General features: G+C 41.0%; 2 protein-coding genes across 4 annotated transcripts in view; one reads left to right on the top strand and one right to left on the bottom strand.

Annotated features, from left to right (window-relative positions):
* Positions 1 to 22,679, top strand: part of ADAMTS12 (ADAM metallopeptidase with thrombospondin type 1 motif 12) — a 180,009-nt gene extending 157,330 nt beyond the window's left edge. For all 3 annotated transcript variants that reach the window (XM_021380709.1, XM_021380708.1, XM_021380707.1), the window contains 5 exons: positions 1 to 448; positions 10,323 to 10,475; positions 12,464 to 12,637; positions 17,648 to 17,801; positions 19,787 to 22,679. The exon at positions 1 to 448 is cut by the window's left edge and continues 698 nt beyond it. In XM_021380709.1, the coding sequence (XP_021236384.1) occupies positions 1 to 448; positions 10,323 to 10,475; positions 12,464 to 12,637; positions 17,648 to 17,801; positions 19,787 to 20,022 (1,165 nt within the window). In that variant the 3' untranslated portion in view covers positions 20,023 to 22,679. The remainder of the gene's footprint in view (positions 449 to 10,322; positions 10,476 to 12,463; positions 12,638 to 17,647; positions 17,802 to 19,786) is intronic.
* Positions 43,919 to 59,962, bottom strand: TARS (threonyl-tRNA synthetase). The gene is made up of 19 exons (XM_021381048.1): positions 59,690 to 59,962; positions 59,274 to 59,354; positions 58,350 to 58,540; positions 57,439 to 57,562; positions 56,254 to 56,375; positions 56,000 to 56,117; positions 55,122 to 55,186; positions 54,962 to 55,040; positions 54,222 to 54,368; positions 53,205 to 53,303; positions 52,331 to 52,497; positions 51,634 to 51,796; positions 51,408 to 51,545; positions 50,614 to 50,691; positions 47,031 to 47,131; positions 46,844 to 46,948; positions 46,142 to 46,214; positions 45,321 to 45,435; positions 43,919 to 44,358 (listed from the first exon to the last, which is right to left on the bottom strand). The coding sequence occupies exons 1-19, from the start codon at positions 59,945 to 59,947 to the stop codon at positions 44,210 to 44,212; spliced, it is 2,373 nt and encodes a 790-aa protein (XP_021236723.1). The 5' UTR covers positions 59,948 to 59,962; the 3' UTR covers positions 43,919 to 44,209.

Raw genomic sequence — 72,089 nt, 5'->3', positions numbered from 1 at the left:
CAGGAGCACAACACTAGATACCAACTCTCGCGTCCTTCAAACTGGGGATGTGACTTCTCATCTCCCTGCCTCATCTCATCCTGAAGAGCCTTCTACGTCCCTTCATGATAGCAGAGCAGCACAAGAATTGACATTTCCAACAACAGCAAGCTCTGTCAGTCTGCAAATTGATGTGCCCATCAGAGAAGTAACTACCCAAGAAACACCTGCTACAGTAGTGCCCACCATGTTTGATAATGTATTGAGAGGACGAGCTGACAGCAGAACAGAAATAAAGCTCCCTGACAGCGTAACCTCCAGCACGCAATCGTTAGAAAGCGAACATGCTCTCAAGAACCACATGGCAACATCTGTGGGGATTTTGCTGAATGGCACAGAAAGTAGCCACCTAATAACATCCAACAGTTTGCCTGGTGATGCCTACTGGATAGTAGGGAACTGGAGTGAGGTATGTTACTTTTAGTTTGTAAACAATGAAGAGTGTGTCAGCTTTCTGAACTGCTGCTGGGGAAATAAATGATTATATGACATAAGTATAATAAATTCAAATTAAAGACTTGTTATAACAAAAATATGGATAACAAAACACAGGATATCTAATATTAGAATGCTTAAATAAAATGTATTTGTCTGTATGGATTCTGCAGATTTCTGTGTAGCTCTTCCAGGAAAATGACATTTAGGTTTGACTATAACCTTGAGACCTCAAGAGCTCTGTTTTAGAGCACAGGAAAAAGATAGGCTGTTAGATGAATCCTGGAGACACCAAATGAATGTGCTTGCATTTCCAGATAAGTTAGCTGTACATGTGCCACTGTATTATAACTTTTACTTATATATAATTTCTCTCTAAATCGTATTTCCTAACTACATTACACTCGTCATGTACAAAGCTAGCTTTGTTTCTAAATAAAGCACATGAATATCATGATTAATAAACATATATTTAGTTGGCTATTAACAGATTTATGTGGTACAGGTCTATCTCATACCACTATCAGTATTTGTATTCACCATTAAGCAAATACCTCCTAACTCAGAGCAGCATTTGGCCTGGTAAAACCAGTTTGAATATACAAAGTTAAGGTGAGAATGTTAGTCCGAAGTTAAACTGGTATGGTCATGGAGGGGCGTTGCACTGTTCTTTGAAGTATGGGTGATCGTGCACTGGAACTAGGTTGTAGCAGTAGTAAACAGGAAGTGTTTTGTCTGGTTTGCATAGAAGTTAAAATTATCAGGCCTGGGTTGTAGTTATTACAGTACCTTTGGATACAGTAGCTGATAATTACAGTGTTAAACTCTGTCTTGTTTAAATGGAGAAAGGAGCAGTTTTTATCCACATTAATGGCTGTGCTTAAAGGAGATTGGATCGAAACAAGTTTTAACATTGTGTAATACTTAGGAAAGCTCTGTCATCCTGTTTGAGTAAATGAAACAAGAGCACTTCACAGGGAGTTGGAAACTCTTTTGAGGTGTAAAGCAACTGAAAGGTTCAGACTTCTTCTGAAAGATGTCAGCTTGTCCCAGTTCTCAGACTTGACACACAAAAGCTCTTAAAAGAATAACTTTGTGAGTGTAATTCTTGCATGCTAAACAGATCAGATGGAGAACTGAGCTTCCCAGACTGGATATTTCTGATCATTACTGAAGGGTTATAATACTTGAGTAACTTACATTTTCTTCAAAGGAGCAATATAAATTGTTATGTTTTCTATAGCTTCTCAAAAGTGCTTACGATCTTTCATACTATAATATTGACTTTCCATTACCAATACCCAGCATTATGCTTTTTGACAAGTTTCTGTGCTGTTACTTTGCAATATTCTGGGATAGTAGTTACTCTGGGGTCAGAGCTGGTGAAGGGGCAACCATAGTAAGGAGTCTATTCACATTTTACATTTTTAATCCAGAACTGGAAACCTCCTTGCACTGAGCATAGAATCATAGAATGGTTTCAGTTGCAAGGGACTTTAAAGACCATCAAGTTTTGGTCCACCTGCCCAAAGCCCATTCCTGCCCAAGGTCTAGCCTTGAACACTTCCAAGGATAGGATATCCACAACTTCTTTGGGCAACCTGTTCCAGAACCTCACTACCCTCAAAGTGAGGACTTTCTTCCTAACGTCTAATCTAAATCTACCATTTATGGTCCCTCTCCAGCTTTCTTGTAGGCCCCCTTTAAGTAATCATAGAATTATAGAATGGCCTGGGTTGAAAAGGACCTCAAAGATCAGCTAATTTCAACCCCCACCGCTGAGTGCAGGGTTGCCAACCACTAGACCAGGCTGCCCAGAGCCACGTCCAGCCTGCCCTTGAATGCCTCCAGGGTTGGGGCATCCACAACCTCCCTGGGCAACAAGTTCCAGTGCATCACCATCCTCTGCTTGAAGAACTTCCTCCTAATACCTAACCTAAACCTCCCCTGTCTCAGTTTAAAACCATTCCCCCTTGATCTATCACTAGCCACCCATACAAACAGTCGTACCCCCTCCTGTTTATATGCTCCCTTCAAGTATTGGAAGGCCACAATGAGGTCTCCCCGGAGCCTTCTCTTCTCCAAGCTAAACAAGCCCAGTTCCCTCAACCTTCCTTCATAGGAGAGCTTCTCCAGCCCTCTGTTCATCTTGGTGGCCCTCCTCTGGACTTGTTCCAAGAGCTCTGCATCTTTCTTGATGCTGGAGGCCCCAGGCCTGGACACAGTACTGCAGATGGGGCCTCACAAGAGCCAAGTAGAAGTGGACCACCACCTCCCTCTCCCTGCTGGCCACTCCTCTTTTAATGCAGCCCAGAACATAGTTGGCCTTCCGGGCTGCCAGCGCACACTGCTGGCTCATGTCCAGCTTCTCATCCACCAGGACCCCCAAGTCCTTCTCCGCAGGGCTGCTCTCAAGGAGTTCTTCCCCCAGTCTGTGTAAATACCTGGGATTGCCCCAGCCCAGGTGCAGCACCTTGCATTTGGCCATGGTGAACCTCGTTAGGTTCTCATGGGCCCACTTCTCCAGCCTGTCCAGGTCCCTCTGGACAGCTTCCTTTTCCTCCAGTGTATCAGCTGCACCACTCAGCTTGGTGTCATCTGCAAACTTGCTGAGGCTGCACTCGATTCCATAATCTATATCATTAATAAAGATGTTGAAGAGCACCAGTCCCAAGACCGAGCCTTGGGGGACACCACTCATGACCAGCCTCCACCCAGACATAGAACCATTGATCACAACCCTTTGGCTGTGACCAGCCAACCAGTTCTTAATCCACCAAACAGTCCATCCTTCAAATCCATATCTCTCCAGTTTGGAGAGAAGGATGTGGTGAGAGACCATGTCAAAGGCTTTGGAGAAGTCCGGGTAGATGACATCTGTCAACCTTCCCCCATCTACTGTTGCCATCACTCCATCATAGAAGACCACCATATTGGTCAGGCAAGATCTGCCCTTGGTGAAGCCATGCTGGCTGTCTTGGATCACCTCTTTGTCTCATATGTACCTTAACATAGCTTCTAGGAGGATCTGCTCCATGATGTTCCCAGGCACAGAGGTGAGGCTCACCGGCCTGTAGTTCCTCGGGTCTTCCTTTCTCCCTTTCTTAAAAATGGGAGTAATGTTTCCCTTTTTCCAGTCACCGGGGACTTCACCTGACAGCCATGATTTTTCAAATATTATGGAGAGCAGCTCAGCAACCACATCAGCCATCCGTCTCAGAACCCTAGGATGGATATCATCTGGCCCCATGGACTTATATACATTCAGTTTCATGAGGAGGTCTCAGACTTGTTCCACTGTTACAGTGGGACAGAATCCACTCCCCACCCCCTCACCTAGAGGTTCAGGCTCCTGGCAGACTTTGGAAGCTTGACCACCAGTGAAGACTGAGGCAAAGCACTCACTGAGTACATCAGCTTTTTCCATGTCTGACAAATCAAGCTCTCCATTACCTTTCATCAGAGAGGGAGCACTCTCCTTGGCCTGTCTCCTCCTGCCTATGTATCTGTAGAACCCCTTCTTATTATCTTTCACATCCCTTGCCAAGTTCAGCTCCATCTGTGCCTTGGCTTTCCTAATGCTGTCTCTACACATATGGACAACAGCTCTGTATTCCTCCCAGGCTACACAACCCTATTTCCACTTTGTGTACATTTCCCTCTTTTCTCTCAGTTTACGCTGCAGGTCCTTGCTTAACCACGTTGGTCACCCGTCTCCCCTGCTCAATTTCTTCAGCTGGGGATGGAGAGCTGTTGCACTCTCAGAAGGATGTCCTTAAAGAACTGCCAGCTCTGCTCTGTACCCATGCCCTTAAGGACAGTTTCCCAGGGGAACCCATCTGGCGATTCCTTAATAGCTGGAATTTTGTTCTCCCAAAGCTCAGGGTCCTTCAGGTCTGCTTTTTGCTGGGCCTGCATTCTTCAGGATCACGAACTCCACCAGGGCATGGTCACTACAGCCCAGGCTGCCTCTAGTCTTAACCCCTCTAGTGCTCTCCTCTCATTGGTGAGCTCCAGGTCCAGTAGGGCTTCACTTTGGGTCAGTCCATCTAATACCTGAACCAGGAAGTTTCCTCAACAGACTCCAGGAATCTCCTGGATTGTCTCCTGGATAGCACCCCCGTGGTGCTATCCCAGCAGATATCTGGGTGGTTGAAATCCCCCATCAGGACAAGAGCCCATGAGCGTGACACTTCCTGCAGCTGAAGCAAGAAGGCCTTGTCAACAGGCTCCCCCTGATCAGGTGGCTTGTAGCAGACCCCAGCCATGAGATGCCCCTTACTGGACCAGTCCTTGATTTTAACCCACAAGCTCTCAGCCTGATCATGGCTGTTTCTCAGACACAGCTCTTTGTCTATCCACTTCCTAACGTAGAAGGCAACTCCCTCACCCCTTCTACCCTGTTTATCCCTTCTGAAAAGCCTGTAGCCCTCAATCAGAATCAGTAGTGTAAGACTGCTATAAAGTTTCCCCAGATCTTTCTCTTCTCCAGGCTGAACAACGCCAGCTCTCTCAGCCTCACCTCACAGGAGAGGTGCTCCAGACATCTAATCATCCTTGTGCCCCTCCTCTGGACCTGCTCCAACAGCTCGGCATCTTTCCTGCACTGAGGGACACAGGCGTGGACACAGTACTCCAGGTGGAGCCTTATGAGAGTGGTGTCTTGTGAGAATCAAGATGGAGAGGAGACAATCACCTCCCTCAACTGGTCACAATTATTTTGATGCAGCCCAGAATACAGTTGGCTTTCTGGGTTGTAAGGATACACTAACAACTCATATTCAGCTTTCCATTGACTAATACCCCTGAGTTTTTCTCTGCAGGACTGTTCTCAATCTGCTCATCACCCAGTTTGTATTCTTGTTCAAGACTTCTGATCTGATTGCCGAACCTTGCATTTGGCCTTGTTGAACTTCATGAGGTTTGCACAGGCCCATCTCTTATGCCTGACCAGGTCCCTCTGCATGGCTACACTTGGTGCTGCATTCAATTCCACTGTCCATGTCACTGACTAAGACGTTAAATAACGCCAGTGCCAGTACTGACCCCTGAGGAATACTGCTCATCACTGGTCTCCACCCTGAGCCATTGGCTGCAACTCACTGAGTGCAACCGTCCAGCCAGTTCCTTATCTACCAAGTGGTCCATCTTTCAAATCAGTGTCACTCCAATTTGAAGACAAGGGTGTTTTGCTGGACAGCATCAAATGCTTTTCACAAGTCCAGGCAGGTGGATTCTTCCCTTATCTACCAATGCTGTCACCATGTCTCAAAAGACCACCAAATTTGTCAGGCACAATTTATCCTTAGTGAACCGCTGTCTATCCCCACTCACCTCTCTGTTTTCTATGTGCTTTAGCATAGTTTCTAGGAGGGTCTGTTCCATGATCTTGCCAGGAACAGACACGAGACTGACTGACCTGTCATTTTCCAGCACTTCCTTTTTCCATTTTTAAAAATGAGTGTTATGTTTCCCCTTTTCCAGTCAGTGGGATCTTCACTCAACTGTGATGGATAGTGGCATGGTAACTTAAACTGCCAGTTCCCTCGGGACTGTTGGATGCTTCTCATCAGGAGTTCCCATGGACTTGTGTGCATTTGGGTTCCTTACGGGTTCTTTTTGTCTTGCCTGGGTCGTGATGAGTGAAGAGAGATTTTCTGGGATGCATATAAAATATAGAGTATAGTTAATGTGTGCAAGTAATACAACATCTTTTTTTTTTTTTTTTTAAATTAAAACAAAAAAAAAGGTAACAAAAACATAAAGCTAGTGGGTTGGACATGTACGCCTTAGATGATCTCACAGCTCTTCTTTCACAGTGGGCAGTTCTTCATTCTCACAGACCCTGCCTTTGGATTCTGTGACTTGGGCAGTATGGCTGGAGGACTTGTTTGTAGAAACTGAGACAAAAAAAGTTGTGTAACTCTTCCTTCTCCCATGATCTGCCACTATGTCTCACTGATGTTGGAGGAGGTTGTTAAAAGGTCTGTTTGCTCTCTGGCCCACTGGAATGTTGCAAATAGCTGGAAATGTAGAAATGCATGGCTAAAAAGATCAGCAAGAGATGAGTTAGTGTGTCCCATAGCAGTGAAGTTAGAGCACAGATAGACCAGGAAGATCCAGTTGATGCCCTCTGTCTGATGCAGCCTGTGGGTCACTCTTCCTCATTCATGTTGGCAATTCACAGAATTTCAGAATTGTAGAAGTTGGAAGAGATCTCTGGAGATCATCTAGTTCACCCCTTTCTAAAGCAGGTTCCCTGGAGGACATTGCACAGGAAAGCATCCAGGCAACTATTACATATCTCCAGAGAAGGAGACGCCACAGCCTCTCAGGGCAGCCTGTTCCTATGCTCTGTCACCCTCACAGTAAAGAAATTAGTGTGGAACTGCCTATGTTCCAGTTTGTGCCTTCTACCCCCTGTCCTGTCGCTGGGCATAATTGAAAAAAGCCTGGTCCCACCCACTTCACTCCCACATTTTAGGTATTTTTAAATAGTGATGAGACCGCCTCTCAGCCTTCTCTTCTGCAGGCTGAGCAGCCCCAAGTCTCTCAGCATTTCCTCAGAAAGAAAGTGTCCCATACCCCTCATCATCTTTGTGGCCTCTGCTAGACTCTCTCCAGAAGTTCCCTGTCCTTCTTGAACTGGGATGAACATACTTGGATACTGTACTCCAGAGGCAACTTCACCAGAGCGGAGTAGAGGGGGAGGATCACCTCCCTGGACCTGCTAGCCATGCTCCTTTTTATACACTGCAGGATACCACTGGCCTTTTTGGCCACAAGGGCACACTGCTGGCTCATGGCCCACCTGTTTCCAGCAGGACACCCAGGTCCCTATCTGCAGAGCTCCTTTCCAGCAGGTCAGCTCCTAATCTGTACTGGTTCATGCAGATATTCCTCCCCACGTGCAAGACTCCATATTTGCTCTTGCTGAACCTCATCAGCTTTCTCTCCACCTAACTCTCAGTCTGTCCGGGTCCTGCTGAGTGGCAGCAAAGCTTTCTGGTGTGTAACAGCCTTCTGGTTGTGGGACATGTACTCCCTGATGTCAGTCTGGAGGTTCTTCTTGTGCCTTCCTATGGCAAGGTGGGAATGGCTTGAGCTTCCCATATTCAGGCAGGACAAGTGAAAGATTTCCTCCTGCAAATGCCCAAAGACCTATATTTAAGTCTGCTTGGGTGGAGGACCCTATAAGAGAAGGTCAGTCCAAGGGCTGTTCTCCTAAGCACAGTGCATCCCAAACAGCTGTCTAAAGTAGAGATCCAGTGATCTTAGTTATTCATTACCCCCTATAAGAATGATTTTCTTTACATTTTACTTAAATTTTCTGTTCTGAAAGTGAAGATTATTTTTTATATGCAGTGGCCATGGTAGGTCATTGCCTTTTTAACAGTGGTTTGGTGGTCTGTCTTCTAAACAAAACAATCCAGTTCTTTTCATACTTTCCTTGTATTTTCTAAGCATGTGTTGACTTTGTTTTAATGTTCTCTCAGCTTGCTTCAGTTTCACCATATATTTCTTCAACAGTGGTGTTCATTATGGTCCCAGCTGACGCCTGGCATATAAAATGAAATAATTATTTTAATGTTATATCTGACCCTCTCTGTGAATTCTGGGATTAAATTTGCCTTGTTTTGTAACCATCTCACTTCAATTCATTCAATTTGTTGGCCACTGTAAACCTTGGATTCTTCAATACATCTGTTTTCAGCAGATGTTCTGTTTTGTTTGGTGTGTGAATTTATACAACAATTTTTTAATTAAAATTAACTGTTTTCTTACAATTTTTCAGCTCAGTGCAATGCTTTTGAACTCAGATTGGGTCTTCCCATGTTCCTGCCAACTCTCGCCACCAAGGGTCATCTGCACATTTTATAAGTGCATGGTATCGTTAATCATTCAGTTAATGAAAATTCTGAAACGAGCTGGGCTTTGGACAGAGCCTTGCAAGGCCATATTTGAAATGTCTTTTCATTTTGACTTAAAATCATTGAAGACCACTTTATTACAGTTTTTCAGTTAGCTTTGCACCAGTCTTGTAATAATGCCACTTAAATCATATTTCTATCATTTGCTAAAAGAGCAATCATATCAAAAAAGATTATTATATTATTATGTAGACTGGCCCTTTTACCATTAAACCAGATACCCCATGTATTCTTGATAGCTCCATGCTTACTGTGTTATTGCTTTATCATCTTTGTCACTGTATGCCATTTTGGTCTTGATCATTTAATACTTTGCTTTTATATCTTGTGAAATGAAATTAGGCTGTGTGTTCTTCAGTCCACAGATCTGTCTTCTTGTTTTCCCAAAGATAATTTGAAAAATGTTGTTCTATAATCCTCTGGAGCCCTCCCAGTCTTCCACAATTTTTTAAAAGTAATTCTCAACAGTTCAAAGAATATTTGTGAACATTTGAATGAATATTGAGGTGAGGAGTTCAATGCATTCAGTTTCATGGAGCGGATGAGGTACCAATTTGAGGTACTCAACACTTCTCGATTTACTATTTTTTAATGTTTTAGGAATCTTCTGCTATTCTGATGCAAGCTATGGCTTCTAGTTAAAATTAACTTTACATAAAGCCTGGCACATTTAACTTCTTCCATCTTGCTATGGTTCTGAGCAATGAGCAGTAGGCGGCCCTGCTTGAGTGGGTGGCTTGGTTAAGACCACCTCCAGAGATCTCTTCCAATCTTGTGAATGCCAGCTGTTATGCTTCATATGGGATAAAGGGCCTGTATTTCCCCCACACAACTTGATGGAACCTTTTTTTATTGTTCCTTACTTTCAATTCATTTTCAGTTCAGTATTCTGACTTCCTGTGTGTTTTTTTCTGTTTACTTGTCCTTACTAGAACTTTGTGCCTGTTTTTTGATGCCTTCTCTTTAAGGCCTTGACATTTCAATGTCACGTATTACTCTCTTGCTATGCTCTCTTTCTACTGTTATTGTAATGTGGATGATAAATCTCATAGTAACTACCAGTATTCTGGCACTTCTTTGCTCCTTGGATATGTTTATACCAGTAAATATACTGTAGACCACACAGTAGAATTTGTTCTCTTTGTTATTTTTCTGGCTTAACCCAAGACTGTCGTGTTTCTTATGCCAACTATAGGCTGATCGGCATATGTTGAATTTGCCTCTGTGCATATAGTTCACTATCTCCCACATTTTAAGGGAGAAGAAGGTGAAAGATGATTTCCGGTTACTTTTTGCCTCTTCCTGCTTCAGGATATAATGACTTTTTGGTGAAGAGCATGCAGTCTTGGGAGCCTGGCTGACATGATCAATGTTCTCATACCTCACGTGCTGAAACCCTCCAAGAGAAGCACATAGCCACTCTGAATTCTTAAAAATCCTTTTCCTCTGCAGTTTTCCCAGGAGTCTCACGCAATTTATTTCATATTTTCAGCATCATGTACTCAATTTACTGAATATCTAATTTGCATAGGATTAGAGTAGAAGTGATGGAGATTTGATGCAATGATAATTTGCCTTAAACCCCCAAGGATCAGAGAAGGAAAGAATGGAATAGCTGCTACAGATTTCTAAAGTCTTAGAAAGCAGAAGTTTGCCAGAGAAAATGAGTGAGTGGTATAAATCAGAATTTGTATTTTCCTAAAATAAAAAAATGCAAAGTATTTTTAACTAAGAACTAGGTAAATTTTAAGTAAGAATTAGGTAAATTTGAAGTCTTCTTTTGAGCACCCGTACAAACATCTTAAATTAGGTAAGCCAAAATTGCTCTAGGTCTATTTGTTTAGGCACATGAATTGTTTCCAGAATGATTTACTAACCTTGAGTTTTCCCCTTGGGCTTTCCTCTCGCTTTGGCCAGTGCTCTACCACCTGTGGAATGGGGGCTTACTGGAGACACGTGGAATGCAGCAGCAAGAATGTATCTCACTGTCAGCACATAAAAAAGCCGGATCATGCCAGAAAATGTTATCTCCGCCCATGTGCTGGCTGGAAAACAGGAAATTGGAGCAAGGTAACTTCATTCAGAGAGCTGCGTGTGAACAGTAAGCTTGTTAACTTCAAAGACTAGAGATTTCTAAATACTTCATTTTTAAAGTAAGTATTTATTCAGTGAATGCATACATAATTCCCAGTTGACCATTCAGTGCTAATTTCCTAAGTTATTTGTGGAAACACAACCGCTGCAAATTTTGTTCCTCCTGTGCTAAGGTTGTGCTAATTAAATCTCACACCTAAATCTAAAGCAGGACTCAATGTCAATGTTATGTGGACAAACATGAGCAAAGCTGTACATATTTGCAAGTACTTTTTTGACCTCTGCCCCCAGAGGCATATTCTAATTTTATTAAGAAGATGAGATTTCAGGAGAGGGAGTTCACACACTCCTATTCACCTTAACTGGTATGTATTCCTCTCTCACATGACACAGTCTATTCCCCATTCATTTAACTCATAAATTCTACGTTACATAAACCAAAGAAAAATATGCTGAGGAGAGTGCCTGTTATGGCTAGGGTCTTATGTAGTGCAAGTTACACGCACAGCCCTGGTCAACAGACAGAAGCACGTCCAACGTGATAAATGGAACCCAAGTAATTGTGTTTGTGCACATTTTAAGATGTGTGATGAATACCTGGAAGGACTTCTAGAAGTTTTTGTTTTTGTCTTCACACTATTTAAAATTGGAGCATCAAACAGTGGGCACGTTTTCAAGACTCAGAAGAGGAAAAAAAATTACAAAATTTTGTTTGAAATAATGCTAGTTTATTATAGGAAAAAAGATAAGTCTCTCAAACTTTCTTAGTCTCTTACCATATTTGCAGGCAGTGCTGGTGCCATTGGACTAGGGGGCAGATCTGTACAGAGAAGAGTTTGCAGAAAAGGTTATAGTTACAAAACCTGTGTTATATTATTGGTTTCGTTGACACAGAAGTGATTTGTACATGAAATATGTGTCTGTGTAGATAGCCCAGGCAATGCCTTACATGACCACACTTAAATCTTCAAAACTGATTTTAAGTGAGGCACAGACATAATGTGGTCCTACTTCAAGGAAGGTGTATTTCACCTTCACTTTTTCTTCATAAGTGTTGTTGCTCTTGCAACAAGATGACAGTTATGTCACAGAAAGTAGCTTTAAATCAGATTTAATGATAAAATATGGGAAACAAATGTTTCAAAGCAAAAATAAAGAAGATCGTTTGAGACAAAAGCCCTTTCTTAGCAGATTTCTGTTGTTAGCATCCTTATTTTTCAGCAGTTGAGCTATACAGCCATAACCACAATTTGATATATTAAAATGCTTTTTTTGTTTGCTTGCTTTTGCAAGTGGAAGTTGTTTTTCTCATTTCCTGTTCCAAATATTTTAAGGCAGCTTATCAGAGGAAGATGGCTGCAATCCTCTGCTGGCACAGTAAATCCATGTTCCTTTTCTCACATCTAATTCTTCCACTCCCCTGAAGGAAAAGTGCTTCAGACTAGATCTTACAGTCTGTGTTTAGTACCAAATACAATTTGCACATGTTCTGGGGCTGTGTACTCAGTTTCTTGCATAGTGACTTCTGTCCATTGTTTCTATTCAGAGGGCCAGAAACTTCTGTGAACAAGAATGTGAATTCCTCTTCCATCTACCCTTCAACTCCCAGGGGAAGTACTGTATTCAGTTTCCTTGTTCAACTCAGAAATAATTACTTATATAAAAGAGAATTACATTAGTTGTTATAACACAATGTGGTCATAAAGATCAAAGCTGATCTGAGGTTATTCAGTAACATAGGCAGAATTGGCTTTAATTCTAGATGAAGACAGAATAATTAAATGTGTATTTGTTCTTATCCTTGGAGTAGCAGATTTATTTCTTCCTCAGCAGCAGAAGAGGCTTTGCATGGGGTCAGAAGCTGGTGCTGCTGCATGAGGCCTGGGAGCAACCTCTGGAGAGACTGGAAGGGCTCATCTGTTGGCATCTTTTGAAGAAGTGTCCCTTTCTGCTTTTGTTCACAGTGCTCTGCCTACTGTAATGGAGGTTTCAAGACCCGAGATGTTCAATGCATTGATGTTCGTGAGAAGCAACTTCTCAGGCCTTTTCATTGCCAATTACTTGGATACAAACCACAACTCACTACCACTTGTAATATGGAGCCTTGCTTGCAGTGGAGAGTGGAACCTTGGAATGAGGTACTAGTGTTCAAAAGAAACTTTGGCAGTGAACAATTAGCTGCCAATTTACAGTGCTAAGTAAACTTGTGCACAGAGAGCAACACAGCTGTTACTACTTAGATGTTCTGCTGTGTTTGTGTGTGACTGCAGCAAAAATTATCACAGACATTATTAAGACTTCTCAGAATCATTCCTAGGATTGCGTGTGATACACAGCTAGAGCTGTAAATTACTGTACCCTGAAACAGAGAAGCAGATGGGCTGGAAGATTAAGTGGATTTGTTTTAGCTATCCTGCTGGATCAGTAAATGGGATTCATTCAAATGTTTCCCTTTTGCTGCTATTTTAATGTTGTGGTCATTGTGGAGTTTGCCCTTACACTTTTTGGGTCTGGAATTTTGTGGGAACAGAGGCTGAGGTCAAACATAAGTAAAATCTGATTTTGAAGTCACTTTGTAATATAAATCTGTACCAACTAATTTAACAGGCAGCCAGGCACATATTTATATCAGCTAAAGTATGTAGTCTCATTACATTTGAATGTCTGCTTCCACTAAAAGCAGCTCTGGAGAAAACATCACGTGCCATATTTGTGGTGGTATGGATTTCATGCTTTTGGGTTTTGCTTCCTTACAAGTCCTGTTTGCACTGGGTGGGAGACCTCATCCTGTGTCTTGTCAGAGCAGTTAGTAAGGGCTTAATAACAATAGTAGTGAAATGATTGTGCCCAACTGGTATTTTGCTACTTAAAATATTTTATAAAAATGCTTGTTCAACCCTGGCAGTTGTCTTCATATTGAGGATACTGGGTAAAATTGGATGGAAAAAGTTCATTTATTGGATGTCAGCTCCAATCCTCTGTCCACAGGGATGCAGTTCCCTGTAGGAGAGTAACAGTGCACTATTCAAAGTATACCTGTCATCTTATTTCACGTCAGGCTACAAATCTTCTGTGTATTTCAAGCAGGCTCTATTGCAGACCTAATGAACAGAGTAAAAATCAGTTGATAAGTAATAACAGGAACGGGACACAAGAATGCTTACAAAACTTGTCACTGTCTTTGCATGACACTTTTTATTGCCATTCTGTACCTAATATATTGTTTGCACTGGGTGAATTTTAATGTCCCTAACCACCTCATAAAAATGAGATGTTGCATCTAATGAACATGTACTGTCTTCTATAACTATTGCAGTTTAATCTTACAGGCACATGACTTGCAATCTCATTTTTGTTAGAGAAATTACTGTTGCTGGTGATGTTGCATGAGCAGTTCTGTATTGCCACTTCTGTCTCATATTACTTCCATTAATATATGTCAGGAACAGCTTCCTCGCAAGTATTTTGGACCAATCATGATTCTTTCCCTCTCTGTTTCCAAACATACAATGAAATTTCTCAGTGCAGAGCCTCTCTTCTTAACTGGACTGTAGAATGTGTCGTGCAAGGTAGCCTTTGGACCTTTCCAAAACAAATGGGGCAATGACTTCCTTCTTGTTACCTGTGGATCCACATTTCTAACTGAAGAACTCTGCTGTCTTTATGGCCTTTTTCTGGGTTCTCATTCCTTCCTATCTCTCTCCTCATGGGTTTGTGCCCCTGTTTTGCTAGTGTTCAAGGACATGTGGTGGTGGCAAGCGAAAAGTAAAGCAAAAGGAGGCAATTGTGACTGGACAAAAAGACCCAGTGCCATTGCATCATGTAACAGGCGACCTTGTACTCAGTGGATTAACCATACATGGGGTTCAGTAGGATTCAGTTTCTTCATTGTTGTATTTGTGTTCATGTGTTGGCCAAAGACAAAGGGCAAAGAGCACAAACTGGAACACAGGGACTTCCATACAAACATGAGGAAGAACTTCTTGACAGTACGCTGAGAAGGCAGCCCATGGAGGCTTTGGAGTCTCCATCTCTGGAGGTATTCAATTCAAGACCCGCCTGGATGCTTTCCCATGTAAAGTACTGTAAGGAACCTGCTTTAGCAGAGGGTGGACTAGATGATATCCAGAGGTCCTTTCCAACCCTTCTGATTCTGTAAGTCTGTAAAATGTGGTCATATTTAAATTGTTGATGTTATTTAAAGATTAGACAGCAGTTAAGGTGAAAAAGAAGAGAGGGATCAGACAAACACTTAATTACCTACTTTTGTTTGAGTGTTGGTGCCAGTAGAAAGAATAAATTCTCATGGAATCATGGAATCCTTAGAGTTGGAAGGTTCCTCTGAAGGCCATGTAGTCCAAATCCCCTGCAGTGAACAGGGATATGCACAGCTAAATCAGGTTGCCCAGAGCCTTATCCAGCCTCACCTTGAAAGTCTCCAGGGACAACCACATCACTGGGCAACTTGTTCCAGTGCCTCACCACCCTCACTATAAAAGACTTTTTCCTTACATCCAACCTAAATCTACCTTCTTTAAGATTGAAGCCACTTCCCTTTCTTCTGTCACCACAGACCCTGCTGTCTGTCCCCTTCTCTCCTGTAGTTCCGCTTCTGATACCGAAAGGCCACTATTATGTCACCTCACAGCCTTCTTTTCTCCAGGCTGAACAGCCTCAGCTCTTTCATCCTGTCCTTGTAGCAGAGGTGTTCCATTCCATGGATCATTTTTGGGGCCCTGAAACTGGACAGCTGGACTTACAATAGGAGCTTTCTTGAAAGTAGAACCAAACATTTCAGATCCAGCCTCCCTCAGTGACTTCAAGTGACTGATGTTTTGCGGCTGTTTGTTCTTACTTTTCTCATAAAGAATGAGTTACCATTAATATTCTTCCCTTGCTCATTTGATATCTCCATTGAAAGAGAGTGATTAACAAAAGATGGTTGTGTTTAATAAAGAGGTAAAATTTCAAGAGAAAGTGTCAAGAAACTAGGCATTTCTTTATTCACGATACCTACCAGGTGACTTGGCAAATCAAAAGCATGCTCTTGGAATTTGGGTTCTAATTTTAACAGTTAAGACATTTGCAGTACATTTCCTGGAAACAGCATACATATTCATAATCTTCTAAGAACTCATTAATATATGCTAATGTCCCTACAGGCATGCGCAATATGGCTGTATGACCACCTACATCATCCCTTTTTTTTCATCTTCAACTTCTTCACAGTGACCTTTGGCCAACCTTCAGCAGTTTCTGCTCAGTTTGGCAAATTTCCATTGCTTGTTACGGCATAACAAGCAAGCTTTTATATTGATACACTGCAGTTCAGAACAATTATATGAAACCCAAGAGAAGTCCTTTCACCTGGTGGATACAAAGAAGCTCTCAGTACATACTTTGCAGATAAAAAGTGATCTGTTGTGGCTTCAGTATTTTAGTGAAACAAGAATCAAGCAAAACAGGACTGTTCACATACCAAGCAAAGCTGAACTGGAAAATTCTGAAACTAGTACACATCAATTCCTTTTGCTAAACTAGTATGTTGCTCCTTAAACTAATATGTATTGATCTCTATTGCTAAACCAGCCTATATCACAGGCTCTCTTTCTAGAGGGAAGGAAAACCTCAATTGCTAGTAAAAGTCCCTTATACAAGCCTAGCTGAATCCTTCCAAGTACAGCTAGACTGTTTGATCTGTCTGTGCTTTCAGAGCCTTTCCAGTCACTTTAATGTTTTTGTGTTTGTTTGAAAACTGGGAGCAAGGGTGAGCTGGGAATGATATCCTGAAAGCAACTTTGTGCCGTGTTGGAATTGCCTGCACAAACAGAGATTTTTAATTTTGACAAATTGCCCCCTACTTTGGATTCTGGAAATCTAACGAATATGGTGTATTATTTGTTTGGAGAACATCCCTATATCTGCAATAAATGGTTTTATATATATATATAAAGAAACTGGTATTTCTAATAGATCTTTCCTTTCAGTTTCCTTAATAAACCTGTTCATACATTACAAGTATTCCTCACAGCAGAAGAGAACAGAGAAAGAACACAAAAAGCCAGAAGCCACGCATAAGTAAATACTGGAGAAACATCTAACAGAAAATTTCATGAGGGTTATTTTTGACAGAATGCTTTCAGATGGGATAATACTGTGATGTAATGGCTTCAACTCTGATAAACAGGGAAGTGAAGAAGTTGGGAGATGCATAAAATAAGCAACTGAATACCAAAATTTTATGGATCTATTAATCAAATGGATTATAATTTACTTTAAAAAAAATGTAACATGAATCTAAATTTGCTGCATGAGTAACCAAGATCTCTTTCTGTGTTTCACACCAATAATGTTGTGTCTTATGCACAGAGGTGTACGTTACAAATAGGGTGATAGGCAGCAAAATTAAAGAACCTGTCTTCATCTCTTACTCTTCATTAGCTGGCACTGGCTATATCTGTTGAACTGTTTGTCTTGCTGGCCACTGTTTATTTGAAGAGAATAAGAATTGAAAATTCATTGGAATTCTCATAAGCTCTGGGATATATGAGGAACTAAGTAAATTTTCAGAGTAGCGAAGGAATGTGTTCTCAAAATGTTCTATTATGTTCATCTGCGTGTCACCAGAACAAGCAGTTGGTAGTTTTTTTGCTGTTATAAAGAAAGGGTAACCACAATGTAAGTGTCACCAAAGAAAAAACTTCACATTGAACTTTTAAGATTAATCTTAAGCTCAGTCATTTCTAGACCTAGCATTGTAATTGATGTGGATTATTCATGTTTAAAACAGCTTGTGAAAAATACACATGAAACAAAAATTGTCGGTTTGCAATACTAGTTTGGATTACAACTCTCTTTGTAACATTTCCATTTCAGATCATCCTCCTGTGTAGAAAATACTCCTCTCACCCTGGTTGTACATTCCAAGGTGCTGAATTTGTTCTGTTTCTCTCTCCATTGTATCCTGACAAATCTGGCTGTATGGATACATGTCTAGGCGGAGAAGGCAGTACACGAAGTATTTATTGTCCTTAGTTCTGGATCATATGGCTTTTTTAGCTTTCCGTCTCATCACAGCTCACATATTGGTATATTACACAACTCCCACCTAGAAATGTTTTATATGTGTTTAAATGACTTCTTTTCAGTGCACTGTTTCCTGTGGAGGAGGCATTCGGCAAAGAACCGTGAAGTGCAGGAATATAGAAACTAATGAAACAGAAGATGACAGTATGTGTGTGGATAAGCCCAAGCCAGCAGAGCGTCGGCAATGCAATCAGCACGAGTGCAGAAAAAGTGCAGGTATGATAATGCACTGGCAGCAGACAGCTTCCAAGTCTCTGTGTGTTTGTGCTGAGGTCTTGCAAAAGCTGGGAGCTGGCCCAGTCTGTGAGCTTGCTGTGAATGCTACATGCTCAGTAATTATAGTTTAGTTACTACTCAGCTGTGCTGTTGCCAGAATCATGCTCCAGCCCCTCTGGCCTTGTGTTGATGTGATGGGGCTCTCTGAGTATGCATCGGTAATTTAGGATGCCTCAACTAAATGAATGGCTCTGCCTGCATTGACCGGTTTTAAGTAAATCATAGGCTGCTTTTAAGGCCTGTAGAAGGAGTCCAAACAGATTCCATTTCTTAAGACAGACAACCATATAGGCTCTGCAAATTATAAACAGGAAGTACAAGCAAGTGAAGTGAGAAAGACACTGTAAGAAAAATCTGACTAGCAGTGAACACAGACTCTTTGCACTTTGAATTCAGTGTCCCAGAGAGTGCGACATATCTCTTCATATCTCCAAAATGAAGAGGTGAAGAGAATAAAACTCCCTCAGATAATAACTGTCCAGAAAAGAAGAACTGGGAGGTGGAGAGAGTGGAAGGGGAAAATTTACAAACAAGAATCTTTATCCATGTTTATGACAAATACGAAGTGGAGGAAAACCTGGAACTCTGTAGTCTGTGTGCTGCAGTATCCAACAGGTACCCTAAGGGTAAGCACAGCGGCAGCTCAGATGCCTACTGGAATAGCCTTCATAGACCTTTCGGAGGAGGATTCTTCCCTCTTAGAAAGTCATTAGTGAGGGAGCAACCTGATGAAGAGACAAGAGATTGTCTCCTGAGGGCAATGCGGATGTGGCATGCACTTGAGGGTGATGTATCATCCCCCATGCTGTTCAAAGATCTTGAGCACATGTTTTGCCTTGGGGTTGATTCGGTCTGCTTATCGCTTATCCCTCTCATATTTGGAAAGACAGACTCAGATAAATAGTACCCATGCAGATTAGTTAATAGTTACTTCTGCAAACAGGCCAATGAAGCATAGGAAAATGTGCGAGTGGGCAGGCCAGTGGTGCATGCAGCCCCATATTTTGTCTGCAGGAATGCCATTAGGAGATTCCACTGAAGGAAACTACAATAGCTTCGTACTTCTCTGTGGTTTATTTCCTGGGTTTTCCTCCAGCATTCCCAACTGACATAGTAGGACAAGTAAAATCACCCCAGCCTGATTCTTTTAGTTTAAATCTATGTAACTTCTTTCATGAATATATTGCATCCCTTTTTGAAACTCTGATACTGTCTGCTTCTACCATGTCTTCTGGCAGTAAGTTCCAGAAGTTTGCAGCCTGCTGTGAGAAGAAATCCTCCTGTCTGGTGTAAACCACCTTCTTCTTGTTTAATTGTGTTTCCTCGGTTATGGTGCTGAGGAGTTTGCTGAAAAAATCCTGCATTCAGCTAATCCACCACCTTTCTGCCTTTGCAAACCTTTACCTTCCTTCAGCCATTGCTTCTCACGTTTTCTAATTCCTAACCAAATCTGACATGTCTCGGTTTATTAAATCTACCACAGAGCTATTAGCACCATATTATAGATGCTAGCAGTCCCTGGCTTATTCTGATTCTGCAGAAAAGTAGAGTCAAGCTGAATCTTGACAAAGGTTCAAAAATGTGGAGGACCAGAATGTGTACCAGGCACACAAATTATTGTTACTGAATCTCTCTGACAGTTCTAGAAGGCAGAAATCATAAAATGAAAAACATGAACCAACTCTGTCTGCTGCAAAAGTAAACCCTCACTGACCAATAATGAAAAAGTGCTTTATTTTGTGAGGCTGAAGGCCACGTGAAATTTGCTAGGATCTTTTCATTTGGGGGTCCTAAACTTTCAGGAGGCTCAAGCTAACAAATAATATGAAGGAAGAGAAAGCTGTCATAAAGCAGTTTAAGATTCTTGAGATACAGATGATTTGTCAGCAAAATACAGATTATTCTTCTCATTTTTTCCACCATAGGCCTCCCTTGCAGCAAAGACCAACTGTCGATTCACTTCTGCCAGAGGCTGAGAGGCATTGGCAAGTGCTTGGTGCCATCAATACAGTCTCAGTGCTGCTTCACATGTAGCCGTCCCCGAATTCGTAACAAAACAAGATACTGGGATCAGCAAGGCCTCAGACAACAATATTATACTAAATCTAGAAGAAAGTCACATCAGAACCAAGAAAACAACATCCAAGCTGCTCAGCACTAGCTGCTTTTTAGCTTGTTGATTTCAATAGGGCTTCTGTTTACAAGTTTTATGTGCCTTCATGTGTTTTTCTGAACCGTCCAACATGAATGAAAATCTGTGATCACAACTGGGAAAACACATTCCTTAGGGTTATCAGTCTTACTTTACTGCTTCAGTTTGTTATCTGTAGAAGTCCAAAATTTGTAACATAATTTGCAATGTGCCATCAGTTAGTACTTAGATGTGCATAGAGGCTATAGACAAGCTTGGAATAATTTTTTTTAATTAATGTTTTGCTTGCTTTTTCTTCCATCTTTTTTTCCAAAACCAGCTTGAAACAGCAGCACCACTTAACTCGAGTGTTCAGTGAAGGTGGATGATGGGGCAGCCAACACAGACCTGTACTGTGGGCCAGATCCCCCTGTGCTTACTGACTTTTCTATTCTTTTTTTTTATTTTATTCTAAAGAATTAAGTTGAAGTGGCAGTGCTCCTCTAAATCGTTTGCACACTTCAGTTCTTAAAAATTTAAAAGCAGAGTTTTATTATTACTGATGTGTAGGCCGTACAACAAAAAATGTTGTTTTTGAAAGAAAAATTGTTCACTTGGTACTTGACTGAACATCTAAATGATACCTCAGAAACAGCCTGTCATGGCCAGTGTTCTTCTGCTGCAAATGTCTTGCTCTAACCTGAAACAACCCACCACATTTGGAATTATATGCTCCCAAATGTGTTTTAAGCAACATTCCTTTGTACTATGAAAGTGAAGATCTTTGCATCAACCACATGAACAGATGGAGCATCATTGTGAATTATTTATCTGTGGTGGCAGTATCATTTAACCCAATATCTCCTTGAAGGGCATAAAATCACATCCACGTGATTGTTACCACTCACTCACAGCAAATTTTTCCCCCCAGTTCAAATCAGTGATCATAATGAAAGGTAACACCTGGGATTAGGAACCTGAGACCCAGAGTATCTGCATAGCTGCATTCTGGACCTCAGGCATTAACAGAGCACTAGCCGAATAGTTCTTTGCTATTGAAGAAAATGGCAGTACAACCTCTAGGGAGGTCAGACTGGACTCTTTGAAGCATATCTGGGCATTTTCAAAAGAGGTGGTCAGAGTCTGACATTTAGATTCCTTTGAAATTCAGTAGAAGTTGGACACCTTTAGTCTTCATACTCTTTTGAAAATCTCAGATTTGCTCCCTAACCACCTTTGACGATTTGAGATTGTAATATAGGGAAATGTCATATTTTATGCAATGTAAAGTGAGATACAAAGCCATGAACTGAAGTGTCACTGAGGTTACAGAGCTATGACTAGCAAATAGTCATATTTCTAGACAGACATTTATGAAAGTTAACCAAAATATTTGGGCCTGGCTTTGTTGTATTAACCTAATAAAGACCATAATTCTAATTGCCCTGTTTTGTGGGTTGGTGGCCTTTGGGTAAGGGCTCACTTCTTCACTTGAAGTCTCTGGGAGTTTAGGATATGCAGCATGGTAAGGTTAGATTTACTCTGTGATGGCAATGTAAGCCCAGTTACAGGTGCTGATAAAACTTAAAATCCACTGTTAAAAACATGGTGCTAGTATACATAGATGTGGGGGATGACTTACAGTGGTGCATGTGCGTGCATAGCCTATGGGCACGTACTCTTAAATAATACATATCTGTGGTGTTGCTGGCCAATGCCAGACGTATTGCTTTTTCAGTATCACAGTGTGCTTATGTCCTTATGAGGTCCTGAACTAGCCCACTGAACAACATAAATCAGGTTGGTTCTTATTCCACAGGACACAGAAATGCTGAATTATGTGAAGAAGTGGAGGTGTTCCATTTGTGATTCAGGAAGTATTTGAGCAGGCTTTGGCCTCAGGCTGCATTGTATAGAGCAGAGCCTGCACAGTGAAATCTGAGGCAGTTGTCTGATGGCCAAACAAAATGGACTGGTGGCCACTGGGAATGCACATTAGAGGTCAGCAGAAGGACCACCAGTCATGTGGGCTAATGAGAAGGGAACTTGCTGAGTGAAGATAGTGCAGGGGGGAGGAAGGATGCCTTGGGGTTGGGTTGCGCTTTCCAGTGCTCCTTACAGCTAGTGTGGAGTAAAACCATGTCTGTCTTCATTGTTTTATTCAGGGAGTTGTTATTTCATTTGAAATGGATAAAAGTAAGTAATATCATGAACATTAATGGAAATAATCATTCTACCTGGGATAGCACAGTCATCACTGTTGTTCAGCTTAAAACTTTAGGGAAAAGACTGTGACAACAACATGAACTGTTTTAACAGAGCAGTGCCCACTGCTGTATTTTACATTGCACTCATCAGCCTAATATCTTTTTAATGCTAACAGTATTTAGTCATCTCTCTCATTCATTTAGGAAAATTCATTTCTTACAACATATTTCTTTTAAAGTAAAGGTGGATTTATGATCCTAACCCAGACAGTCGCTATTCTCAAAACTGAATAGAGTATCAAGATCTGAGGCATAATATCATTATATTATCATATTAGCCTGAGACACATCAGCTTCAGCAGGTTGCTCAGGAAAAGTCTGTATTTGGCACATTCACTGCTTGCTCTAACATTTCAAGGTTTAAAAAGCAGACTATGATGACTTACTTGTTTCAAGCTTCAATAAATGGCATTGCTTACATCTCGCGTCTCTGATATTTCATTTCCAGTGCCTGTGTTTTTTGTCTAATTATTCCACATGCATCCTCATCATTCATGTATTTTGATATTTGATATTCCAACATGAAAAAGATCCTTAAAATCAAGAGGGAGTAGCAGAATCGTGGTGATAAGTTATTCCCTATGGAATAGATGGCATCTTACTGCCTGAGACCAAGCAGATGCACCTCAGCTCCTTGACAGCAGATGGATGTAGGCATGCCTGTTGTGGGAAGTATTTGTTTTCATGAGCAATTGTTTAGAATGTGTTGATTCCACTCCCACCTTCGTATTCTTTCAGTACTCAAGATTTGCAAATTCAGCTGATTTGTGCTGCCCAGAAATGTAATCACAGTAATTCAGTTCCTTGATCTGCAGCCCAGGAGCACAAGGATCTCTGTTAGGCATATCAGCTCGTGTAGAGAGCACCATGAGTTTATGCCTCGTTATCCAGCTCCACCCATGCATCCATAGGTTCAGAATCACAACACCCTGTGGATGTTGCAGGAAGTTACTGCTTCATGCTTCACAAAGGAGGTATGGACCGGCAGCCCCAGGAGCAGCATACTACATAGGTGGTCTAAGGGGGAGCAGTGAACTGAATTGAGAAATGAGTTGAGCAAGGGCTCATTGAGTGTACCCAGCACTACAGCCTCCACAGTCTTTAAACCTGCGGGTGGCAAGAAGTAAGGAGCTCACACAAAGATGCTGCGTGTTTCTGTAACTGACTGATCCCTCCTTTCTCATAATGGACAAGTGCAGATATCTCCAGAATGTCCATAGAAACAAAGCCTGAGATATGTTAGCATAGCAGTACAAGTCTGTTCTACAGGTGTGGTGGTGGCAGCAGTAAGAGCTGTGAGGATGAGCAATAGCTACTCTACGTTCAAAGTGGGCAACCATCATTGTAACCTGGAATGCCTGGTTTTGGGGAGGAATCTGTGGTAAACATGGGAGAAGTAACAAGTTCTTAAATATCAAGGATGCCATCAGATGCCTAATTGAAAGACATTGTCTTATTTTCAGCTGAGGTGGAATTGTTTTCTTCATAGTGTCTGGTATGGTGCTAAGTTTTGGTTCTAGGAGGAAAACAATGTTGATAACACACCAATATTTATAGTTGCTGCCAAGCAGTGTTGTACAGAGCCAAGGCCGTTCACAGCTTAGGGTCCAAGGAGCTGGGAGGGGACAGAATCAGGACAGCTGACTTGGCTGCTCCCTATTCAAAGGGATATTCCATACCATATGACATCATGAAGAAGCAGTTTTGAAGGGGGTGGGAATTCATCTCACTCTCTTCCACTGCCATGGGGCTAGCTGGGCATCATTAGTGGGTGGTGGGCAATTTATTGTGCATCACTTACGATGTGCTTTTATATATATGTGTGTGTTTGTCATAATTATTATCCTTTTCTCTATCTTAGGAAAAAGTTTTATCTCAATCCACTAGTTCTGCTTTGTTTTTCTGGGTTCTCTCCCCTGTTGCACAGGGAAGGGGGGAGTGAGTGAACAACTGTGTGGTGCTCAGCCACCTGCGGGGTTAAACCACAACAGACAATCAACTCAAAGCTGAAATTTTTCAAGATTCTTGAGGACTTCTGCTGATTCACTGTTATGTTTGTGAGCTATTAGATGCAACTTTTACTAAATCAGAGACTTGGGACAGGAAAAATAATTATGTAGAGGGAGTGAGGGATTTGGAATAGGCAGACTTTTGCTGGTTCATTGCTGTTACCTCTATCCCCTTGTACGCAGCTGGGAGGATGGTCCTCATCAGCTCTCTGCTGTCAGCTAGATTCATTGAACATTCAGCTTCGGTTGGAGGCTGAGAGGTGATGTATGCCATCTCCTGTTATTGGCACGATAACTGCTTTGGGAGATTATGAAGGCCTATGAGTGAAAGAGGTCTACCCCAAAGCCTGGCTTGTGAGAAGGAGCTGTCTGATTTCACTCTTAATTTGCAAGGAAAGTCTAATACAGTGCCCAAGGCACTGAGTCAAAGACATTCAAAGGACCTCTTTCCTCGTTGTGCATTACCTGCATAGCACACACCTCTGGATCAGGCTCCCAGTAAATTTGGCAGCGGAATGCTTCAACCCTAAATCCCACTGCAATCTGTACATCAAACTGCTTGTGGATGTCAGAACTGAAGGGCATCTACAATGTCTAAACATGATTACAGAAACACACGGTAGAAATGTTGGCTCCAATTTCACAGGCAGCTGAACCTCAAACATCCCTTTGCCACCAGAAGAGCTCTACACCTCAGCCCATGCCACTTGGGCAATCCCACCCCTCTTCAAGCACTCTTTGTGACCTGATAGGGCTCATGGACTCAGCAGAAAACTCACCACAATTTTGTGTCTTATTGTCTTATTCTTGTAATGATTTATTTAGGCCCATGCAGATAACAGAGACTTTTCAGGTAAGTGCAGCAGCAAGAGAACGTATCCCAGGATGAAACTTGCTCTTTTTTCAGAATGGGAGCTGCCACTGCAGTAGTGATGCCAGGAGAGCCTGCTGCTATGTCTGCTCAGAGTATCAAGCAGACTGACAGCGAGAAGCTAGCCTGCCTGGGCTCCACTGCAGAGGTGTTAGGAATTGGCCAGGAACAGGGCAAGAGGGAGCACAGCCCTGAGGTTGCAGAGGATCTGCCTCTGGAAAGGACCTCATTAAAAAGAAGTGTGGAGGAAACACTTCTTGGAGAAACTTTGGCTGCGGGTAAGAAGCTGCTACTCAGTCCCTGTGCAGAATGGTGTTTGATAAAGTTCTCTGCAGTAAATTTCTGTATTTTCTTTGGTTTTGGCTCTGGGTGTGATGTTCTGTGGCACCATAGGCTATAAAAAGCAGGAAAAAGTACTGGGAAAAGTACATGTGTGTCAGATCCCCATAATAATCCTCCAGTGAAACAAGAGATGGACTCAGCTGACATTGACTGGCGATTACTAAGAGTTGGAGGCTGTAAACCACAACATAAAAGATAAATCTAAGGTAGTTTGTGCAATTCAAATGTTGATGTCTTCAGGCTAGCAAATCAAAACTGAGTAGTGGAGGAATATAACTGCTTCTAAATACGTAATGAATTCAGCCTTATAGCTGTGCTAAAATAGAGTGACCATAGCATCTGAAGTCTAGTAATGTACTCTTTGGAAGTCATTACTCATGCTACCAGGTGTATCTAAAACTTCAGAACTATAACCCTTGCAAATTCAGTCTTTTGGCTTAGTTGCATTAAAAATACAAATGTACCTTTTCTAATATCACTCTGGGCTTTGCTGGAAAATATGTCAGCTCTGAAGGGGACCTGCTTTTCCTATCACAGAGCTGTTATGCAGTCTTTGAAAAGAAATTTATATGCTGCCTCTGAGAAAATAACAGGTCTTTTTCATCCCCAGCTGTTTGCTTGGTCAACAGCACATCAGTGTTGACGTACAATATTGATCTTGTGGCTCTTATGTGAAGTTCTTTGTGGAAGAGTACATGGTACATGGATACATCCCACAGATGGTGATGGTGATGGGCAGGACTTAAAAGCCCATTATCTGTCCTCTTCCCTCACAGTGAACCGAAATGATGAACTCCTTCTGAAAGTATCACTCAAGCAAAGGTAATGTCAGGGTAATTAAGCAAGTGGCAGATTAAACTCTGACCAGGAGTACAGAAAGTTTCAAGCAGTATCCATTGTACCAAAAACATGGATGAGTGAGCACAGCCCATACATCTCCTACCCATGGAGGTTTTTGCAGCCATACACTATTACTTAAATAATACAGGAAAGAAGAAAACTGCTATAAATGGTCACAGTATGTGGCTTTCATGTGGCCATTTGGTTGGATGTGGCAGACACGTGCCCAGAAGGACAATGGTTAAGGTCTGCTGGGGAGCCACAAAGTCTGGGAGCAATTCCAGTATCTTCAGGTTGTGCGGAAGGGTGATGCACGCAGGGCATGGGTAATTTCAAATAAATGCAGGAAGCCTGTTTAAGCCTTTCCTAAGGGCTAAGAGATTTTATGTGCAAGCAGAGTTCTGAATGTGTTTTCCCACTGTGCAGCTGTTGGGAGAGTTCAAGCCATCCTGTGAGCATTGCTGGGTATGGAGCTGGGTGCAGTGCCCTCCCACCCTTAAACATGCTCTTGGATTTGAGTAATGCTATCAGCTAGAAAAATGAGAATGTTCTCTTTGTGTAGAGGCTGGAGGAAGCTGGAAAGAAGCAGCAGCCGCAAGGTCAAGTGGATTCCTTGTGAATCAGAGGGGAGTCCCAGACAGATCGAGGTCATTGTACGTGACTGTGTCAAGGCAGTGCATGGCTTTGCCGCAGCAGTAGTCCTTGGGATGTGAACAGCTACCCGGTGTTGTCTTGCAGTGCCACAGCTGTGTTCATGCTTGCCAGACTGCCTGGGCAAAGGGCACCACTTCTACTGCAGTGCTGGAATTAGAGGAGATTCCCACTGGGAATGCTATCCAGCTGGAATGCTGGCAAGCATGGCACTAATGGAAAACTGCCATAAAGAAAATTCCAGTTTGAGAGAAGCTGATTCCTCTTGTGACCTATCAGAAGGAAAGTTTTCTTATAAATCCATGAAGACTGCTTATGAATGGGACTGCAGTGAGTTTTCAAACTCCGCACACATTTATTTACACAGATGGCAGGCACAGAGAAACTATGTTTTCTGTCTATTCTTCTGCATCTGTTATCTCTTTCATACAATAGCTGAACTAATGAAGCTTGAGATTAAATTACCTCTTATCCACTGTGTTCATTTGGAAGTGTATTGTTTGGTTGCTTGGCTCTGGAAGTGAAAATACACTGTCATGTTATAATATATGGCAGCTTGAATCAGACTCAAACAATGCTGGCTTACAAAATTGGTGTCATTTGCTGCAGCTTCTACTATCTGAATGCTAACTGAATGGTGTTTTTCTCTGGAGGAAAACTGCTAATTCATTTCAGTGTGTTCTTGTCCCTAATCCTCCAAGGCTTCGTGGGAACAGCAGGGCCCTGCTTATACACACATGTCAGTACAATAACAGAGGCATTGAAAAGCCTGTGAGATTCTGCCCCAAGGTAAAAGCAAATCCTGCGCCCAGACCCTGCACCCAGCAGCCATGGACCAAAGAAGAGGGACTGGCTGGCGGGGACTGGCATTTCTCCTGCCTGTCTGAGGATGAGCTCAGCTGAGCTTGGCTCTGAGGCTGTGTAAAATGAAAGTTTTTGCATACGAGCTGAGGGGAGGCCATGAGCATCCTCAGGATGCAGCATGAACCAGGAGTTTGCATACCCCTCTTGTTAGCAAGTGGTCCCTGCACAATTCTCTGTTGCTTCTGGATTGCTTCATTTCTCACCGTGCCCATCTTCCAAGCATGCATTTGGGCAAGGAGGCAGAGCAGATGCTGCCACAAACAGATCCTATTGAAGTTAACGGGAGCAGAAATGGGTCTTGGTAATTAATACCAATACAGCTTTGGCTATGTAGGTCTTACTGAAGACTGCTGCTCTCCTCCCACAAGGGACACACTGTTTGATGGACAAGGGAACCCTTGTTTGTAGGAGGAACATGCTAGGAGCAAGGAGGGCTAGTGTGCAACCCCTGCAGATATGCTGGGACTTTTGATATGCTGCTCCTTTGTCTCTTCAGCACTCATTCTGTCAGCCTCAGTATCCTTGAACTGCACTCATCCTCCAAATGGGAAATGTCTCTTTCATCCCTTGCAGTATTCAAAAGGGTGATGTGATAGGGAGCACACATCACAGTCTCCACTGAGCGCAGCAAACCATTTCAGCAACTCATGTCTCTGAGTTCACTGACAGACATGACACAAAGGAAGCAGTGTTCTAGGAGCTTTTATCACACTGCCATTACTTGCCCTGTCCAAGACCCTCAGTGTGGTGTGAATCTCTAGCAACTGAATAAATATCAGAGGGGAAATTTTACATCACAGAGTCAGTAAGTTTGAAAGAGACCTCTGAGATCATCTAGTCCAGTCATCAGCCCATCTATACCATGCCCACTAGTCATGACCCTCAGTGCCACATCTCCACTTTTCCTGTGTACCTCCAGGGACAGTGACACCACCATCTCCCAGGGCAGCCTGTTCCAATACCTCACCACTTTTTCAGAGAAGAAATTTTTCCTAACAGCCAACCTCTACTTCCCCATGTTCCCTCACAATGTGAGGCCATTCCCTCTCATCCTATTGCTGTTACCTGGGAGAAGAGCCAACCCTACCTCGTTACAACTTCCCTTTGCAGAGTCATAGAGTGTGATAAGGTCTACTATGAGCTTCCTCTTCTCCAGGCTGAACAGTCACAGTTCCCAGGCAGCAGCCCATGCCCTAGGTGCAGAATGGTTTCCTCTGCGTAAAACAGAAGTTTTAACAGCATCAGCAGGGACTAATTATGCTCAAAAGTTTAGTCACTGAAGAAAGGAGTATTGGAGTGTTAGAAACCTTCTAACCTTCTTTGTTAGGTGCAGTGAAAAGTCATGAATAGTGTCAAACCTGCTCATTTTGATATTGCCGAAGTGAAACTTTTCTGCTGGGAAGTGCGGGTGGATGCTGTTCACAAGGCAAAAGCAATGATCTGTGGTTTGTTGGAGCTTCTGTTTGGATCAAGTGTCTCGCTGGGACTGGTGTGAGTGCCAAGGGTCTTCCACTCCCCAGTCCTTCCCCTCTGAGGAGTTTTTCCTTATGTAATGATAATTAGAGTGACACAAAGGGATGGACAGTGTGATATTTAGGGCTGATGGGTGAGAACAAGGAGTATATCCTCTCTGATGCACTGGGAAATATTTCCATTTCATCTTGATTCCAGGTGGTCTCTTTTTTTTTTAATAATTTATCTGTCAACGGAGAGAGAATCAGTTACTTATGAAAGCCATTTATTTTCAGATTGTCAGATGAACTATGCTGATTTCATGCAGGAAATCTACTGAGCACAAAGTTGAATGTTGATGGTTTCACTGGGTGTGCTTCACTAGCTGATGGCCAAAGCAAGTTTGTGCTGAATCGGCCCCGTTAGCAGTTACTTGGAGTCCCCAAACAGGTTTATGAAATGTGTCTGAGTCCCACTCTTTCCACAAACACAGAGCCATCACGTGCCTGACTCTGAGGAACTTTTACAGGGGAAGCAATAAAATAAGTGAGGAAAGAACGTCGTGTATCCTCTGCAGCGGCCAGTGCCCCCACTCCCTCAGCTTGGATTTCTCTGCTGAAGAGAAAATGTGCTACACATGGAACACAAAGTCTGCCATAGACAAGACCTACATGGGGAGCTGGTTTCCTTCTCATCTTTTGTCACCTTTATTCGTTGGGTTCATTTTTGTTTAGTGAACAACTATAATTTTTTACCCCTACATTATTGAATTAAGGCTGCTGATCAGCAGACGGTTGTGTCATTAACAGTTCCAATCAAAAGAAGAGTATATCCTTAATTTGAACTATCCTGGGGTTGTGCCTTGTGAAATCAAGGTATATTGTTTGCTTGTAAGTTGGGCTGCTAAGATGGCTGAAACTCCAGATTAACCTTGCCTTTTATTACCACATGTTCAAGACTTTATCTGCTGAAATTCTGTACCTTCTACTTCCAACATCTGGACGGTGCTGTTTTTTCTGTGCCAGGAATACATACAGCCTCCATTGGACTTCTAATGTTCACAAACTAATTCACCTAATTCTAGGTGAATTCCAGGGTGAATTAGCTCACCCTAATTCACCTCTCAGTCTTCTCTTAAATGAAATAAATACATTTAATTTCTTCAGTTATGCCAAGGCATAATTTCAATTTTTCTGCTCTTTTTCTGAACCCTCAAAAATACTCCTTTGAAGTGTAGACACAGAAACCTGCTGCAGAATTGCAAATCGAGTTTTGTCAGTGCATATGGTGTTGTTAGCAGTTCATTTTATCAAGGTCAAATTTTACTTCATACCCAACAGCATTAGGTTATAAACATAAACTCAGTAGTTTGCCATTACTGTGCTGGTGTTTTTCAATGTCACAAACTTAGAAGCATACAGCCACTCACTTGCGTGTGTGTTGTCACCTTTGCTTTTTGTTTTTCTTTCTTTATGAATGCAATCTTTAAATTCCACAAACTTTAGCAAGGGACTCCCTTCACCCTGTCCAACCAACCACTCTCATTTACTGTCTCACCAATTTTTGATTAATTCACGGATTTTCTCAGCACTCATTCTTTCTTTTCTTCTAGATCACTGACATATTTAATGGCAAAAAAAAAAAAAAAAAAAAATCTCTCCACCAAAGTAGAAGTGTCCGGTTGATGTTTCCTTGTATATTGTTTTTACAATATAATCAGTTCTGAATGTGCTTATTTTTGAGAGTGTTAGTTTATAAAATCAAAATATCACATAGAGAAAATGAAGTCTTTCACAAGTACCTATTCGTTCAATCCAGCCAACTCTATTATCTACTGGAGGGAAGCTATCATCGTGGATCTGGGATTGTTCTGTCTGCTCAGTGGTGAGGTGTTGAAACAGGCTGCCCAGGGACGTGGTGAAGCTACCATCCATGGAGGTGTTCGAGAAACATGGAGATGTGGCACTGAGGGACATGGTTAGTAGGCATGGTGGGGATGGGTTGGGGTTGGACTGGATGACCTAAGAGGTCTTTCCAACCTTAATGATTCTATGATTCTGTGTTGGCTAGACTAGAACCAAGATACTAAAATCCACAGACTTAACCTCTGCCTGAAGTTTTAATCCGAAGGCACACTCCAAACATGCTTGACAATGGCTTTGAAGTATCTTCAATTTCAACTTCTGTTAGTTTAACTACTGGTCTTTAAACAGATGGCCAGATGCCCTCTGAAATGGGAAGAAAGAAAAATAAGAGTCATAGAGGTTTTGTTATTGAGCAGCTGAAAATTCTGTGATTTCACATTCTCATCGTCTGAGATTTACTGCATGGCATGCTTCTCTATTGCCTTTTGATAATCTGTACTGCACTTTTGAAATCATAGGAACTAATTTCACCAACTAAGCATCTGCAGTTCCAAGCAACTACAGAGCAGTGCTTGGGAGCAGTGAGACTCCTGGGACTTGGACCACAAAGATGATGAGAGGTCTGGAGCATCTCCGGTACAAGAAAAGGCTGAGAGACCTGGGGCTGTTCAGCCTGGAGAAGAGAAGACTGAGAAGGGGTCTCATCACTATTTAAAAATATCTGAAGTGTGGGAGTGAAGTGGAAGGGACCAGGCTCTTTTCATTGGTGCCCAGCAACAGGACAGGGGTCAGAAGGCAGAAACTGGAACACAGGCAGTTCTGTACAAAAAAATGGAAGAACTTCTTTACTGTGAGGGTGACAGCACTGCCTTGAGAGGTTATGGAATCTCCTTCTCTTGAGATATATTGAATATATACCCTCCTGGATGCTTTCCTGTGCAATGTACTGTAGGGAATCTGCCTTAGCAGGGGATGGACTAGGTGATCTGCAGAAGTCCCTCCCCTATGGTTCTGTGATTCTGTGAACTGTCGGTGTGACAGTGACAGAGGAGGAGTCTGACCAACAGGCTGCGTCAGACAGAGGGCACCAACAGGATCTTATGGTCTGTCTTCATATTTCTGCCATTCTGCAGTTTGATATATAGAGAAAAAAACTTCAACTGGCTGCAGGTCTTCTGCTCACAGATGTTCCCAGAGCACTCCCTGGAGCAATATGCCAGCACCCCGAAGGCCTGGTGCTCACAGCTGGATGGGGCCTGGCTATGAGAAGGGCCTGAATTCTGTGGTGAGGAATGAGCTGATGTGTCCCTAGAGGTGCACCCCTTGTTTCTGCAGGCCACTTACTGAAACACAAACAGCACAGCAGCACCAGAATAGCTTCTTTTGACATGTGTCAGCAGCAGGGAGCTGTACGTGCTTGCAACATTTCTGGAAGAGGCGGGACTCGTGCTGAACATTCCAGCGCACCTGGGGGGCTTATGGCATGGAAGATCTCCATTTTGGAAATCTTCCTAGGTCAATAGTTCCCTGTGCCCAAAGTGCAGAATGGTTTCAGTTGGAAGGGACCTTAAAGCCCACCCAGTTTCAACACCCTGCCAACCCCACCAGCTCAGGCTGCCCAGGGCCCCATCCAACCCAGCCTTGAGCACCTCCAGGGATGGGGCACCACAGCTCTCTGGGCAGCAGAACCAGTGCCTCACCACCCTCTCAGTGAAAAACTTCCCCCTGGCATCTAATCTAAATCTCACCTCCTTTAGTTTAAAACCATTCCCCCTTGTCCTATCATTATTTACTCATGTAAAAAGTCAGTCACCCTCCTGTTTATTTATAAGCCCCCTTCGAGTATCCCCACAGCCTTCTCTTCTCCAGGCTGAGCAAGCCCAGATCCTCCATCCTGTCTTCATAGGAGAGGTGCTCCAGCCCTCTGAGCATCTTCATGCCCCCTCCTCTGGACCTTTGCCAACAGCTCCACATCTTTCCTGTACTGGAGACCCCAGACCTGGGCACAGCAGGGAGCTGGGGCCTCACAAAGACATGCTGTGCTCCAGACTCCCATTTGCTGCCTCAGAGCACAGAGGGGTAAAACCAGTGCCTTCCTGGACTTTCCCAGGGGCTGTTTTCAGGCACACTTGCAGAGTGAAACCAGGTTAGGAGTCGACAGGCCTCGCTGCCTCAGGCACTCTGCGCAAACAGTCTAGTAGGTGTCAGTGGGTGAAACCCAGAGCAGAGCTGGCTTGAGCTGGGGAGACCAGTTCAGCTCCAGTAACAGCCTAGAAGGGAAAGTACATGGTTTTAGGAGCTGATCCAGCAGCTGCTGGTTTGAAGGTGAAAGAAGAGGAGCCTTGGAAGTTTGTGAGAGGAGAGGGGTGACCTTGGTACAAACCTGCGTGCTCCTCAGATCTGTGTCGTGCTTAGCGGTGGTCACCAAAGTGCAGCCATAGCTTTGTGGTCATCCACAGATGACTTCAAAGCACTAGCAGTTGTTGATTACTCCTAAAATGAAGTTGAAATTTGTGCAATTTTTACAAAAGAAGGATTTTCATGTCTCACTGAAGGACTTAGCACTGTCCCACTCTGCCGCCTCTATACGTTACTGAACAAGGAATAGCTTGCTTCTGAATTCGCAATTTGGGAATGCTTATCTCCAACGATCTGGGTTCACCCTCTCCTCAGCCATTTTTTGAGTGAAAATGGCACCTTCTGTATGAAATAATATCAGATGTTACTTCACTATTATTTCAAATGTCAGTGGCTTCTAGCACTGACTCTGAATCTCTAGGCGGTGGAGACCTAGAGAGGCTCAGGGGTTTTTAATGGATAGAAAGAGTCTTCACAAAAGATACATTTTTCAACTCTCGTGAGAAGCTCAGAATTCTTTTTTTTTTCAAAATGACGTGTTTTATGATAAATGACATTTTACTAGACAGTGATTTTCCTCCTGTGGAAAAAATCTGCTTATTGTCATAGTTAACATTTTCCTTTAAAAGTGAAGTGAGGGCAGTGTTGTGGTTCCTGATGGAAAGCTGGCAAAGCCTTGACCTGCTGTTTGCACCTGTGTGACTCTGTGTCTGGTCATAGCAACAACTAAGAAACAGCACTTAACATGGTTCTGAGATGGCAGTGTTAACTCCTCTGTCTAATTTCCTTTCTGGGACTACATTTCCTCCATAAAGATTTGAGAAATACTACATGGTAACTGATGAGCTATGCTATAATTCATTGTTCTTGTTCATTGTTCAGTAGCCTTTATAGTCTATCTGCTATATGGCTCTGGGTGTTGTTTATTAACATGCGCAACTTCAAATCATGACTCATACGAAATTGCTATCTGAGATTTGAAGAGAGTCCTAAAATGGTGGGTTGAACCAACTGAGGTAGTTAATTCCTACCTCAAACAGCAAGCCATGCTCCTTTGAAGACAGGGCTAAACAAAACTGAAGAGCAATTCGTAAGGATTTTCATAAACAGAAGTTTGCCCTTCTCCAATTTTTGAAATTGGAAGCAAAAAACATAATTGCTTTTCAATTTATTTATCTATTTATTTATTTAATTTGAAATGCAATCCACGGCCACAAAATGGTTTTGCAAACTTTATGGTAACTTTGACTGAGGCTTCAAATGTTCAGCTCGTCATCCCTAGGATGAGATTTTCATGGATGAATGCAATTCATGATTTGAAAATGGCTCTGGTAATAATACAAGGTTCATTTTAATCTGACAGATACCCATGTGTGCATTTTTTTGCAATATCCTTTTCAGTCCCCTGCTCAAAACTCTTCCAGCTATCTGATGCCGATTTCTGTCCTGCATTTGAAGCAATATGTGTGTTATTTATTTCTATTTAATCACCTTCTGGAAAATTCATGGAACCACAGAGTGGATGAGTTTGGAAGGGATCTCTGGAGATTGCCTAGTCCAGGCTCCCTGCTCAGGTTGACCAGGATTATGTCCAGATGGGTTCTGAATTTTTCCAAGGATGGAGACTCCTCCACCTCTCTGGGTAACTTGTTCTAGTATACAACCACTTGAAACATTAGGAAAAAAACAGCTACTCCTCCCAGTGCAAACTGCAGAGGGAGCACGCAGTCCCATTGTCCAGGTCATTAATGAAGATGTGAAACAGTACTGGTCCCAGTTTCAACCTTGTGATGCACCACTAGTCACCAGTATCCAGCTGGACTTGGTGATGCTGATCACAATTTGTTAGGCCTGGGACTTCAGCCACCTGTCAGTCCACGTTATATACACTTACCTGGTCCACCCTCCAGCACTTTGTTCTTAAGGAATTACAGGAGATGGTGTCAAAAGCCCTACTAACGCTGATAAATTTGAGACAGACAGCTGGTGGGTATTCAGAGGGTTAACCCAAAGGACTGATTTACTTGACCAAGGATAGCTCTGCAGACTTTGCCCAGGGCAGTTTAAGATGTGCTCACAGAAATCTCTGCTGACAGTTCTTAAGGATGCAACCCAAAGCAAAAGGACTATCAAAACCAAGCATGGACTAGAAACATTCAGCAAGCTCAGCCCTTCAGAAAGTGTTGGTAGCTAACACAGGTAATGTCTATCTTTCTTGAGGAAACTGTCACCCATCTTCTCACTTTGGATTTACGGAGAGTAACTGAGAGCCAAAAGTTTCCAGCCAAGATGGAGGAAAGAAACTTCAGCTGTATATGAAGATGAACGCTATGGGGCTGTGGTCCTTTAATGAGCTTTGATTTTATGAAATTCTCATGTGCTGCTCCTACATCAGGTAACCCTTGCTGAGGCTGCAATGCTGCCCTTCCTGTCCTGCGCTTCTCCTCCACCAGCTCCCCGTTTCTTCAACAGCAATGGTTCTTGTCAATTTTAAATGCAATTTTACAACAATACTAAAAAACAGTGTCAGTAAAATCTCTCCACCTCCACTAGGAAGGATGACTGAAAGCTATTTATCAGTCTTCTGTGGAAGAAAAAAAAAACTGCTAGCCACCAGGCTTGTGCCTTTCCAAGTAGATAACGTAGATCTTCCTGTGCACTCCAGCACCAATAGTAACATCTTCATTGCTCACACCATTTCTTCTTCCAGTAGAATGGAACAGAGAAAAGGAAAAAAAAGAGTTGCTGATATATTTAGGTGGAAGCAGCACACATTCATGGAATCTTAGAATCATGAAGGTTGGAAGAAACCTCTGAGATCACCCATTCCAATCCCAACCCATCCCCACTGTGCCCACTAACCACATCCCTCAGTGCCAAATCTGCGTGGTTTTTGAATATCTGCAGGGACGGTGACTCCACCACTTCTCTGGGAGTCACCTCCCTCTAGAATTGCACCTGACTGTGGTAGGTGATGGACACTGCCTGCCAAAGGGTCTGAAGTCTGCTTCCTATGAACCATTGGGCTGACTTAAGCAGTGAGTAAGATTTTCTTGGTCTCTTTTTCCAGATATTGTTATTGGTGATGGTCTATGAAGACTGCCGTTTTCTGAAGGATTTGTCACAGTGCTTTAAAGGCACTGGTGATATTTTGAGCACTGAATCAGTAATGGGCATGAAACACCACAAGCCAAGGTTGACTGAAGAGAAGGGTTGATGGATTTTTCATCTTGCAGAAGGGCAATGCTGAGTTAGGCCACAAAATGAAGGGGTTCAGCCATAAATGCCCATCAGCACTGTGCAGCTGGGTGGTCAGACTGTTACTGCAGAGCTGGGGGAAAGTGGTGTTCAAGATTTAAGGGGAAGGGGATCCCACTGAGTGTCTGAAACTGAATGCTACAGAACAAATCTCTGCCATAGTGCCTCCAAGTTGGTCGTTGTACTGCTGTAGTTTAAATCCACAGAGAATCTCAGTCCTACGCAAGAGGAAAAGGTTTTACCACATCTCTTTTCCCTTTCTGTGGCTGACAGCGTGGTTCATGTATTGCTCTGAGTTTGTCAGTGAGTGCTGCTGGCAGCTGGCAAAACGTGGTGCAGAAACAGCAATCCCCTTGTGCCAGGCCTGTTGCAGTGGCACAGACTGATGCTGTGCACAGAGCATACACACATGCACAGTCTCACTTTCTTGTAACGAATGCAATCTAATGCAAGTTGACACATGGCAAAGCCCACAGAAGAGACAGAGGGGAGCAGAGCGCAGGTGTGCCAGCACGGATGCCTGAAGCCCCATGGATCCGCAGGGTGACACTGCACCAGTGCTGCAGAGCCCTGCACTCTTTGTGCCCCCGTTAATTAAATCGCCGTCTCCTCTGAGCAGAGCCTGTGTGCAGCTTTGAACAATGAGGGTTTGATCTTGTTTGAGGTCCCCCGGCACTGCATTAATACTATTACATTAATCATGTTACATGATTTACTGTCACATCACCGGGACGGTTTTTGAGAGTAATGACCCCATGATGAAGGGGTAGAGCTGAGGATGTGAAGCTGAAAGCTCTTCTCTATATTTCTGTTACAATTTTGAGCTAATTGCTTTTTCCTTCAACTGGTATAAAAGGATGGCTTGCACAGGTTAGCGATCAAAGAACTAAGATTTATGGAAATTCTCTCTAGATTGTTCTGTTGCTGTTGTCCTCTTATTGCCTCTGGCTGTGACACAGACAATCCATTCAAGTTCATGTCACTATGTTACAAAGCCATTACAAGCAGGTGGTGTGTTCTCCCAGGGTTTGAACCTGAGAAGCAGGCTGGCAGCCACAGTGGAGAGGTGCAGGAGGAGTCCCTTGTAAACAGGAAGGGTTCCAGCAGTTCCAACGTCCTTCCTGGGGGCCCAGGCCTCCATGTGGTACTCCAGGTGAGGCCTCACAAGGGCAGAGCAAAGGGGGGACAATCCCCACCCTGTCTCTGCTGCCATTCCTCTGTCGATGCAGCCCAGGATATAGTTGGCCTTCTGGGCTGCAAGCACACTACTGGCCTAAGTCCAGCTTTTCATCCACCAGAACCCCTGAGTCCTTCCCTGCAGGGCTGCTCTCAAGAAGGTCTTCTCCCAGTCCGTGCACATATCTGGGATTGCCGTGATCCAAATGCATCACCTTGTGCTTGGCCTTGCCGAACCTCATTTGGTTCATGTAGGCCCTTGTTATCTTGTCACCTCGTCACCTAGAGCTGCAACAGGAAATATCCACTCCTTGAGCCGCGCCACAGACACACAGCAGCCCTGATACAGCAAATCCAGTACTAATTGTCTGGAGAAGCATGATTAGCGTCGGACGCACTGCAATTAACGCACACAGCGTGTTGGTGAGCTGCTCCTCCATCAGCTAAAGGTTAGCACAGTCTGGAGTCAGCCTCCCACTCAGGTAGGCAGCATTTTCTGCAGCCTTTTCCTCATGGCTCTGGCTCAAGCCATGAGGTAATACTGCATGATGGTCTCCTGATTCTCGCTCAGGAAAACACAGATAAAATGCTCTGTTACCATTTCGCAGCAGTGGCAACTGCAGCTACAGCAGGGTAGGATAAGAATGGCAGTGACAGTGCTATGACCTTAGCAGGTTTTGCATTTACTGGGGTAAGGCTGGTGCTCTGTACAAAAAGCATGCTGATACCTGTCTCCAGCTTAAATTTGAATGGGTTATGCAAGACATGTTTCTAAGTGATGCAATATTTGCTTTTCTTCATTTATGTGAAAGGAAAATTAAATTATTCTGTGTGTCTTTAATGAGACATGCAGACTGATCTAACTAACTATAGACACTACTTTCTTCCATTCGTTTGGAAAGAGTGACAGCTTGCTATCACCTCCCTGCACTTCTTCCATACATAGAGATGACTGAAATGACCTTATCAGCAATCTGTGGTACCTGTTCTGATAAGGTTGTTACCTGGAAGGTTTGGATTATCCTGTAAACAAACGATTACTTTGCGAAGTATTCTTCTATTGAGAACACAAGGTCATACACAACGTCACTGCACCTCCTGCTCCGGCAAGTGGAATTGGATGAGATGATCTTCTGAGGTCCCTTCCAATCCCTGACGTTCTGTGATTCTGTGATTCCACTGCATCTGCATGAAGCATATTGAAAATTCAGGATTTAACTGCTGGCAATTTAAGATTTGTTATATACTGAAATGTAAAGAGAAATTCTAACTTCGTTTGCAGGTAGTGAGAAGACAGTAGCTCCTTCTTATAAAATTGAAATGTGTTTGAAGCCCCAACAGCTTTGCAGTAGGGCCCTGTTTTCTGTATTTCTTTGTTCTCTTCCCCTCCCACATGTCATTTTCTATATGGGAGAGACTCCAATCTCACAGTAGGTTCTTTGGGTGCTGAGGGTTTGGATTTGAATCCCCTAAGGCAGAAGAGGGAACCAAAAGGGGGATGTCACTTCTGGGACTGGCACTCAGTGCGTGATGGTTGGGGAGCTCTAAGATAAGTGAGGCACTGCCTCTGCAGTTGAGGTACCTCAGGGCTGGGCAGCAGCTGGTTGCAGAACTACTTATGGGCTCTCTTTTCCCTCAGACCCACTTTGTGTGATGAGATCTTTCCTGAATTCAGTTGCAAGAGCTGAGTCTTTTACACAGATCATTCTTCTTCAGTACATTGCCATCTCTTTCCCATCAGCCAAGATAAATGCTGGATTCCCAAAAATAAAATCTGAAAGTTACCGACCTCTGGTCTGAAAAAAAAGCTCAGAATTCCTTCTTACCAATATGCTTCTTGTTTCTTCTTAGCTTCTATTTCCCAATTTGCAGACCCAGAACAATACAAGTTTATGTATCCTGTGGCAAGATGGATATTAGATGATAGATGATCATTTCTAGTCAGATCTTGACAGTTTTATTCTGTGGAAAAAATCTTTTATTGAAAAATAAAACATTGGAGGCTAAAAATTAACTATTCTGAAATGTAAAAAGTATCTCTGCCAGTAAAAGCAATAGCAGCTCAGCCTGCTGATGCTGGGAACACCTTCCTGTCAGTGTGAGACGGGAAGCCATCACTGCCCTTATCTGTGCATACAAATTGTCCAGGGATGACCTGCTCAAAGACTTGGTGGCTTAAAAATCCTAAAGAAAGAAACTCTTCTCGTATCAGTGTGATGGAAAGGTATCTGACTCCACCTGATCCCTCTGCTGACTCCATCTATCGTGATGCAGATGCCAGCAGTTAGAATACATCTGTGATTTGATTTCCCATAGCTTAGTGGAGTGTTTATGAATGAAGATGATTGCATGATTATTATCTCTCAAGTAGTAATGGCTTCTCTGAAACATATGCTGTTGTTAATACTACTTCGACATTTCAGTGGCTGCACCAATAAAAGATGACTTTTAATAGCCATATTTAAGAACCCCCTTCCTTGGTTGACTGAGAGCTGTTCCAGTATCCTTGCAGATATACAGGGGTATCACTTTCTTCTGGGTCTTTATCCCATTAAACAAATTTACAGATAAATTCTTCGATTGCTAATACTATAGACAGGTTACAGTTTGTCCCTAAAGTGTGCAATTGAGAAATAACGTATTAAACATGATTGGATTAATGTCAGTGGGCATTTAAGCTCTTGCAGAATATTAAGTTAACTTGTGCTGTTGCTGTACACTCTTTGGACAAGGGTTAGTTGTGAGTATTCCCAACATGAAGAGTGATGTTTCAGGAGTGCAATAAATCAGTAAGTGCCTGCTTTATGAGCCTGCTGCTTCCTGTGATGGTTAGCAAAGGGTGCTTTAAATGTCAGCCCCAAACTGTCCTATATTCTAATCTAGTAAGATAAGCCTGTCACAGGGGAGGATGCTTGAAACTCCAAGGAGCTTAACTGTACTTTCCAGCTTGATGTAGGCGAGGACAGCACAGCGTGTCTTTGTTCCATGCTTTCCTGCCTGATCTCTGCTCCTGTCTGTTTCTGCTTCTCTCACTGGGGATCCCAGTTTCAAAGACTTGGGAAAGACAAGGCTGTCTCATGAGGTGTTACGGATTCAACTGCTTTGCCCCATGATGATGCCCTGTGATACCTTGTCTCTTAGCGCAGATAGATTAGTACATTGCAAGTTTAATTGGCCAAAATACGTTTTTCCTCCAGATTCTCAACCCTTTGGTATTTTTTTATTTCCATTTTCATCATTCTTAGAAAGGCTTCCCAGTTTCAGAATAATTCTGTTATCCAGTTGAAGGATCCAACTTTGTGTGGGATACAAGTGTGTTATTCATTGAAACTAATTATGTAGCCCTGATGATTTACCTTTAATATCTGAGAACACTAGAAATTGTCCTTTCCTGCTCCCATTCATCTCAGCACATACCTTTTTATAGTAATTTCTTAGAAGATGTCATTGCCTGCATTGCTCTGTAGGCTCTCCTAGTCCTGTCTGAACATTGCAAAAAAAAAAAAAAAAAAAAGACAAAACAAAACAACAGCAGCAACAAACCCATTGATACAAAACCCAGATGTAGCACATTCTGTGTGAGCATATTCTATCACAGTGGCTAACAAGGCATCAAATGCAACCACACAGGTCTAAAAGAATATTTCTGTCCACGGCAGATGGAAATCAGTGGTGTAATATCAGCCACTGAGGGAATTTCATCCCAGGATGTGACAGGAAGAGTTTGACTGGAATTATCCTGGTTCATGGCAGTCTCCAGATGACTCACCAGGGGAATTTCTTTCAGGGGAGTCTGCACAACTGAGGAGGGTCACAGAAAAGTGAAAGCTGGCACAGTGATCTATCTAGATACTGAAATTCCTTCAAGATAATACTGTTATAAACTGATCTGTCAGGTTACCTAACTTCCCTGTCATTCTTTGCCCCTCCTTCAGCAATCTGCATTAGAATCTGCTTTAAGGTATGAGTAAATAAAAATCACTCTGAAGTAAAGCAGAGCATGAGCTGTATCCTATCAGCCACTCCAGAGGAAATGCCCATGGCATGGTGCAGTCTGTGGACATAATTCACATTCCCACAATAACTTCCCAAGGGGTGTGCAGACTTAAAACCAGGCTGCAGACATTTTGGCTTTCTCTTGCCTAACAGTAGTAGAGCATGGTCTGGAGACCCTACAGAGAATTGTACCCAAACCTTTCTCTTCAAGGGACCTCTGGTTAAACAGAAGGAAAGGATGGGGCTCACGCCAGAGTATTTCTGCCTCCGTGCTTGGCCGCAGCTCTTGGCAGCTAGAACACTTCTGAAACCAAAGCTGCAGAGAGCAAAGCATTTAGATGGCACCTGAAGGGAGCTGTGCATTGATAGCAGTTTGGGAGTAGTCACCTCAGTTCTGTCCACACCTTGCTTGGGGTGTATACATACTTTATTGGATTCCTCCTTACATTTTGTTTCTAGTAATACACTTTTCTTGTACTTGTATGTTTGTTACACAGGGTTTTTCCATAGATGAACTACACAATATGTCAGCATGATCTATACAAATAAGGTTTGTCAGAGGACATTTTGTCCAAGACTGACATCTACTGAATCATACACAGTAGTGGCCAGCATTTTACAGCACCGTTACCTCATTACATGCCTGCTAGCATGCACAGGGACCCCTCTAACACAAAGGAACATACGTGAAGGGCAGTTTAAGACATGATTCCCAGAGAGAAATCAAGCTAAGTGTCTCTTCCTCCCTGCTGTATTGGTCTCTATTCTGTTTCAACATGTGATGAGGTCCGCCTGCCACAAGGACAACTTGTCTGATCCTATTCTTTTTTTTTTTTTTTTGAATGAGCAATAATCATTTCAGAGCAAAGTAAAGTAGATGAAAAGAACAGAAAATTAGATTAAGGTATTTTAAACCTACTCCGCCTTCACTGAAATAATTTTGCACTGGTTTGCTGCTTTTGAAGTCAATCCTCACTTTTATTCTAAGCAATCAAATAGAATGTTACTGGCCTGACAAAAGGAGCATTAAACAGCTTTTGTTAAAATTTGCAGGACTTGTGAATTTAGTATAACTAAATCACAATGGATTTAAATGCTGATATAACATATCACCCATACCTGAAAAAGATAGGTTAGAGAAGGCTGGATGAAATTCTTCTTCGCGGATAACACAGGAAATTATGAGCTGGAAATTTTTCATACAATAGGATGGTTCAAACCTGGCTTCAGACTCGTATGCAAAAGGTCTAACAATAACTTTGGTTGTATTAGCTACCATCTAGAATGGATTTCTTTTCAGAAGACCAGTCATCAACCACTTTTGAAAGGCGTTCAGGTCAGTTATGATTAAAGCATCTCTACAGCCCAGCTTTTTGTCAGTGAGAGGAATTTGGCAACAGCCTTGTCAAACAGATGTGCAAAAACAAAAATGAGGAGCTGCTAACTGTGTGATGCCCTGGGTTAGAAGGCTGGTACAGAAATATTCCACAAAAGGGGATTATACCTCATTGAAAAGTAAGACATCATAGCACCATCTGGTCCTAACAATTCTGGCTTCCGTAGCTGCTTCTTTGGCCCTACTACTCCACACCTCTTCTAGTCATATCCTCTCTTGAAGCAACAATGAGCTTACAACTACAGCACATTTCAGGTGCTGCCTTTGGAAAAGGGTATATCTTGGCCTTGGTTAGCAGCTCAGTGCTACGTGGCAGACAGCCCCATGGCTGGAGCACTCTGCAGTGAGACCTTGAACGCTCCCAGAGGTGCCAAGAGCTGTTAAGCTGGAAGATCTCTGTTCATTTCCCAGCCTATGTGACTGGGAACTGTTCAGTCAATAAATTTAATTGGTGTAGGACAGGCAGACAAGACTGCAAGGTATCACCTTGCCAAAGGAGATACTCATAAAGCTGTTGTAGTGTAGCATCACTATGTGGTTTCTAAAGCCTGAGGTTTCCTATAAAACTTTCACGAAAAACATTTGTTATCAAAACATATTTTATTTTTTATCAGGATAGGCAGAACACAGTAGATATCCCCAATTAACATTTCCATCTTCCCTTGCCATCACAGAAAGTCATTTCCTCTTGCTTCGTCTGTCACTGTTTAGAGGCCAGGAAATTTTACTTCAAGGTTTGTGAAAAACTGATTTTTACAAAAAGAGACATGTCTGATGGAACATTTCTGCAAATCTGGTACATTATAAATAACTCTGTGGCTAACTGAGTTAGGAAAACTAGAATCGTTTTATGTCAGGTGGAACAGGTGGTGTTAAAATTCCTCTTCAGCTTGTTTGGAACGAGAACATTTCAGTTCCAGCAGTCTCTTCACAGTATCAGCCACTGTACGCTCACCGTGCACCTTGTTATCTCTGGTACGGATGTTAACTGTTCCACTTGCCTTTTCCTTTTCACCAACAACTAGGAACAACCAAGATACAAAAGGATGAAATTACCATTTAAAAATCTCTTCCCATCAGTTCCCTTTAAAAACACAGAAATATTTAACAAAAATTCTAAAAACTTAGCAACTAACATTTCCTCCCAGGACTCCCAGGAGGTCTTCCTCCTAGGTACTCCAACTCAGACCTGTAACAGCCAATAGCTTTATTTAATCTCATATCACTCAACAGACTTTAGTATATGATAAATTACTTAGCAAAACATGAGTAAATAAAAAAGTAAACTGAATAACCCCTGTTTGATATTAAGGAGAGCCAGAAAGTTAAAATGAGAAATAAGAGTAATCCAAAGGCAAACATTAGAAACACAACCTGATTACTAATAACCAAGAGCTATTTGTTTGCTTGGTGTTTACAGAAACAACAAGATAGTTTACTAGCAAAGCCCAAAGGTTTGCTAATTAAACGCTGATAGGTACCAAGACAATCTCTATATGCAGCATTACTAATGTGAAGTTTCTGTAATGTACTTGGAGGTAGCTACAGGATTGCATTTCTGCACTGAGTGGGAGATTCCTCAGCTGCAAGTACCTAACAACTCCTTGAAACAGCCTTTGAACTTAAGTGAGATTTTTTTCCTGGTATGCTCATCATTTGTTGGTGGTTTTTAAGCTAAATTCACAGTCACAATTAACAACCTGAATGACAAATGACATTGGTTTTGACACGCATCTCCACACTGCTTATCAGAAAACAGCAAAGGACTTTTATTAAAGCAGCAGTAATGCCCTGGGCCACAAAACAGGGATCTCTTTCACTAAAAGCCACACAAGGAAGGAATGCCCATCAGAGGTACAGGGGAGACTATCTGGAATGGAATCTCTGAAGGAGTAAAGTGAGCTAGAACACTACCACCTGCACAGAGAACCCCTCTGAAAAGGGCAGCCAGCATAAGGTAAAAACAAATGCACTATACATTACCCAGAATAAAGTTATACTGTGCAAGCTGAGCATTTCTGATCTTCTTGTTCAGAGTGCACCCAGGATCTACATCAATATCCACCATTAACCCAGCATCATGGAATTGCTGTCTGACCTAGGAGAAAATGTATTTAAACTGTCACAATAGTATATTTTCTGATAATGAACTATTTGTGACCTGTCACGTTAAGCCAGTCAAGCTTATCTGACCCCTCTAAATCAAATGCACTATCGTTAGTGCTCAAGCCTTGGACATGACTGTTATTCGAAGCAGGAAATGAGGTCTGCCATCATAACCAGTGGACTGCTAAGCACCGACGCTAATACCTCATGTTTAGCACTAGTATCTATTTCAATTTGACACTGTGAATGGCATCAGCATGGTGAAGCTTTCGATTAAAAGTTGTTTGTAAATTTTTATTTTTAAAGTTTGCAGGCTATTTTATTTATGTATCATGAGTTTGAAAGAAATACAGAAAAAAGTCTGCTGGATGCCAAAGATGCAGAGAACTTTCTTCATCTTTCTTACTGCTCTGCAAGATGGACATTGCTATCAAGAACTGGAGCCTGAAGCACCAAAACCTCACAAAGATAAGCATTTGATATTTGAATTGCCAACATCTATTTTAGTTCCTCTTTAAAATCCATTTTAAAGAGTAGCTTACTGTCATGTTAATGAACAAATGATACAACTATAACATGCAAAGACCTAAAATATTTCCCTGCAACAAATAATACTAGTAATTAATAGCTGAGCATTTCCACTAAACAGAGTATTTTTGAAACAAACCAACCAACAAAAACAAAACCACATAATTCACCTTTTGAGCATATTCATCACATGTTGGTCCCACTGGTACTACCATTACCTGCTGTGGAGATAGCCAGAGTGGCCTTCAATAAACAAGAAAAAAAAGAGCATTTTGAGTATTTTTCAGAATGGAAAAACCTAGTAACAGATAAGACTAAAATCTACACAAGAGATTAATTAAGCCAGCAGCTTAGATTGGTTTCAGAGGCATTGACAGCCCCATATTTAAGTTACAATTTATCTTCCAAAACACAAGAGTAACTAAAACAATTGCAATGTGGGCAGAAGTACTTATTGACCTGAAGACTAGAGTTACATTTTCTACTCATAATTGAGTTAATTGATTTATTTACTAACAAATACTGGGAAAATATTTTTTGTCTTGTCATCCTCAGAGGGGTCACAATACTGCAGGAAGTAAAGGAAATTACCAGCATAAATGACTCTTTGCCATACAGTGAACCTGGAAAAGCAAGGTGAGAGATACACACTTTGTGTATGTTCAAGAGTGGTACCATGCAGGTGTTACTGTACCTCTTACTATTTCATATCTGAAGAAAGGGATTCAGAGAGAATTGCCTCTTGATATACAAACAGCACACCTCTGTAGCAAGCAAGTAAAATAAACCCTACTGACAACTGTATGCTTGGGGCTAATTTATCTTTCATGTAAAAGTGTTTGCTCAAACTAGAATCTATTTTTCAATCTTACCATTTGCCTCCATAGTTTTCAGTTAAAATGGCAATCATTCTCTCCACAGAGCCCAGGATAGCCCGGTGAATGATAACTGGTCTTGTCTTGTCATTACCATCATGGCTGTGAACAAAGTTAGTTACACTCATGAATAACAGAGAAGTTAAATTATATAGCAATTAAGAACATCAGCCTCTGTGCTTACCTGACAAAGGTGAGGTTAAATCTGATTGACAGCTGAAAGTCTAGCTGGATTGTAGCACACTGGTGGTAGCGTCCAATGGCATCTTTAATCTGAATGTCAATCTGACAAAACAAAAGAACAGAACTCTTACCAGAGTTTGAGATGAAGCACACCACTCTGAAAATAAATTCACTGTATTAAGATGGAAGCTTTCACTCACATAGTACAGTTAGAGTGTACATGGTTTTAGACAACACACTTTAGCCGACATTACGATTTCAAATGACTTGTGAATTCTGATGTAAACTATGTCAGACCTAAAAACAGGATGAGCACATGGAGAGATGTTACTTCAGAGGGAACTGCACTGAATGTCTTGAGAATGTTTTCTATGAGTTTGCTTGCTTTTTTTTTTTTTTTTTCCATGGGACTTTCATGAGTCTTTTCACTGAGTAAACTCAGCAGCACAGTAAGGGAAGGAGGGCAAGTGTAGGCTTTGGCTTCAAACCGAGCACTTATTTCCAAAAATCCTGGACAGAGGATGCATGTTGTATTGTTAAATAATCCACCTACCAAGAGAGATCATATTAATTAATGAAGTGGACTTACTAAGAATCGTCTTTACTGTAGATATCTAATATATTGCATCTGACACTTTGACATCTTGAATACACTTCTGACAGAAGTTAGACAAGTAGACATCTAGAAAACAGTGAATTTCTAGAACCTGGAACTTACTGATCTAGTGAATTGACTGCTTCCTCATCATTTTCCCAATATGGCAACGTGTTTGTTTTTTTTTCCAAACTTAAGGATCAAACAAAGAGATCAGAGTGTTAATTGCTGAAAAACAATGAAGTGCCTTTCTGAAGTCATTTGGCTAAATAATAACCGATTAAAAAGTTTTGCACTCAGGAGCCAGTGTTGATCATAGCTTAGCTACACATTGAAGAAATCAAAAAAGGTTGTAAATGACTTTTTTCTGATAGAAACTCAAATCATCCATTTGGAGAGCACAAAAACGCTCTATCCTGAACACAGTTTCACTTAACAATGCAACTCTAACCAGTTTGCACTAAAACCAACACAAAAGGCTACATGTTTGCTCATTCACCTTACGCTTGCTCCTAATACACTAGCTAAAGTAAATTAAGGTTAACAAAGGAAAGTGTTCCTGCAGATATTTGCCTCCTTTCAAATGAACTGAGGAAATTACTAAATCTTGTTTGCATTTCACGTTATGAATGATTAGCTGTTACAGAATGTTCCACCTACAACTCATAAAATGAAACTGATTCAATCAGCACACAAAGACAAAAATCAGAACTAGTTTACTAGATGACTGAATAAAAACGTAGATTAAATTTACATCTATTAGGGAAACATTTACAAGCAATGTTGTAAGGCCTGGATGAGGGCATTGAGAGCACCCTCAGTAAGTTTGCAGACGACACCAAGCTGGCAGGAACTGTCAATCTGCCTGGGGGTAGAGAGGCCCTACAGAGAGATCTGGACAGGCTGGATCTCCAGGTTGAAGCCAATGGGATGAGGTTCAACAAGACCAAGTACCGGGTCCTGCACTTTGGCCGCAACAACCCTAGGCAATGCTACAGGCTTGGGGCAGAGTGGCTGGAAGACTCTGAGGAAGAAATAGACCTGGGAGTATTGGTCGATGCTCAGCTGAACAGAAGCCAGCAGTGTGCCCAGGTGGCCAAGAAGGCCCATGGCATCCTGGCTTGCATCGGAAATAGTGTTGCCAGTAGGAGCAGGGAAGTCATTGTCCCTCTCTACTCAGCACTGGTGAGGCTGCACCTGAGTACTGTGTCCAGTTTTGGGCCCCTCACTGCAAGAAAGACACTGAGGCCATGGAGTGTGTTCAGAGGAGGGCGACAAAGCTGGTGAGGGGTCTGGAGCACAGGCCTTATGAGGAGCAGCTGAGGGAGCTGGGATTGTTCAGTCTGGAGAAGAGGAGGCTCAGGGGGGACCTCTGCAACTACCTGAAAGGAGGTTGTAGTGAGCTGGGGGTCAGCCTCTTCTCTCTTGTAACTAGTGACAGGACGAGGGGGAATGGCCTCAAGTTGCACCAGGGGAGATTCAGGCTGGACGTTAGGAAACACTACTTTTCTGAAAGAGTGGTCAGGCGCTGGAATGGGCTGCCCAGGGAGGTGGTTGAGTCACCGTCCCTGGAGGTGTTCAAGGAACATTGTGTTGAGGGACATGGTTTAGTGGAGTTATTGGTGGTAGCTGGATGATTGGACTGGATGATCTTGTAGGTCTTTTCCAACCTAGCTAATTCTATGATTCTGTGATTCTAAAGCTTTGTGCCCTCATGCTCAAAGATATCAGAAAATTTCTAGAAATCTTTACTTCATTTGTACAAACTAAAGAGGAAGCTCTTACAAAGACACACGAACTGTGCAAGGGTCTTTTTTAATACCAAAACCATCAGCAACTCATTGCTACAAAACCATGCTAGTAAAAGCAACATTTTTCAGAAATCTACTTAATAAACTTAACTTTATTGATTATTTTTCCCCTCATGACTTTTTTTTCCTGAATAGGAACACAGGTTTAGGATTTTCTTTTTGATTGTTTTCTACAGGATTATTGTAGTATCATACATTCACTGATCAGTGAAATGAACATTTCTAACGCAGCAATCATTTTGGTAACACTGATCTAACAGTGCCACCTCCTGTTCATACCTCTCAATAAACCATTCAACTCCAAGCAGCAAACAGTTTCTACAAGTAAACTGAGTAAAATGAGTACTAAAGCTATGTAAAGAACAAGATCACAGAAAATTTTCCCTCTCTTAAGTAAACCAGAAATTTAGGTCACTGGGAAAACTGACCATTTCAGCCAGAAAGCACCATTTACAATATCAGATAACTACATATATACATTAAAACAAACAAAAAAAACCCAAGTCACCACAAAAACAAAAACAAACAATGAAACAAACCCACACCTTCCTTTCCTACTTCAAGCCTTTTACAATCTCAGGTTGTACAAGTTTGTCAGTTTAAGAATCAGTGCTGTTCTCTATCCTCCAGCCAAAACTGAACAGCACCAATTCTTCAGAAATGCATACTGACATTGAAAAATTTAGTTGTAAAGTTACATTGGAAAGGAACGTGCAGGACAGGTTGAAAGTAAAAGCTGTCTTTATGAAGAAGATCACGAAGAAAAAACAAAAGCATCACCCTACTATTTTCTCTATAACATACAAAAACCAATGTATTTAACATCAGTAAGCATCTATCTGTACTTTTTAACTCAAAGCAATTTAGGTGTTATTCAAATGAAGCCTTCATCATGGTCAGGTATCTGCTTGAAGTTGTCTGGCAAATGTTCTGTACAAATACATGCCAAATACTTTTCTTTCCAAGGAAATCTATAGTTGGCGTAATTTTATGATGACAGACTTCCTTTTTTTTTCTGCTTGTCTGCTGTACCGCGAAGAACAGTATTGCATGCTACCAGTATTGCTAAGATTACAGAAGCAGCATTGGAAAGCAAGGAATTGTGAGACCTTTTGTCTACTTAACCCAAACAAAATTAAAGCCCCAGGCCAGCTATAAGTCCATTGCAACACACTAACCTTAGGTCCATAGAAAGCTCCATCACCAGGGTTCAACTCCCACTTCTCACCAAACTCATTAAGGCTGTTTTCCAGTTGCTAGAGATAAAGAATATGCGTATTCAGTGTTTCTCACTTCTCACATCAGGTCAGTCTGCTGCTGCAGCCAACTAACACTACCAAACTCTCATTATTTCTCCATTACTGCAACATCTCTGCACGCTCCTATCAGCTCATTTATTATCTGGAATAATAAAGCTTTGGAAGAAACTCAGCTTTAAAAAAGCTCAAATTGAAACTAATGCATACATTTTTTAAGAGGCCAAACAAGCAGCATTAGGTAAGATACAAGAACCCTTTTAGATATCGTCAAAGTTTGTAAATATTGAGGGAGAATCCATCCCTGTTACTAATGCCTGTTTGTGCCCCATTGTCCTTCCACCACCACACCTGCAAGGGCTAACGCATTAATAATGAAAACAATGTGTATGAGGACTGTCAGAATTAGTTCTTTTCATCCTCTTTTTTTTTTTCCCCTCCCACCCTCCCACTATTTAATTGATCAAAAACACAGAACAGAAAGGAGAGAGACAATTTGATTCTGACATGGAAATCGCTGCTATATGGAGAGCTTACTCTCTTTAGACAGCATACGAAGAAAGCTATTTTATTACCAAGCCAGAAACGAAGACAGTTATTAAGTTGTATTTCTCATGTCCAGCTACAGCACTACCTCCCAGAAGGCAATATGCTCTTATAGGACTTGCATTTGCAGCCTTGCCTTCATACAGAAAGGTAATAAAATTACGTTTTACCTTCTCAGCTCGATTCCACACTTCAATATCCCCCAGATACTTTTCAGGACGAGTAGAGAGATTCAGTTTAAAGGAAAATCCAAAGACATCATAAACAGCACGCAAGAACTGCAGACAACTCTTTATCTCCTCTTCTATCTACATGAGAATGGAAATAAAGTCTCAACTACAGGAAATTCAGCTATTCTGATTTTAATACCCAATTTTGTTTAACAAATGCCCATACCTGTTCCACAGAACAGAATATGTGAGCATCATCCTGCTGGAACCGGCGTACTCGAGTGAGTCCTGTAAGAGCTCCAGACAGTTCATTTCGATGCAGAACACCAAAATCAGCCAACCGTAATGGCAGCTCACGCCACGATCTTGGACGATGATCAAACATAAGGCTGAAGAAAAAGTTTATTACTTGAAGCTCATCCAGAATCAAAATTCTGCAAAGAACTGCCAACAGGAAGCAGCCAGTACCTAAGCAAATGCCCAAGCTGCCAGAGATGTCATCTGAATACAACAAGCACTCACATCTAGTTTTTTTTCCAGAAAAAATAATCAAGATATTCTTATATAGGTGGGAGGCTTCCTCCACCTCACACTGAGATGGTAACAAATCCTGAAGCGAGCATTAAAATCTCAATGGCTACATTGCCAAAGAACTGACAATACCCTGGGAGCCAGTTTGGCTACACAGATTTTGTAGCATTAAGGTAAGCTTCAGTTCTGAAGCAAAACTATTGCAATGACAGAAAAAAAAAAAAAAAAAAGACACTTCTTGGGGTCTCTGCAGAGAGCTCACAGATATCAAGACTCATAATTACAACATTCCTGACAAGGATTTTTAGTTGTGTTTTGTTTTTTGAGGGTTTGCTGTTGTTTTTCTTTTCATCAACAGAAAACCCAATTTATCAAAGACAGTGTGTATTTACCAGTGTCCTGGACAGTTCATTGGCTTCAGAGCAAATATTTCTTTTTCCACTTCAAAGGAAAACATGTTTTCGCTGTAATGCTGCCAGTGCCCTGAAGTCATCCATAGTTTACTGTTGAAAATATTTGGAGTGACCACCTCTTGGAATCCACGTTTTCGATACTCACTCTAAAATAGACCCAGTACATAAAATAATCAATAAGCAAATTAAAGTAGTGGTATTCAGGCTTTGATCTGCAGCTACGAGAATGTGCTAGTGCTATTTTTATAGAGTCCATTACTGAAGAAAAAAAAAAAAAAACCAAGCTGGAGATGGCAGCATACCACCCTTCCCTCAAAAATTCCTCTGTAGTGAGCAAGAAGAACAAGTTCCCTCCAACCAAGCAAAGCAGGAATCTCTAATTATTCCATAATACATGGTAGTACACTACAGCCCAAATATATAATAAGAACACAGAGAGAATTTTACATATTGCAACAGGTAGGTCAGGATTCTTTTCCCCATTTTTCTAACAATTAGATCTACAAGACCAAGTCTAACACTTTTATTAAGTAAAATCAACAAGGATCAGTGAAAGAACAGTAGAGTGAGCTTAGCTCTGCTGTTTGTTGTCAAAGAGTCCAAACTACAGGTCATCATCATCATCACTATTTTAACTGCAGTGATAAAAATGTAACTTTGTAGACGTTATTAAAACACCAGTTGTAAGAAACCAGGTTCTTTAGTTCCAGGGCTTACAAAATAGGAGCTTTAACAGCCCTTCATTTCAAGTCAGTTTATAGTATTACACTGTTGTATGCAGCCTACTGTTACATATCTTTTCTTAAGTTAAGTACTTCCTTCTATAAGACAATTTCCAGAAGACATTACTTACCCGGATGAATTCAATTAATGTATTATATATGTAAGCTCCTTTTGGTAAGAAAAAACAACTACCAGGGCTGAGCTCATGAAAGAAAAAGAGTTCTTGATCCTGGAGAAAAATATTGAATAAACTTAGTACTTGTATAGCCATTTTTTTCAAGAAACATTCACAAATGAATTACTACTGACTAGGTACCACCAAGGTTTAAAATAAAATAGAGTAAAAAAATCAATACCAATAGATTGGATGCATTTCACTAGTACTTGTATCCCTGACAGTAACTACAGGGGAAGGAAACTGTTTAATTTCCTATTCTACAGTCAATACTCCAAAACCTCAGTTTTATGCGCAATTCCTAACTTCACGCACACAGCACCCTTGTCCACTGACAAGCAATATTTACTTCTACCGCTCTCTAATTATTCAAATATTAAGTATATATGTGGACTGTAGTTGGCTAACGTCGTGAAAAACTAAGCATAGCTTCAGGACAGCATACAGTGTATTCTGATCATTTTCCTGATGTCCAAGCAGTAGACCTTTTAATAGCATTCAGAGCTATCAATTATTTGACATGGATTTCAATCTAAAAAAGAAAATGAAAAACTAAACAATCAGAAAGACTCAACTCCAAAATGGAGAAATGTACTATGCATTCTAAAAATCACACAGAAGACAGAACTATGAGTGAACAGGCTGCAGCAACCCAGGCAGGAATAAGCACTGCCTGCAGACTGAAGTAGTTATATTTTGTGTACTACAGTGTTCATATAAAGTATTGGTTAGTCTATTGAAGAAAGATATCATCATGTTTGAAACAGCAAAAGCTCTAAAGATAAATTGTTTGCTTTTGGACTTTGGATGCTTTTAGATAGAAAAGAACCTAGCTTTGCAACTCAACTGAGAATACAGTTGCATCACATCTTGGTTGTGACAGCAAGTATACACTGTGTTTGAGATACTTCTAGTTATGAGGTTACGTATACATTATATTTGTAGAATACATTACCATACAGAATGCCTCACCCGTCCAATTTTCCTGTGATCTCTGTTTTTAGCCTCCTCCTGGAATTTTTCCCATTCCTTCAACATTTTTGCATCTGGGAATGAAATTCCATAGATTCGCTGGAGAGATTCCATATCAGCCTTGCCTTCCCAGTAGGTAGATGAATTCTGTACACAAAAAATAAATGAAACAATGAAGAAAAGAAGGAGCCTGCACATTTTACTCCTCCTGCCCATTGTAAAAGGCACAAACAGTAATTTAACAAATTACTGTTTAATGTAGAATAACTATAGCATGAAGAGAGTTTTAATCATAAAAACATAGTACTGGTGAGAAAAATGCACAAAGAAGAGCTGAACAGCAAATGTAAAAAATGGTTTCAAGCTCTATATGTTCCTTTTTTTTCCTTCCCCAAGCCTACTGTCTCTCTCTTAAGCCATCCTATTTCATGTGTTCCATTCACACTCAGCTATAACCATCAGCTGAGCTAAAACTAGAACTCTCACTGATATAACTCAACCAAGAATTAAGCCACACCCACTTTCCAAAATGTGCCAGAAATTAAGTCCCTGGCCATCTATTCGGTCTCCACAACATTTAAATATCATTCTTATGGCACACAACCCTTTGCCAGTTGGTTAAATTGAGTTTATGGCCAAGTTATCCAAATTATGTTCTTGGATAATCCACTGCCGTATCACCCAAACACAGCAACACACTGTCAATGAACACACTTGCCTTGGACAGTTTCAGCTCTTACCTTATGAATTTTTATGGTCTTTATCTTGCCAGTATGTCTAACATGAGGTCCTCTGCATAAATCTATCAAGGGACCACATCTAAGAAAAGAAAAACATTTGTTTAGTATATTTCATCATAGCAAATTATATCTACTAATATTATTATGCATGCAGAATTACCTGTATACTGTTGTAGTTGGAGTATTGACCTTCTCATTCAGGATGCGACACTTGAATTTGTTATACTGCGAAGAAGAACACACATTTGTTAACTTCTTGTTATGCAGCAGAGCTGACCAGCAGTTTATGCTTTTTGCAAACTTGACGCTATAGCACATCAAAGGACACTTTGCTATATAGCATGGTGCTCCTGTTAAACAGAGTACCAAGCTGCCAGAAAGCTGCATGTCTACTCTCCATACTTAAAGGTTTTGATCACTGAGAAACCTGATCCAGCCTCAGTGATGGCACTGCCCTGAGCACAAGAGCAGACTGAAGACCTATTAAGGCCTCTTCCAATCTGAATTACATCGATTCTTTTTAGAGTCTTCATAGAGAAAACTGAGTAAATTCTATTGGAGGTACAAAGTTACAAAGGAGAAAAGAGATTTTATTCTTGCTTGAACTTTCTCAGATAACCTCATTCTTAAAAAAATATTTTATTAAGCTTTCTAAATGCACAACCACATGCAGTTTAGTATCAGCACAGCATTTTACCACAGCGAAAATACAACTGTACATTTGCAAATTTACATCTGTGGGAAATGAAGAATGAGTAAATGAAGAATGCAGATTCAAACATATTGCCAAGGTCACCCAGAAGATGTCCTAGAATTCTTACAGCTGGAGAAAAATCTAATGCATTTCTGAGAATCTAAATGATATATTTATTTTTATTTTTTACTTAAGGTTAAATATCACAAATGAGTCTGTAAGAACACATCTTCAAAGACTACTCTAGAAGACTGTTGCCTATCCCTAATAGAAAATGTGGTTAACGTTACAAATACTTAGCGTATAACTGCTCGATGTGGTAACAACACTCTAAACCAACCTACCTTAAACATCTCAAGTAGTGTTTCCTTTTTAACTTCCAGTCTTTCAAAGGGTTGCTTTTCCTTCATGATCTTTTTGCATAGCGTTTCTAAAGCAGAGAAGTCATTACTTGATACACCCCTAAAATAAACATACAAAAGAGTATGTCATTCTCATTTTCACTTGCGATTTCTCATCTAGTTGCACGTAACACAAACTTTGATATAACTGTTGTCTCCCCCAATGGCTAAAAAAGAAAAAAAATTATAAAACCTACCCATCCTCAAGGAACATGTCGTAATAAAATCCATTTTCTATTGGTGGTCCATAGCACAAACATCCACCATAGATTCGCTCCATAGCTTCACCCATTATGTGAGCACTTGAGTGCCAGTATACCTAACAGAAGCCAAAAAAAAAAAAGGTGGGGAGGGGGTGAGTCTAAATATGCATAACACATTTCTGAGTATTTCAAATAAAACCTTTTCTGAACACTTGCTTCTAAGGGTACTTCATGCAGATCCCACATTATAGCTGTCTTCAGAACAGCAGTGACTTGCCCAGAAACACTGCTATCCTAAGCTCCAGTATTTCCAAAAAGTAATGCTGGAATTTTTTATTTTTTTTATTTTTTAAACAGACTGAAAACAAATAATTCTTATTTCCAGCCACTGTTGAAACGATTCAGATCTGCCAAGAAGTCAGGAAACTAAGCCAACATATTTTTTTTCTGTCAACTTCAATTGATTGGCTCTGCTGACACACAGCATAAAGCATAAGGGTGCACTTGCAACATAACGCCATGGTCCCACAAACATTACAAGTTTGAGAAGTCCTGCGCTGATGTAGAACAGTTTGAAGTCAAAAACTACTCTTTATCTTGAAGTGCAACTGAAGGTTTAGCAAATTAAAGCTAAACCTGTAAGACTTAACTCTGCTTTTATTTGCACAAATCAGAAAACATCAGTATTACAGAAGTCACCATTTAGTTAGTATGAAAATCCTATGTTTGGATGCAAGACCCCTGCTGTGATGAATTTGCAGCATCTTCCAACAAATACCATTTTCTAACAGACAAAAGTTACAAATTTACTGGGTATCTACACTTACATGAAGGAATAGCCAACTGAAAATACTCAGTATACTAAAAAAATACAAGAGCAACTTACTCAGCACACTGACATTCATACTAGCATTTCTGTACTCGTCACTGTTTGTGCAGTCAGTGCTAAAGTGGTTGGTTCAGAAGATCTACTTAACATTAAGGTTGCAAATATTACAGACTTTGCATAATTATGGCAACAGCTTACACACTTCACAACAAATACGCAGCAAAACGTACATTATCTGCAATATCAAGTCCTAAGGAACCATTACAAAATGCAGATGCACCGACACAGCAAATCTTTTTCTCCTCCTCTCCTCTCTTATGCAGTTTAGATGCTAGTTAGAAGATACTCACTGCTTGAGCCTCTTCATCCTCAAACTTCAGAAGCTCCAAAGCGCAATCCTCTTCCAAAGGACGGTCTAGATCCCAAACCATCTTGTTCACTTTAGCAATAACAGTGTTGTCAGCTAAGCCCTGACTGAAAAAAAAAGAAATACATAGTATATAATTGTTTCAAGTCAACAAGCAGAACTACTCAACATTTGCTCCACATGTTGAAAATGATTTTTTTAGGAGTGCTCTGAGTGGGTACAATGCAGCAAATAAATTGCAAAGGAAAAGCAGTTTAGCCAGTCCTGAACACTTAGGAAATGAGATGTAAGAGGAAAGTTGCATTCTATTTTAGACATTCACGCATATCTGACTTAGAGGCAGCTATCTCAATGTGCTAATCTGACTTCAAAATCCTACTGCAATTAAAGACAGAGCTCCTCTTTCAAAAATTATCAAATACTGTTTTTAATGCAGTCATTTTACAGTTATATTTCCACTAGGCAAAAACGCATTCCTTCATCCCAAATTACAAAAACAAAGCAGATTCCAATGACACAGCATTAACAAATGGATTAATAATAACAAAAAAAAAAAAAAGTGGTATTTCACCTCTAGGAATCACCTAGCTTTCATAATTTTGACTGTCAGGGTGTCCAGTGTACATTGTTCAAATCTACCCCCACAAAACATTTGAGTCACCTATCATAAAGAGCACATCTCCAGGGATCTCCCATGCCAATAAAAGCACAGCTAAGCAAAACACATTTATAATGTTAGCTCACTCTAAAAGTCAATTGAAACATCACCCACATCATCTTACCCAGGTCCACAAAAACTAACTTTGCATTTGCTAATGTTAATGATCACAGGCAAAACTCACAGATGTAGATCAGTCTAAAAACTATTAAGTATATCATAGAATGGAATCATACCTAATTCCACAAGCAACTTGATAAGGTGTTGTCTTCCAGGACTCAGCATCAACCTGCTTGCCATCAGGTAATGTAACTTTAATGGGTTTACTATCGTTAGCAGCTCGTTCTGCAAGAAGTGCATCGTGCTCAGCTTTAAGTTTATTGTACATCTCTAAACGCTCATTGATAAATGCAGGCCAAGGAGTCAGCTATACAGAAAGAATAAAGGCACATTCAACAGATTAGTACCCATGATGTCAAGAATGTGAACAGAATGTATATAGTTTTCACAAAGAGCTAAGTGACTACATGCAGCTATGCGTGCGCTATATCTTAAGAGCCAATTATTCTAATTACATAGTAACATTATATGCGCCACTGTTCATCTGTTTAATACACCCATAAGATCCATTAACAAACTACTAGATAGCCTATTAATCTCACGCTTAAACTTGTAGTAAATGCTAGTTTAATACGTTGCCACGGAAAAAATCAATTTGAAAAGGTTGTTGAACACATCCTGCATTGATGTCAGGCTGTCAGTGCAGGCACTGCGGTGCAGATGGCTGCAGCTCAGAGCTGGCCAGCAGCTCTGTGCCCACTATTTACTCACACCAGCCACAAACACGGAAACGGCAGAGCATCTCTGGCAGGCTTTCACTGCCCCATAGATCCACTCCCTATTTCCTGCTGCCAGTGTGGGCCGCAGCGGGCTGTATTTTGAAGCAGCACCTACAGAAATCAGAACTGCTCTCCCATGACAATATAACCTACTGTCAGTAGCAACAAAGTCACTTCATGGCAAACTTTGCCGAAGCAAGAAATAGCAGGGAAGGAAAATACTGCAACAGCAGATAAATAAATCAGAAGGACGAGACAGAGCAAAGCCAGCAGTACATAAAACCACATCTTTAAACACCCCGTGGCCTGACTGCTGCTCACCTCCGCACGCCCTTCATCGCCGCACGCTTCTTTCATTTTCTTCTTCCCGCAGTCCGCCTTTTTTTCTTCCCCAGCGTTCACCTACACCGGGGGAACACACACATCTCATTCTCCAGCAGCTGCTTGCACTTCACCGCAGCCCCACACACCGGGGCACAGCCTTGCGAACCCCCTCCCCCCCGGTTCCCTTAGTACGGAGCCGATCCCACCGCCCTTTCCCGGAGACGTGGGCGCCCCGGCGGCTTCATAGAAGGCTCACAGGGAGAGGACTGAGCCGAGCCGGCCCGGCCGCCTCTCCCCAGGCCTGCCGCGTGGAATCCCGCCTCACTACGGCCCGCGGGTGCGGTGAGGGGGAGCAGGGCAAAACGGGCAGCCGGAGCTGCCCACAGCACGCCCCATTACTGCGCGAGGCCCACCTGCCCGTCAGCGCCCGCCATAGCTGCAGCCAGAAAGAGGTGGGAACGCCTGGGAACGGCGCGGCGCAGGCGCGGCCCGGCCGCCGAAGCTGATGCAACCGGGGGCGGCTCCGCCAAGCCGAGCCAATGGGACCGAGCCGAGTCGAGCCGGGGTCGGGAGCTGAGGCGCGCCCAGGCAGCCGCGAGGGTTCCCAGGGGTGCAACATGGCGGCGGATCTCTCTGCGGCCATGAGGGCGGGAAGCAGGGCGGGGTGCCATCCCCGCTGCCCTTGCGTCCTTGCGTCCTTGCTGCCTTCTCTCCGCCAGGGAGAATCGCAGGCAGGGCTGCGGACCGGGGAGCGCCCGCACACCTTAGGCTCTGCCGAGGAGATGGCTGCTTTGTGGTCTCCCTCTCTCTCTGATCCCCTGATCTCAGCCAGAGAGTCAGTTAAGGATGGATTAACTAATTAATGGGAGTGATTTTTTGCAAAGGAGACAAAAAAAAAAAAAACAATAACCTTTTTACCTGATTGGTCTGATTTCCATTTGAAAAAAGAAAGAAAAAAGAAAGTGGAAGAGATTTTGAAGAAATCTGTCCTAAATTGAGCTGGAAGGTGCAGACTGGAGGGACGCCTGGTGTCAGCACAGGGCTGGAGGTCACTGGCTTCTTCCTCTGAGAAAAAGCTGTGGTATTCATGCACAGCTTCTTGCTGTCGCAGCCTTCCTTCTCTTCTTGCCATAGTACTGTTTTCTATATAAAAATAAATAGTATTTTCATTTAGGAAGGGTATTTTTTCTCGGTGTGTTCTCATGATGGGCGTGGGCAGGTATAGCAGCCCGCTCAAGGCCTTGGGTTTGTCTGGTCAACTCAGCCAGCAGTCAGGTGACCTGGTATAAGAAAGACATTTGTTACAAAGTTCCACACTTCAAAGAAATTCAGGCGCAGTCCTAATTGAAAGGGAGCTCACAAGAGTCAAAATCAGAGATCAGGAGTACAGCTCCATTCACTGGGTGCCTGACTTCGCTTCTGCCTTGTGGTGTACAAAGGCATGTAGGGTGCTTCCCCTTAATCTGCAACAATGCTTTGGGGTTTTGGAGTATTTAATTCAGCCAGAATATTCCTACGTCAGTGTCAGAGCACCTCGGACTCTATGGCTTTTGGTGCTTTGAGGTAAAAGATGAGAAAAGTTAACAGTTTTGTTTGGTTTTCTGTTGATTTGGGTGAGAGGTAGCGTAGAGAGCATCGCCGCATTATTTGACCACAAATGCAGGAGCTTGAACTGCAAATCTTTTTATATGTTTAGAATAGTCAAAAAAGAAGGTATAGTAAATATGAGTTCAAAAGACAGAATCAAGTCTATAGAATAGACCTGAATAATTTAATTGCTGTCTAAAAGTAAAATATCAACAGAATAAATATTGGAAAAAATTTCTTTTAGCACCTTCAACTAATGATATGCATAAGATGTAGCAATGCAGTTTAATAACACAAAGATTTTTTTTAAGTATTAATTTTTAGATTTGCTGTATCTTCTAAAATACTTTTTGTGTTTTGAATTCTAGTTGGCTAAGGGAGAACGCACTGTAAAACTTACAGGTAAATTATCTTATGAAAACCTGCACTGATACTGCTAAAGAAATGAAGAGAATAATTGAGCGTTTCAAAAGTGGTTGCAAGAGGAGTAGGAAAACTGTCTCTTTTGCCAGAAGATGGCAGCAGCGAAACATGCTGTGTTGATTGGTAAAACGAATTGCAGAGTATGCCCTGTTCATAACTTTTGATTTTAGGTAATGAGATTTAGAGCATAAAACAAAAAAAACCTGTATAACACTAATGAGTGTTTCCCTGGCTTTACTCTTAAGCAGCATAATTAAAGATGTGTGACTGAACTCATCTAGGTTCAAAGCCAGTGAAATTGATTTGAGTATGCTTTAATGATTATCACGAAGTGAATGTTTGGATGTTTTTGCTTACTTCGAAATTTGTTGGAAGACAATGTTGGAGAGTTTGATTGGAATTAGAATTTGGTTTCTGTTTTGTTTAGGAGAACTAAAAATAGTAGGTAGGTATAGAAATGCAGAAATGTAGAAATAGCCACCCATTTACATCAATGATTTAAAATACATTAATCGAATCAAGGTCTAGTGAACTGACAGAAGGCCACATCAAGGGAAGAGCCATCAACTCCAGTTAAAAAAATAATGCAGACAGGAGAAATCTCATCTTCAAGAGTCAAAATGTTTTTGTGCAGTTTTCTGTTGTATTAATTTCACCTGGACTGATGTAACAAAGCAGTAGACATCTCAAAATTTCAGTAAAGCAAGCACAGAAATTGTAGAGTTAACATGTAAAGGAAAAGTTAATGAAGTTGACATTAGATGTCAAATACCTGTGAAAATAAATGAAGTCTTGATTCAAACTGGCACATGCTAGGAAATCTGAATTAAAGCCTTTGCCCTTTGGTATTTGTTCAACATTAATGGCCTTATTCTCAAAATAAAATAGTTATGTTTTTAAGAAGATAAGAAAAATGACTGGTCTTTCATGCAATGAAATGACCCAGTTTTATTTTGTCTCTATCTAGGACAGCTTCATGTAGAAGTCACTGCAGTGTGTAGTCCCTAGGGTGCCAGGGGATTTGCCTAAGCCTTCTAACCATTATATTTCCCCCAGAAGAGATGCTTCTTCACTCTAACTATGGAGCAAATCCTTTCTAATAGCAGCAATCCCCACACTGACCTTCTGTAGATTGTAAGCATACTCTGCACAGTGGCTCCTTATCCCATCTCTGTCCCAGAGTGCAGGTCCTCTTCAGTTTTCCTGCTCGCCACCCTTCATACCTGCAGCTATGAGGGTAATGCATTCAAATTACTCAGTACTGAGGGGAGATACTGGTTCAGTTTGTTATCTATCAATCACCAAGTTTGCTTGCTTCATTTTTTTTTTTTAATTGAAGCAACAGTATAAGTTGTAGTTGAATAAATGTAGGAGACATCTAGTTTCATTGTTCATAGTTACATATGCTAGGATCATAGGTTAAAAATTTTTAGTGAAACTTAAAACCAGGGTTCACTCCTTGACACTGCAGCATTAGACCCCTACTAGGATTAGTTGGGCTTTTTAAAAATGTGGGACGATGTGTGATTTTTTTTTTCTTGAATAAAATCTAGTGCCTTCTGCCTCTTAGTAACAAACATACCAGTGGTAATTCATGTCTCATGTTTCCCTTGTACTTCAGAATTAATGCTGCTTCACTTGGCTGAGAAGTTCTAGCTTATTTGCAGTTGAATCAACAATATTCTGTTATCTCACAGCATGAAAAGTCATAGGTCTTCATTCAGTCAAACTCAGATGTTTCTGATGTTATTTACGTAGAAATTAGGCATGTCATTTTGAGGGGGGCATATTATAAACCCATGTGGCATATCCAGGATTAAGATGCTTTTTCAAACTTTTGCATTTGCACTATAATGTCCCCTTCACAATATTACTAAAAAGATTTGCACTTTAAAGTATTAAAAAAAACAAAACACCCACAAACAAACAAAAAACCACTACACAACACTTGTAAAATCATTTTTTGTTTTTCACTGAAAATTCTTTTTGGATATTTGTCTCAGGAGAAGATAGACTTCCTACATTTGTCTGGCTTTGTGATTCCCACTCTGTTCTCCACTCTGAATCTTACAAGTGGACTGTGAGATGAAGATTCAGAGCTCCTGCCTTCCATTTCTTGTTTGGTTAAGATAAGACTGTGAGACAATATTTAAAAAGGGGAATTAAATATTAGCATTGTTATATACTTGGGAGAAGGGATGACAAACTGAAAAAGTTAAAATCACATCTTTAACTGTCCTTAATTGCAACTTAGGCTATTATGAGGAATGATGTTAAAAATCCGATTGGTAACTTTTTTCCCATACTCCTAACTCTTGGACATGTCTTTGTCTGTTGTTGCTAATTTAAAGTAGCTTTTACCAAAAATGAGCATCATCAAGCTATTCTATGAGAATAAAATTATTTTGCCTACATATGGAATTTTCCAGAAATAAAAATCTTACATTACATTTTTTTTTCTCACAAAAGATTTTTGACCATCATCATTCATTTTAATATGTTTCAGAACTGAGTTTCTGTATGTGTGGTTTATTTCATATATGTATATTTGTGTTTTATTATTTGTTTATAATAATGGAATTCCAGTTTCTGAGGAGCTTCTTTTCCCCATAGATTTAAATGATCTTTTTTTTCAAAAGAATAATCTTTTCTGAGCCCATAACAGAAGACCACACTTACATGATACCTGTGCAATGAAAAGCTAAATTTAATAATATCTACTAGAAAAAATAATAGGCATGATCAGACATCCTTTCTGACACTTGTACTAGAAAAAGTTGTGATTTGCATGTTATAAAAGACCGTACTGTTTCTTTGCTCCCTGTATGGGCAGAGCCTTCCATACCGTGGCACAGGTATGATGACAAGATGCACAAAGGCATTTCCTGTATAACATGATTAGAAGCAATAAATGCATTTTCAGAGCCATTCACTCAGTGCAGTCCATAAACATCCATTTTCCAAGTTCAATGTCTAAGTCAGGCAGTCTCTTCATAGCACTGGAAGTGATTTCCAAATACCAGAGAAAAAGGAATACTTGCTTTAGCTTCTCTGGCACATGCTCTTGGATAATTCTGAGGGGAAATGGCAGATAATGTATGGAAAGAAGGTGTTGCATTCTAGGTTGCTTTTTTTCCTTTGACCATATTTTTCATTGCAGTTATGACATATTTGCACACATTTGCAGTGTCATTTATTTTATTGGCCAAGCGTTTTCCTAGTTTCTCTTTTTATGCATGACTCGAATGTTCTGGTGATTTTCTCATAAACATTCCTTTTTAATGACATTTCATGGACACATTCCAATAATTTTGCTTCGAGTCAAAACATTGAAGATGATCCAAACAGGGCCATCTTCAACTGTGAATTTTGTCAAACCACTCTTGATGAGTCATGTAAAGGCATTTTTCTTTGTGTCCTTACTATTTTGCATCTTACTAAAATAATCTAAACTGGTAAATTATTTCAAGTTTTTATAACTACAGAGATGGAGGATAGAATGTTTTCCTTATTTTACGGGAACTACCAGAATTTGGATTTTTGAGGGACTTCATTATTAGATATTTATAAGGGGAAGAAGATGCTCTGAGGGGAGATAAAATGTTTGGTTTATTCACAGTCCACCTGGAAGAATGAAAGGAGGTGTCTTGGCAATAATATTGAAAAGAAGAAACAGCTGATCACTATCTTTAAAACATCGGTTCCATATTGGTGGAATGTAACATCTCTTTACAGTCTTTTCTAGACTAAGCAAACTTAACTTTTGAACCTGTCTCGCAAGACATGGTTCCAGACTCTTGTTCTTCCCTTCTGAACTCTCCTGTTTATCTGTGTTTCTCTCATAACAGTGCTCCAACAGAGCAGAGAGGACTATTATTCATACCTGTCATTAAGTACTTCAGATAATTTAACAGTATCCTATCCTTCACTGACCTTCAGTTAATTTTCAGCCTAGTATTAATCTTGGCATGTTCACAAACTTCTAACATGTACTGCTTCCTAATACAACCTAATGACTTCTGGGACTAGAACCAGGAGAGAATGTACTTGAAATATCTGTCCAGTTTAATCAGGTAGCCGTACCTGTAGAACATTTTTTTCAAACATTTATGCCAGTTTCATCTAATCATAGAAGAGTTCAGTAAGCTAATTCAGACTACACTAATGCAGACTTTTGCTGTCAACAGAATGATCATTTACCATGAAGGTGGTGAGGCAGTGGAACAGTTTGCCCAGAGAAGTTGTGGATGCCCCATTCCTGAAGGTGTTCAAGCCCAGATTAGATAGGGCCCTGGGCAGCCTGATCTTCTGGGTGGCACCCAGCCCACAACAGGGATTGGAGCTGGATAGGCTTTGAGGTCTCTTCCAACTCAAGCCATTCTACGGTTCTAATATTCTTTGATTATCAAGACTATCTGCACTTATTTCTCTCATGTCTCTCTGATCTTTCCCCATTCATTTGTCATGATTCTGGCCCCGTCTTCAAGTGATTCTATCATAGCCAAAGCTGTACCAAGAAAGCACTACATTGTTTGTTGTATATGGCACATACTTAGACAGCCTGTGTTGGTAGGCCCTATACTTAAAGGTTTCCTTTCATAAAAATAGTATGGTCCATTACCCTTTTAGACAATGGCACTGTTTAATGTTGGCTTCAAGGGTAAACCACAGGAGAAAGATGGTAAAAAGAGTTACTGACTGTGTAAATGTTTATATTCTCTTCTAGGTCACCTGAGCACCATATGCCATCTTGGGTGCAGCTGCCTTGGGGTAAGAAATTTGTTTTTGCTCAACTGAAACTGTTTACTACACCAGAAATTATCATCCCCTCCAGTCTCTTGGCATTTCTTCAAATGAAGCCTCTCCCTAGCCTGGTTCTGTCAAATGACCTAGTTTAGCAGAAGCACCTTTTAAACTCAAATCAAACTGACATAATGAGGATAGGGAGCAATTATTATACCTGCCATTGTCCTGGCATGTCTAGTGGGGCAGTAAACTCAGGCAGCAGGGGGTGGGATAACAGTACTCAAAGCCCTGTATTTCATTCACACCAGCTACTTCCAGAATGGGTATGAACTTAAGTCTTTTTTGTTATTATTGCTGTTGTTTTACACAAACCCTAGAACAGTCACACTTCAGCTGCAAATTACATTATGGTTATTCCATGCTGTTTGTAGAGGCTATGTATAGCATGTTGATACAAATGTGAAACTTCTTGTGTTAGAGAGCTGGCCTTTCCATAAGTTCTTCCTTCTGTATTACAGAACTCACACTATTCCAACTTCTAGGAACTGCCATCTGTTCCTGACAGTTTTGAGTGTTGCATAGTGCTCCTTGCTGTGAAGGATCAGCAGAAGCTTCTGACTGTTCGTTGAGACAACACCAAATAGACTTTATCTTCAGTGTTGGTTCTCTACGTAGTATAATATTTATATTCAGCATAGATTAGTAAATAAAATAACAATTCCTCCTGTCTATTTTACTGATCCAACTTTTGCAGCTGACCATAGCTGGCCTACATTAAGATTATGCAGTCCAATTTTTAAAAATGCAGAGATGATTTGGGTTTCTGTCTGTGCTTATTCCTTACGTAGATAGCTTTTCTATAATCATGAGATGCACAGTGTCTTAGAGGGATACTGAGGACTGAAATCTTTGTTCTCCATCTTCAGTCACATAAGATGAATTTTGGTCTCAAAGTTCGAGTCTTTGAATATGCTATTTGTTGGTTGTTTAGTATAGAAAACGCATCTGTTGAGTATCTTGCAAATCTTAACAGGTCTACTAGGCCACATACCACCTTTCTCTCCAAATATGACTAAAAGCAGGAGAATGAAAAAGGCTTTATTTAATTGATTGTTAACTAAATATTTTTAATCACTAGCAGTTGTTTTAGAAGAAAGCATTTCTCTTATAATAGAAGCTATTTTATTCCATAAATACCTAAATATTTTTTTCAATTCATGCATAGGTTTCAATACTATCTAAATCGGGGGCAGATTTCTCAATTAGGATTTGAAGGCTTTTGTGGAGGTTGTTACGCACATGTTCTTCATCCATCAGACTGGGTTTTGACCATAGAGTACACAGCTGTATGACCATCTGTTGGGCCCAAACCTTGGTACTTTGTAAATCAGTCCTTCTCCTGAATCTCACATCAGGGCTGAAAACAGCACAAGAGTCTTACCTGCATAGATTCAGGTATGAACTAGAATCCAAATATTCTACTAAGATGTGCTACTAGTAACAGTAGTAGATGCTATGAAGCTCTTTTCATCCTGGCTTGATTTAGTTTTCACACAATAATCTCTTGAAAGCTGACAGAAAAAGAAATGTGTGGAATGACATCACTTCTTACTGCATCTGGAATTACCTCTGATGCAATGCTATACAGCACATTTAGCCATCAGTTCAGTAAACAGTTCTTTTTCAGCTGAAGGAGAAGAAATTACCTCATTGCTTTTTCACTTTCATTTGTATTAATCTATGGACAGTCTCTAATAGAGTAACGTACTACAGAAAGCTCTTCTGAAAAAGCAGATTGCTTGTCAAAATTCTGATTAGTTTTAAAATAGAGGTGGATCCATCTGTAAAAGTCATTCACTGCATCCATTTATTTATTTATTTATTTATTTATTTTGCATGGAGAGACATACGACTCTTGCTGATAGCAGATAAAGTGATATGATAAGCCTGAGCAGTTTTTCAACTTGATGTTGCCTAAAACAACTTAGTGGTGCTTCTCTTATTCTCTCACAGGCCAACAATACTTCAAAAACTCATTACATGATATCCCAAAATCAAGATAATCAAGTAATTGGACCAAGACCAGTCAATACTATTAAAAATGGTGAGGTTTTTATCTGTGGGTTTTTTTCTGTGTTTTCACCATAATTTATGCATTAATTAACACAAGGGGAAAGTACACAGGGAGACTTCAGTGCTAATGGCAGCTTTACGGAGTTTCTGACTCCCCTCTCTGGTAGCTTGCTGCTGTCTTTTAGATCTCCTGTTCCACCATGCCAGGACAACTGCAAACTACACAAGTGAACTGATCTGGCTTGAAAAACAAACAACATTTTCTGTCAGAATGTTGTTTAAGATGAATGTGTTCCCAGGTTAATGGTTCTATGTAAACTAATACTGCCTGTAGGGCTGAATATCCAGCCAAAGTGTAGAAGACTTGTTTCTTTATGTTGTGAAACTTCTACTGCTTTTATATAGGAATAGATGTGAAAGTAGCACATCAGAGTAGCTCTTGATTTGAGATAACACATAACAGCAATTGATTGATAGTGGATCTGGGATGTCTGGTTTTGAGGGAGACCATGGCAGAATTATTAACATTTCTTTTACAAACAATACTGGTACCTATCTTAGAGTTATTAAAACTAGACCAGGAAAGATCTTTGCTCACCAAAGCCTTTTTAAGTGCCCTGGGTGGAATTCTTTGTAAGGTACAGCAGATGTTTGTATTTCAGCACTTGCTACTTATCTCAAACTGTAACTTCATTCTTTGATAGAGACAAATGCATATAAGAAACAAAGTGACCATTGTCCCATGCCTGTTGGAGGTGACCATCCAAGGCTGAACTGAGTCCAGGAAAGTGTCCAATGTATTATTCATTACTAAAAACATTCATTATCATAATCATTCATTATCATAATCATTGGTCATAATTAATCAGTAAAATCCCATGAGCAAATTCTGTAGGTGTTGTTTTAACACATGGAAATGAAAAAGGCAGCAAAAATCTCCACAAGTTTAAGAAGTTATCATAACATCACTTTGATCTGAATCGACGTGATTCTTCTTGTAACTCAGTTCAGTTTGCATAAGTGGTCTGTTTTGTACCTAGATATGACCAATAAATACAGAAATTGGTTCTCTAAAGTGAATCTTTTCCAAAGTAGCCCTGGCAGAAGGTGGAGAAGAAGTATTACTCCTTCTTGAGCAGCCAATGTAACAAGTTTAATATTTACAAGTTATGCAAGAGAAAGGGAAGATAGCTTCCACTCTGTGACAACCCAGTACTTGTAACCCAGTAAACTTGTAGAGCTCAAATCAAATCAGTGATATCTGGCTGTCTGTCTTACTATTTTCCATGTGCATTTACTGACGATGCCTGCACGCACTTATTCAGGACAATAGTCCCTTTACTACAGAATGACAATGTGTACAATTGTGCAGTGTATAATTTTGCTGTTGTTCAGGAATTTTTAGAGCAAAAGATAAGATGGACTTCTTTTTTTTTTTTTTTTAAGCTAGCAAAAGGAGCTGGACTAGATTTCATCCAAAGTATAATGTGATAGTTCTTATTAATTCATCATTGCCCTTGAAATTTCAAGTATATGTTTAGTGTGTGGATCTATAAACAAGGAGCTTCTTTTGCAAAGGAAATTTGAAGGGAATATTGAAGGGAAAATTCCACATTTTTCAGATTTTTTAAAAAATATTATTATTTTAATCTTATGGTAAAAAGGCCAAATTCCACTGTTTAATCCTCCTTAGGAATTCTGCTCTTTTTTCTCACAGTTCAATTGATGACAAATTACTTGAAAAGGCATCACAATAGCAGAACCACATTAAATATTTTCAAGAGATAAAATATATCAAAGTTTTGAACTTTGATGGTGGTTGAATTTATACTTGAATTATACTCCAAGTTTGACAGAGAATTCCTGTATAATAATAAACTTAAACTTAAATGTCCAGTATTTGAGACTGGCTCAAAAATAAGATTCCTGTTTCATAGCCCCTATTAACTGATTTCGACACCACCACTAAACAACTTCAAGTAGAGCATTACTCACAGAATTTCTACCACCCCAAAAGAGCACTGGGTTTTGTTTGCCTGTTGTACAGAAACGACATCTGTGCCACATCAATAGTGATCCACACAATCAGTGAATTTATGAGAAATGCCATACTCTAGTAGCCCTTGAGACCTAACCTTCTTATTTCCACTTGTGAACTGGGTTATAATCAACCAGTCAGTTATTTCATATTTCATTTTACCTTCCAGTGAAGCTTGCAAGTATTTCATTGCTTCCGAGTGTTTGTCCACATTGTGTAGCTGTGTATTTGGCACTGTTTCAACACTGTGCAATCTCTCCTCTAGCGCAACACACAGACAAGCCACATTCCAAAGTTTGTAGTGAGAATTCAGTGAGTCACAGCTGAATGAGTGTCCTTGGCTTTCATTGGCAACTAATTACCTTCAAAGTCGACGCTTCAAAGACAGTTGAAACTCAGCTGGTTCTTTTTAATAAGGCTGTGTTAACAAATAAACCTGTGTTTTCAGGTTGGCCTTTGAACTCTTACAACTTTACTTGTTCTGCTGCTTGCTGTCAGCGTAATTTCAGAGGCTACAGCTTGCAGATGTTGGATTGAGACAGAGTTATAGGTGTACATATACACATAATAAGACTAAATTCTCCTTAGCCCCATTTTATAATTAAAATATCATGCAAATATAGCATACTTTCCTATTGCTAATCAGAACTGTCTAAAATTAGTCCAAACTAAATGTTGGCCAAAGTGAATAAAAATGATAAAAATGGAAGGATTTGTTCCTGTTACCCAGGGTGTGGGATTTTTTTGTTTGTTTGTTTGTTTGTTTGTTCTCTGTGAACCATGTGAAGTAAAGTTTGGTAGGACACAGAAAGGAATCACTGTGGCTAGCTGACTCTGGTGCAAGTCCTGGGGAATTACCAGTGCTGCCAAGTTTCAGAAGCCTGTCCAGCTTTTCCCTGGGGTATACAAAGAAAATAAAAGGACCAGGCTTCACAATGTAATATTTGGTACCTTCATCCAGCATAGTTTGGAGCAGCTGGGGGCCCCAAAAGTCCTGTCCCAAAGCAAGTATATTCATCCAATGCTGCATATGTGCTGTAGGGTACAGAGATGAGGTGGGAATAAAGCTGAGTTAATAGAGGTAGACTGCACATACAACATGGTAAGCAACTTTCAGTGGGATGGTGCACACACAAGGCAGATGAAATCTGGTTTATAATCTGTTACCCTTTAGCTGCTGGTGGTACTGTTAGTAGGACAAGTCTTTCAAACTTTATAGGTTGTGTCTGGTTAAATGCAAGCACATATTCATGTGTCTGTACCTCACACATAGTCTCCTTTCCCCTCCCTCTCACAACCCCTATTTGAAGGGCTAAAATAAAAAGAAGTTGCCAGATTTTTTTTTTTACAGGGGTAAGGCAATGAGTTTCCTTAATCCTTTAAGTCAGTTCCTTAATCTCCTTAGGAATGGCCAAGTTTTTCCAGCTGAATAAGAACAAAAGCAAATATATATATATATATATATGTCCTGTAGTAAATGTACATCCTGAAAACTTGAACCCACACTATTAATGTTCAGCTAAAATTCTAAAATTATAAGCAACTGAAAACAGTGTCAGTATATATTCATATAAATGTAACGTCATTATGTAAAGGGCAATATCAAGTGGGCTTACTGCTAGGTAGACACTATAATGATGCTATAATAACAAAGATTTTTTGTTGTACATCTCTTGAAGAAAACTATGGGCCTTTTTTTTTAATCATGTATTTTTTCAGCTTTCCTTCATTTTAGAAAGAAATGGCATAGGTGTGGCAAAATTACTGTAGCTGCTGCAGACACACCTTGACTGTAGAAGTAAAGGTATTCATTTTTTTCATGAATATTGGTAATAAACCTGAAGCAATAAATTCTACTTGGCAGTGGTGAGAATACTGAAAATAACTTTCAATAGAAGTATAATTTCGTGCAAACTGTTCTATCATATTTTGAAGCACTTCAAAAG

Source organism: Numida meleagris, chromosome Z (assembly GCF_002078875.1).
Source record: "Numida meleagris isolate 19003 breed g44 Domestic line chromosome Z, NumMel1.0, whole genome shotgun sequence".
NCBI classification, from domain to species: domain Eukaryota; kingdom Metazoa; phylum Chordata; class Aves; order Galliformes; family Numididae; genus Numida; species Numida meleagris.
Note: the sequence above shows the minus strand (reverse complement) of the source record. Positions and strands in the feature narration are given on the sequence as shown.

Bases quoted from the DNA above. Each gene is read 5' to 3' on its own strand.
- TARS (XM_021381048.1), bottom strand. From the start codon at position 59,947: ATGGCACCCCGCCCTGCTTCCCGCCCTCATGGCCGCAGAGAGATCCGC. The intron at 55,041-55,121 runs GTAATTCTGCAT...TTCTTTTCTTAG, and splicing joins CCAACTACAACAGTATACAG to ATGTGGTCCCTTGATAGATT. The intron at 44,359-45,320 runs GTAATGTATAGT...GGTTGTTCCTAG, and splicing joins ACAGTATAACTTTATTCTGG to TTGTTGGTGAAAAGGAAAAG.